General features: G+C 33.3%; 4 protein-coding genes across 8 annotated transcripts; 1 reads left to right on the top strand and 3 right to left on the bottom strand.

The window, feature by feature from the left end:
* Nucleotides 1–23,391: 23,391 nt before the first annotated feature.
* LOC145611694 (uncharacterized) lies at nucleotides 23,392–29,700 on the bottom strand. Of its 3 annotated transcripts, XM_081667043.1 has the most exons (10): nucleotides 29,568–29,700; nucleotides 29,356–29,461; nucleotides 27,254–27,333; nucleotides 26,398–26,453; nucleotides 26,235–26,312; nucleotides 25,464–25,609; nucleotides 25,239–25,376; nucleotides 25,078–25,158; nucleotides 24,453–24,990; nucleotides 23,392–23,659 (listed from the first exon to the last, which is right to left on the bottom strand). In XM_081667043.1, the coding sequence occupies exons 7-9, from the start codon at nucleotides 25,338–25,340 to the stop codon at nucleotides 24,862–24,864; spliced, it is 312 nt and encodes a 103-aa protein (XP_081523169.1). In that variant the 5' UTR covers nucleotides 25,341–25,376; nucleotides 25,464–25,609; nucleotides 26,235–26,312; nucleotides 26,398–26,453; nucleotides 27,254–27,333; nucleotides 29,356–29,461; nucleotides 29,568–29,700; the 3' UTR covers nucleotides 23,392–23,659; nucleotides 24,453–24,861. The 3 variants fall into 3 exon arrangements, with proteins under 3 accessions (XP_081523169.1, XP_081523167.1, XP_081523168.1); XM_081667041.1 differs by having other exon boundaries at nucleotides 26,398–27,333; XM_081667042.1 differs by having other exon boundaries at nucleotides 25,464–25,603; nucleotides 26,398–27,333.
* A 1,303-nt stretch (nucleotides 29,701–31,003) lies between these two features.
* On the top strand, nucleotides 31,004–36,781 carry LOC145612184 (mitochondrial ATP-independent inner membrane protease subunit 1b-like). 2 transcript variants are annotated; one of them, XM_081667561.1, is made up of 5 exons: nucleotides 31,004–31,205; nucleotides 31,306–31,533; nucleotides 32,726–32,836; nucleotides 35,579–35,635; nucleotides 36,057–36,781. In XM_081667561.1, exons 1-4 carry the CDS (start codon nucleotides 31,080–31,082, stop codon nucleotides 35,609–35,611), a joined length of 498 nt encoding a protein of 165 aa, XP_081523687.1. In that variant the 5' UTR covers nucleotides 31,004–31,079; the 3' UTR covers nucleotides 35,612–35,635; nucleotides 36,057–36,781. The 2 variants fall into 2 exon arrangements, with proteins under 2 accessions (XP_081523687.1, XP_081523688.1); XM_081667562.1 differs by having other exon boundaries at nucleotides 31,081–31,205; nucleotides 31,346–31,533.
* Nucleotides 36,782–39,366: 2,585 nt separating this feature from the next.
* On the bottom strand, nucleotides 39,367–56,979 carry LOC145611455 (tobamovirus multiplication protein 1-like). 2 transcript variants are annotated; one of them, XR_014106382.1, is made up of 13 exons: nucleotides 56,543–56,979; nucleotides 53,643–53,693; nucleotides 52,630–52,663; nucleotides 51,282–51,368; nucleotides 51,130–51,181; nucleotides 50,772–50,946; nucleotides 50,526–50,621; nucleotides 47,132–47,192; nucleotides 42,023–42,087; nucleotides 41,404–41,478; nucleotides 41,175–41,250; nucleotides 39,984–40,163; nucleotides 39,367–39,829 (listed from the first exon to the last, which is right to left on the bottom strand). XR_014106382.1 is itself a non-coding variant. In XM_081666785.1 (13 exons), exons 1-13 carry the CDS (start codon nucleotides 56,645–56,647, stop codon nucleotides 39,806–39,808), a joined length of 1,068 nt encoding a protein of 355 aa, XP_081522911.1. In that variant the 5' UTR covers nucleotides 56,648–56,978; the 3' UTR covers nucleotides 39,367–39,805. The 2 variants fall into 2 exon arrangements, 1 of the variants encoding a protein (XP_081522911.1); XM_081666785.1 differs by having other exon boundaries at nucleotides 39,984–40,150; nucleotides 56,543–56,978.
* A 12,344-nt stretch (nucleotides 56,980–69,323) lies between these two features.
* LOC145610736 (agamous-like MADS-box protein AGL29) lies at nucleotides 69,324–69,854 on the bottom strand. The gene has a single exon (XM_081666037.1). The coding sequence runs from the start codon at nucleotides 69,852–69,854 to the stop codon at nucleotides 69,324–69,326; it is 531 nt and encodes a 176-aa protein (XP_081522163.1).
* Nucleotides 69,855–72,089: the final 2,235 nt, after the last annotated feature.

Below are 72,089 nucleotides of genomic sequence, written 5' to 3'. Positions count from 1 at the left end.
AAGAAGTTTAAGAAAAAAAAAGTGAAAAAAAAAAGAAAGTGAACTTCTAGGAAAAAAAAATGAAAAAAAGAGCAAAAAGAAAAAAAGTGTTTAATGTTCAAATGTTCTAAGTGAAGGTTGATCAAAAGAAAAAAAAAAGAAAAAAATTGAGTTTCATTGTAAATATTTGAGTTTGAGTTAGTTTATTCACTCTAGTTTATATTATCATATTTTTATGAGTGAATTTTGTAAGTATTGGGATTGATTTTTATGATTGGAGTATTATTTGGTGGATTTGTGTTGGAGTTAGTTTTGTTGGAGATGATTATGATCATTGTATTTGGTCATGGGTTTATTAGGATGTGGCTCCCTTTTAGCAAGGCTTTTCTCTCACATATTCCCAAATTTGTCCTACCCTTTCACCCTAGCCTTACATTACAAGCTTTAAAAGACCTTTTGACCTTGTGCATAGAGTTGTGTAAATGTGAAAGTGTTGTTTATCAATGCAAGTTATGACTTGACATATTCCGAGTCGACTATTAGGTCGAGTGTATGTCTTTTTAAACACACAAGTGTTGTGAGTTTGGGAGGGCATTGTTCACATTAAAGGGGTTGGGATGGAGAGCGATCGAGTACATCTTTTACTCGCCACATAAATGAGAGTTGAGTGTGTGAGCACTAGTCTTGAATTCTATATGCTCTTGTGGTTTGCTCTACTTGACAATTGTTGGGGAGGAAGGGTGATTAGATGGATAGGATTGGTTGATTTTGAAGCATGTTCACTTGATCTGCCTTGAATCGTTTGGGCTTGATTTTTATATTGGGGTGAGGCATGTTTTATTGTTCATTGAGGAGCTCTTTGCTTAGGGACAAGCAAAGGTTTGTCTTGGGGGAGTTTGATGTGTTCATTTTATATATATATTTATCCCCGTCCCTTGGTCGTAATTAGTAGTGTTTTTGGCTCCTACGAGCCACTTTTATTACTAATTTGTGTTTTCCAGTGCTTTGGTAGTTTTGCTTAAGTTTTGTAGGAATTTGCGTACTTGGAGCATTTTCCCGGGTTTTTCGAGGAGCATCTACAAGTATTGGAAGACCGCGACCACGTTCGATAGCCCAAGACCGATCGGAGGTACCGATCAGTGATTAAGGGCTCGAGTATGAAGATCCAAGGAGGAAACTCGGATTGGTCCGAGGATAAGAGGCCCAATCGAGGTTCGTTTGGTGGCCCAAGCAGATGTGCCCGGACCAGGAGCTCTGCCCGAAGGCGCGCCCGGCCGGGCGGGGCGAAACAAGAGACGCACCCGGAGACGCGCCCGGACGGGCGCGAGAAGCTATCAGAGTGAAGAAAAGGCGGGCCCGGTCGGGCAGCCCCTTGCCCGACCGGGCGCGTGTGGCTTTTAGGGAGTTTTAGTTCCGATTAATCTGTTTTAGCGAATAATTCTTGCTTAGTATTAAGGTAATTTTATTAGGCAAGATTAGACATCTTCTTCATTATTCTCTTATTCTAGTTTTTATTCTCCTTCTCTCAACTTAGACTTTCTCTCTCTAGATTTTTATTCTCTCTTGTTCCTCAACTCTATTGTAATTCCGCCGTCTTGGTACGATTTCTCTCTTAATTAATCTCAGTATTTTATTCATTCTATTTCTTCATGTCTTGTTTAATTATTATGTTTTGCTTAGTTTTAATTATGTCTGAGTAGTTTTCCTTCTAGGGTTTATGGGGATCTAATAAATAATATGAAGGGGTAATTTTATGATGGTTGATTATTAATGCTTAATTGATTTCCTATTGATTGTTTAAATGCTATGCAATTAGATTTGGCCAGGTTTAATTGTATGAGTTTAGCAATATTGATTCGAGATTCGAGAGATGAGAATTGATGTTTAGCCTTAGTTTCAATAGGCAGATTAATTTATAAATGGTTAGGTCGAGATTCGAGAGATGAGATTTAATACCGGTAAATTAATTCTGTGATTGTAATACGTAGCGAAAGCCCTTTATGATTTGATTAATTAATGCATTGATGATTGATTATTGTGTTTTACCCTGGAATATTGTTTATTAGTGAACCTATGCCCTAGGATTTATTATTATTGATTTCTTCCTTAATTATTCTCTTTACTCATAATCTTCGTAGTATAGTTTATAATCACAACAAATATTGGTTACTCTAATAATTTAGACTATATTAATTAATTAGGAGTAGAAAGACTTGTTTCCCTGTGGATTCGACCCTACTTCCCTATCTGCATAAGCTAGTGGACTTAGGTAATTATTTTTGATTAGGTGATACGACTTTAGCCTGTCAAAAGGTTATAGGCAAATTCACGGCGTTGATTATGATGAAACCTTTTCTCCTGCTGCAATGCTTAAGTCTGTTTGAATTCTTCTAGCGGTTGCTGCATATTACAATTATGAAATATGGCAGATGGACGTCAAAACTGCCTTCCTCAATGGAATTTTGGAAGAAACTGTGTACATGACACAGCCTGAAGGTTTTATCAACCAGAACAATCCTAAGAAGGTATGCAAGCTTAAGAAGTCCATTTATGGATTAAAGCAAGCAAGCATAAGTCGGAATCTGCGATTTGATGAAGCCATAAGTAAGTTTGGTTTTATCAAGAATCCAGATGAGTCTTATGTTTACAAGAAGGTCAGTGGGAGTGACATCGCCTTCCTAGTCTTATATGTCGATGACATTTTGCTCATTGGAAATAGCATTCCGTTGTTAGAGTCTGTAAAGACTTGGCTCGGGAAATGTTTTTAAATGAAAGACTTGGGAGAGGATCAGTACATACTAGGCATCAAGATCTATAGGGATAGGTCAAAGAGGATGATAGGAATGAGTCAAAGTACTTACGTCGATAAGGTACTAGCTCGATTCCAATGGAAGAAGCTAAGAGAGGGCACCTACCCATGTCACATGGCATAACCTTAAGCAAGAAGCAGTGTCCAAAGACACCTAATGAGCGAAAAAGGATGAGTCGTATTCCATATGCTTCGCTTATTGGATCTATCATGTATGCATGATATGTACTAGGCCGGATGTATCGTATGCCTTGAGTGCTACGAGCCGATACCAATCAAACCCAAGAGACGCCCATTGGACTGCGGCTAAGAATATTCTAAAGTACTTGAAAAGGAACAAGGATAAATTCCTGGTCTATGGTGGTAAAGATGAATTTATTGGTTGTTGAGGGATATACCGACGCAAGCTTCCAGACAGACAGAGACGACTCCAAGTCACAATCCGGATACATATTCTGTCTCAATGGAGGAGCGTTTAGTTGGAAGAGTGCAAAGCAAAGCACAACCGCTGATTCTACAACTGAAGCCGAGTACTTGTCAGCATCTGAGGCAGCCAAGGAGGCAGTTTGGATTCGCAAGTTCGTTGAGGAACTTGGTGTTGTACCCTCAATCAAGGGTCCAATAGACCTTTATTGTGACAACAATGGAGCTATTGCTCAGGCTAGAGAACCACGAGAACATCAGAAGGTCAAACATGTCCAAAGGCGATTTCACATGATTCGAGAATGGAAGACAGAGGGTGAAATCAGAATTTGCAAAGTGGGAACGGATGATAATGTAGCCGATCCACTTACTAAACCTTTGTCTCAAGTGAAGCACAACAAACACATTGAGGCAATGGGAATCAAGCATGTCGCGAACTGGCTTTGATTTCCATATTATAGTGTTTTAATTAAATTTTGGACAATGTTAATGAAAAGCACTATGATGAACCATTCAGTTTTTTGAGTAATTAAAATTTTCATGCAATTTAAATCACTCCGTCTCTATTTAGTTGTGGTTTAGAATTAAATAATGAGTCCATTCGATTTTAATAAATATTCAAAATAGGGTATCAAGTTAATGGCTTGGATAAAGAAACACCTATTAAGTGAACATTGAATATTTTAACTGAAAATTATCCCTAATCAAGGTCATTTATTTGTGGACGATTAATGACCATTAGATCGATATTAGTGTGTAGTATGATTTATAGCACCGTTTCTTGTGCTATGAGGATATAAATCATTTGCACAGGTATTGGTTTAGAACCATACTGGATCGACCTATGAGAATACTTTAAGAGATTTAAAAATCGTCATAAGTATTTTTCTCATTATTACTATCGGAACTCTTTTCCTTGACCATGAGTAGTGGGAGGTCTCTTGTTTGAGTACTAGTCCGCTTTGGTATTCGTCAAACTGTAGGGTTTTATAGGTACTACGCAGCGGAAATAACATGAATCATATTCATACAGTACCTAATCCAAGGATCTAATGCATAACACATAAAGCACAAATAATTGTACCTTTGAAGCGTGATTCCACGTGCGATCGAGCAAGAACAAAAGGGAGATAAAGAACCCCAAGCGTGATTCCTCTACTTGGTCCACGGGCACAAGTTAAACCTCCACTAATGCTAGTTAGTCGTGATTGAACGCTTCAATCAACCTTCAACGGAGAAGAGAGACACGAGCTAACCACAAACCACCACGACGAACACCACGAGCCACCATGAGGGGCGCCGCACGTACGGACGTGAAGGGGAGAGAAGAGGGCCGTGAGTCAAGAGAGTGTTTAGGGTTTTGGGATTGGTTGCCTTGATGTCAAAATTCACAGTGTGTGAATTATGACTTCTTCTGCAAACCCTAGGCATGGATCTTATTTATAGATCTCATCTCTAAATAAGAGCCCATGTCAAAAGTCCAAAACCCTTATCCTAAACACACTACTCTAGCCCAACACTCTACATGGTATGTCATAATCTCATGAGGCCCATTAATGGGCCTCTTACTTGTTTAACCCAATACCCTTGTTGTGTGACCTCATAGGATCCATTCAAAGGGCTTTGGACCATTTGACTAGCCCAAAGATCATCTCTCATAGTCTAGCAATAGAGGATGACGCCCTAATAGAATGAACTTATTATCTCCATAATAGTGATCCTTGATATGTCTAGTAATTGCACTTATCGAAGACATAACTCCTTCAATCTCCCACTTGTCTGAGACAAGTGCGCAATATTCAAATTCCTTAAGTCAATGTGTGTCGATTTGATAATATAATTGCATCTTATGTCGTGATCATATTAATCTACAAATCTTTTCTTGAAATCTGAGTTAGAATTACAAAACAAATGGTTACAATGTAATCCATTTGAGCACGACCATGCATTTTCTGAATTCTCCCTCTTCAAGGGGCCAAGACACATTCCTAATTAAATAGGTAGACTCTATCCAATCTTGTGGCAACCAAAGCTCCCACTCAACTCGTGAAGTAACCGGGAAAAATCCTTTATAATCTCTAGTTACGGTAAGACGTTTGAATGTACCACAGTCAAATCAATCATTGAATGGAATCAGTGTTCCACTCATGTCAAAGGAATCCACTAATATATCCGGAAGCTCTATACTTGAACTTCAAAGTAGGTCTATAGTTCGATCATGAATCATTCATGCATATCCATGTGATTGACCGAGCATCACTACGCTCCTATAGCCCATGAAACTGCGCTATCCAATCAATCTTAACATGCTAGTCCATTAAATGAAATCATTTATGTCCAGTTTAATGATTCCGAACTAGGAACTTAAATAATATATGAATTTAGTTCACCTGTGGGGTTTCATTCAAAAGGTCATTAACCTAGTGAGCCCATCAATTCATAATTATTTTGGACATTTTATTTAATCTTGAAACCACGATTAAATAAGATTGAAACTTTGTTTTAATTGATAAACATAATTCTGCAAGCTAATGTATTTACTTTTGTAATATGCTTTCTCAAAACATACACAACTAAAATTACATAACTTGCTTCAATCCAAAAAACCTTAATATGACTCTCATACCTTTGTCATGGAAGGGGTTCAGTAAGTAGAGTTCATGAGACATTCTCATAGACACGAACTTTGCAATTTCTAAATCTTATAATCATTTTCATCTCCATACACTAAGAATTTTCCTTCGCCCTTTCGCAAGGAATGAACTTAGGAATTTCTAATTTGTATTCCAACGTTACATTGGATTTCGATTGAAATCTATCATCACTTGTTCTTTAAAACACGCAAATCAAATAGACGAGTATAGTCCATGGCATGTGCATAATGCATCCTTTGCGAATTGCATAAGGATCATCACTCAAAGTCTTAATTTCATCAATAATCCTTTCTCAAGGTATTGAATCATTAAGCAACGTGCCATGTCACATGGGATTGAAACTCTTTTCAATATAATGTTGAACCTTATAAGAATCTTATCAATATAAGCTTCTTAACCAAAACTCAAACATCCTTCGAGACCTATCTATATAGATCTTGAATCCCAAATGTACTCATTTTCTTCTCCAAGGTTTTCATACAAAATGCATTAACCATTACTTGACTATTCAAGCAACAAATAATCGCTCTTTGTACTAGACCAAGAAGACTTCATAGCTCCCACTAAACATCTTGTACACACAAGACCTTTTCTTCATTTTACAAGAACATCAAACGATTTGATTAACTCGCAAAATTAAGAACATTAACTCCCTGATGCTAACTACAATCCATTATGGATCTTCTATGCATCCCTAGGATTATTGGATCTCCAAACTTTTGATTGTATCATATACAAATCTTATTTCATGAACAATTTCAAGAAAGCGTTTTGAAATCCATCTACCAAATCTCATGAGGTAGAAATCACTAAAGTATCTTTAATAGATATTTGCAACATGACTAATGTAAAGGTTTCATCGTAATCATAGTCATACTATGAATTAATTGAATCCTTTAACAAGTCTTTGCTTTAGTTAGAAAACATTTTTCTTTCTTGTCTGTTTTGCTTATATTGGGTTTCACCCAATTTAGGCAAATTACTCAATTGTCATACACTTGCTTACAGACTTAGGATCTATTTCAGATTTCCTGGTTTTAAACCACTTGGAGTCATAACTTGTCAAATCATCTTTATTACTTGCATAATCATAATGTTCCAAAATAAATATTTTAGAACTCTTAGTCAATATGAAATCATATTTCTTTGGCTAAGTTTTACGTATGCTAGTCATCATTGTGGGTTTTTATGCAACAATTGAAACTCATACAACAACTTTGTTTAGTTTTCAATGAGAAACGACAATTGAGGATGTGCACTTGGAATGTACTATCTTCGACACATGGTTATTAATCCCATTACATTTAATGAGACCATGCGTTGTCATTTGTAACATGAGGTGAATCATGCTCATATTGTTGCTTTTATTCGATAACTTCTCAAATTTCTTCGAGATTTTCGAAATCACTTTTCTTGAACTCTTTCAAGGCTCTCGAACTTTTCGAGATTCTTATACTCCCACTTGCCTTTTGAGGAGGCATATTTAGCATAGGGTGAACCAACCATGGTTTTGAACCATGTTTGTTTGTTGCTTTTCTCGAACTCTTTTGAGATTTACACTACTCCCACTTGACCTTTTGGAACAATTTCCATAAGGGCACCTACTTGAGCAACAAACATTTTGTGCTAAGTATGGTTGTGTAGTAGTACCCCGTGCTCTATATAGGAATAGAACGTGCACTAAACGTTTTAATACAACTTTTATTCCTTATTTTGTAGAAAGACTTTATAAGAACTTTTCTCATCCATATCACATATGAAGTCCTTGCTACATTTGATTTGACATATGTAGTTTGTTTAGTTTTGTAGCTTTTCTTAAAAGTATATCCCTTGAACAATGGTTGGAAGATAGGTAATTTACATCCATTATCAAATTATATCTCATATAGATTGATAGCTTCCTCCATAAACACTTCACAAGGTTTGCTTTTGGAGTTTGTTGTAAAACGTTTTCACAACTCTTGGATGTTTATCAAGGTCTTGGCTTAAATTCTCATTATTACGATCATATCGCAATACTTTGAATGTGTTGCCAAGTACATGTCTCGACTTAAATTTTCACAATTACAATCATATTGTAGTGTAATCATTATCTTGTCATGTTGATACTGAACTTCATACTGAACATTTTGAACTTTTCAAAATTTTCACTTCCATGCTTCAACTAAGCATAAATAGTGATCGTATCACAAATGAAGTTTCATTGTCTGTCTCTAGCCTTTGAACCTTTGGTTTTCTTACATCGATATGTATTCGACCTTGAGTTCGCATCATCATTTCTCTAAATGTTGACTTAGTCAAAATTTCAAATTAGAATGATAATTACATATATCAATGGATTCATAATCCAATGATATTGAAAGTCCATCCCTTTGGATCTTCCGCATGCAATTTTCATTTTCATTTGAATTAATTGACATATTAGAGACAATTTATATATATAGAAATTGTTTAATTATTTCTATCATATAGAATTTTAAACTTATTTAGCAATTCAAAACACATTATGACTCAAAGAAGCATAGAATAACATTTATTCCACATTTTGAATCTTCGATGTTTAGTCATTACTAACATTGAATGGTGTTTTGATAATGGCAAGAATGAATAACATTTAATTCTAACCAATACTCAGGTAAGGTGAAATATGAGTTCTACTTGTAAAGTTGCAACTTTTGCTTTCAGACTTGTAGATTCTTCTTGTGAAGTAGCAACATTTGCTTCTAAACTTGTAGATTTATTTCTCCTTTAGCCATAACTTCTTCCTTTAGTTCAATCACATTGTGCAATGAGTGAACTAAACAAGACATCATATGTCCAAGAAGTAGCAATATGCTAAATCAATTTCTATAATATACTTCTTAAATTGGAACATTTCCATTCTTTTACCTTCCAACTATATGAGGTAGTTTCTAATCAATTGGAATTGGTCCATTTAATGTGAAACATTTGTTGTTCATAACAACTTTTAGCATGTAAGTAGTTCTAGGTTTGAGAAGTAGCAATTTGTTTGCAATTCTTGGCCTATAACTTCTTAATGCAATCCTCATATATTCCTAAACCTTTCCCTTTGAGCCACTTAGAACATTTCTCATAGGTTCAAAATGATACCTTGCTCAACTACTTTAAGCATTTTTCATGATTTTGCTAAGTCTATTCTACATTATTTATATTTGAGTTTAATCAAGTATTAAACTCTATATAAAGTAGATGAAGAATACTGTTATTTGATCAACTTTTGATCATAGAGATTTCCAATCACTTTCTTATATTCAATCATATTGAAGATAATAGATTTTATTGGACTTGTACACTTGTCTTTTGGAGGGTTTGTACCTCTCATCTCATTATATCCCTTGAAATACTTTTCAAAATGAAGATGTGCTGGCATTTTACTCAAACATTTTGAATAAAACCAACCTTAGACATGTAACATGGATTTCTAAAACTTGCCTTTTAGAACAATCTTAGCAAAATTAGAATATAGGTTTATGGATTATCTTTTAAACTTTTTGAGAACGTTTCTCAACTTTATTTTTAATCGAGGAGATTATATATAAAAATAAAATTAGAACGATATGTTACTTACAAGTAAACGCAAAATTCAATTATGTTTATTAAAATTTAAAGTACCATAAGCGAATTAAATTGGTAACTTTAAAACACTCTATTCAATTTAAGTGATCCCAACTTGAATTAAGTGATTCCAAGATCCTTTATTTGTGCAATAATTAACCAGAGTGAGGCTCTGCAATCAACCATTACATTTTCAAGGTGAGTAAACTCTTTACTGATTACAACTCTTGTAATTCTTGGTTGAATAATTAACCATCGCATGTTTAATTATTACTCTTAGCTTCAAGGTTCTAAACGGTTTAGGTAACCTTGTTGAATATAACCAATTAAAAGTGTAGATATGCGGTCCTACCCCCACTTCCCCAAGATATATTATGATGCTCTGCTGAGGGCTGACCCATCACAAACGATCAAGGTTTTCGTCGGGTTTTTAATTGGAAAAGCTCATCAATATTACTGGGATCTAGATTTATTATGTTGTGATTAAATAGTGAACTCTAGCGCATCATCACAAAACATCAATAAAATCTAACATGCATAAAATACTGAATGCATAAATAAGACATAGCATGGCCCCTAATCCTAAGAAAACTAATAAAGTAAATGCTCCCACTTGAATCATCATGGATCGCATTCACCTTGCTCCTTTGGGCCTTCACTTCATGGGCTTCTTGGATTAACTGCAACCTGTAATTCTACTCTATTCTATCTACTACTTAAATAAAATAAAATAAAATTACAAAATACTTTATCGGTACGTAGACCGTACTAAGATTACAGAAATACATCACGATGCGCAGATCGTATTTAGCAATCTACTGGGCCATACTAGTCATTATATAGCAATAAACAACATCATATATTATAAAATTGCCACATAATAAATCACTCATCATGCTTTCCTAAACTATAACATCGAATGATCATAATTAAGGAAACATGGCATCTAAATATCTCATATTTTAATTAAAGCAATTAGATAATATCATATATTATTCATGATCATCAATAAAATATCATATATTCTAAATTAGTCATGAGATAGAATTAAATCTTATTTTAATCTTAAAAGATAAATCATATTTATCCTCAAAGATTATCCTAACAAAGTTAGGAAATTCTATCCTAATTACTAGCCAATCACAATATTTTAAATCAATTATATCCAAAAATAATTATGGGATAATCACATTATTTAAATCAATTATTATCCTTTTGGAATATGCTCAGAATATCTTAAAAAATCTTATCCAAAATTAACCACTTTAATTTAGGATAATTACCAATTTAACAACTTAAATATGGATAATATCAAATATAACAACTTTTGAATATTTGATTTTATCCTTAAATAAAAGATTATATTTTCAAAATATTTTAACTTATCCAAAATGAAACTGATTTTATCCCAAAATAATTTGTAATTATCTTAAAATAATTTTTCAAAACACATTTTTTTTTTTTTTGAAAATATGCACCAGCCACCGTGGTGTGGCCAGCCGAAGCCGGCCACGGTGGCCGTACACCGTGAGGTGTACGCTGCACTGCAGCGGTGCACAGCAGCAGCAGCAGTGCCACGCAACCCTTGCACGGTGCTACTGTTGCGGCTTTTGCTGACCCGACCTGCTGCCCACCCCACCCCTCCCTCCGGACCACCTGCAGCGGCAGCCGCCGTGGCTGCGCCACCCAGCCACGGTTGCCGCTGCTAAAATTCCTTTTTTTTTTTTTGTGTATCAATTTTAATTAACAACTTTTGCTAAATAAAATTCATGTGGTCCATGATAAATTAAAACATAAATTTTATGCTAATTTATCCAATTAAAATTAAATTCACAATCTAATTTTAAAAACTAGGGTTCTTCATGAAAATAATCCCCAATTTAATTTAACTTTTAAATCAAATCATTGATCAATGAAAATTCATAATTTATCATGAAATCAAATAGATTAAAATCATTAATTACATAGTAAATGAATTAAATCAAAACCAAAACACAAAATTCATAATTTAGGGTTAGGGTTTCGAAATTTTCGAAAAATTAGGGTTAGGGTTCGAAAAAATTCGAATAAACTAGGGCAAAATTCGGATCTCTTCATGGCTATTTTGAGCATTATTAAATCACATTTAATCAATTCCAAGAGTTAAATCACATTTAATATAATAATTGACCCATAATTAAATTATTCTCCCTCCTAATTGAATTAAAATTGTGGATTATCAAAGAATTATTAGCAATATGCGTAAATGCAATAGGCTAACTGATACCACTGTAGGGTTTTATAGGTACTACGCAGCAGAAATAACATGAATCATATTCATACAGTACCTAATCCAAGGATCTAATGCATAACACATAAAGCACAAATAATTGTACCTTTGAAGCGTGATTCCACGTGCGATCGAGCAAGAACAAAAGGGAGATAAAGAACCCCAAGCGTGATTCCTCTACTTGGTCCACGGGCACAAGTTAAACCTCCACTAATGCTAGTTAGTCGTGATTGAACGCTTCAATCAACCTTCAACGGAGAAGAGAGACACGAGCTAACCACAAACCACCACGACGAACACCACGAGCCACCATGAGGGGCACCGCACGTACGGACGTGAAGGGGAGAGAAGAGGGTCGTGAGTCAAGAGAGTGTTTAGGGTTTTGGGATTGGTTGCCTTGATGTCAAAATTCACAGTGTGTGAATTATGACTTCTTCTGCAAACCCTAGGCATGGATCTTATTTATAGATCTCATCTCTAAATAAGAGCCCATGTCAAAAGTCCAAAACCCTTATCCTAAACACACTACTCTAGCCCAACACTCTACATGGTATGTCATAATCTCATGAGGCCCATTAATGGGCCTCTTACTTGTTTAACCCAATACCCTTGTTGTGTGACCTCATAGGATCCATTCAAAGGGCTTTGGACCATTTGACTAGCCCAAAGATCATCTCTCATAGTCTAGCAATAGAGGATGACGCCCCAATAGAATGAACTTATTATCTCCATAATAGTGATCCTTGATATATCTAGTAATTGCACTTATCGAAGACATAACTCCTTCACAAACGTCTGTCGTAACTGGAGATTATAACGACAGATATTGGGCGGTTAGGTCCTCTTAGTAAGAGAAGCTACATTACAAGACTGGAAATATCCCCCTACTAACAATAGGGAACATGTCTTGTTGTTTACAAGGCCTCTCGAAGAGCGAGACTGTGAAAATGCATGGCCGTGCTCAGATGGATTTTAGAAATCATCTGTTTATTAACAATCAAACTCGGATTTTGAGAAACACTTCTGGACGTAACAGAGATGACGAGTAATCTTACTCTGTAGTTCATGATCAAGAGACATAGGAAAGGGGCTATACATTGAATGCTCACTTGTCTAGAAGGACAAGTGGGAGATTGAAAGGAATGGTGTCCTTCGAACAAGTGTATTATTCTGATAGCGGGTTCATAATTATTAGAAAGCTAATATATTCAGTAAGGCCAAGTGATCGGAATGCCTGGGTGGAGGCCGCTTCCGATTAGCAATATTAATATAATTAATATTACAGATTAATCTTGACTAAACCCTTCGGGTCACACCCAAGCAAAATATACGAACCGACTCGACGAATTAATTCGGAACCATGTGCGAGGCGTGCTAGCACAGCACGGCCAGCAGCCAGCAAGCAGTGCGTGGCGTGCTGGCGTGCGCTGCTGCTATCAGCCCGCACATGTGCGTGGCTAGCTAGCAGCGTCCTCGGCATCAGCAGCCCGCACTGATGTGCGTAGGCGTGCTGGGCCGAGCTGGCAGCAGCTAGTTGCCCGCACGGTGCGGGGCTAGTTGGGCCGTAGGCCTAGGTCGAGTAGAAAGGGGAAGCTAGTAAGTATACTTGCTTTTGGGTGTGGACAAGTGTCACAAGGAGAGGAAGGAGTGGGGAGCAAGTATGGTCCCCTCCTTTCCAAGTGGTCCATACTCCTCTTTACATATGACTAGGACACTTGTTGATTTATTACTTGCTTATATATTTAATTTAATTTAGCTTTAAATTAATTTGTGGAATTTCATGAATCCCATATTGATGGGATAGAAATTCCCACTCATACTTTTCTCTATAAATACCAACCTTGGGATTTAGAGTAAAGGGCTTGAGTGGGAGTTAGAAAGAGCATTCCATATTTTGGGAAAAACTCTTAAACTCCATTAACACTTGGGTTTTGGTCGGACCTTGTTAACTCCAAGGTAACGGACCTTAAAAGTCGTGTTCGTCCTTTGTGGGTGGATACCGTTGGAGGCACGGCATTTGCGGTGCTCAAGGCTTTCAAGTAAGAGCCCGTTTGTGAGGGCGAAACTCGCTTCAAGGGTATGATTCGTTCTTCCTTTTCTCGTGTTTATTTATGCTTTATGGTTTTATTAATTACGAGTGGTTCCTTGGGTCGGGGTCGTTTCCGCGGTGAGTCGGACTCACCAAACCCCAACAGATGATGCTAGAGAGGTTCATGGGGTACGTATTGGGATTCAAGCACAATATGATAAGTTAACCAAATTCGTTGGTTTACACACTTTGAATATGTATTCTATTTAATTTATTTTTTACCAATTTTTTTAATTTTTTTAATGTATTAATTCGAACATTTCCACCAACATTATTATTAGTCATTATATGTATACTAGGTAGCAAATCGTCACAAAAGCACATCAATTCACAAAAAAACTTTGTATCAATGATATAATTTTAAATTTTGATACATAGATTAAAATTTCATCTTAAAATTTACAATAAATAACCCGAACATCGCACGGGACATAAAATTAGTAATTATATGTATTAAATATTTACGTCCAATACAATACTTACGTACTTACAGGTAAATTTTAAAGTTATAACTATGTCACCTAATTTGTTAGTATATAAATAATATTTATATAATTTATTTTATTTAATTTATTTAATTTTTCATATATTATTAATCAATTTTATTTCATTTATAATATCGATGCATTACGCAAACTTAAATTAATTATATACATTATATAAAAAAAATTAGAATTATCGTATAAATCTGAGTTCGTAATAGGCTGAAATAATGTACAATCATAAGAAAATGTTTTAATTAAAAGATAAAAATGTAATTAATTTTATAATCAAATACATTTTTTTCTTATTAAATTAAGAAAATTTATTATGTATTTTTTTCATGTGTTTATATCAATAAATTTATTTTATTTACATAATATTTAATTTTTTAATATTTTTAACCACTTATAATTCATAATTTATATTAGATTCATATATAACGATTAGGGTCTCCTTTTCTCCATATCTCCAAAAGAATTCATTCAAACATCTCATCTTCCAAACACTTACTAAAACCCCTTGAATTGTTTCTCAATCTCATATGTCTCTAAATTTGAATGAATTGAACATTCATTAGGAGACAAAAAAATTGTGAAGATCCATCGTAGAGGTGCATATTTCATACAAGTATTTTTAAAAATATCTATACTTTGTTTGTTAACATATTAAACAATATGTTTTAGAATTAAACACATATATTTTTTTGTGAGTAAACTAAAAAGATTATCCAAATCATAGTCTAGAAAACTTGAATGACTCTTGGAATTTGGACAAACAATACGTAGGACCATTTTCATGCAATTATTATATGCCTACTAGGTAGCAAATCGTTACAAAAGTACATCAATTCATAACTAATTTTATATCAATGATTTATTTTAAAATTTGATATATAGATTAAAATTTCATTTTAAAATTTACAATAAATAACCCGGACATAGTACGGGGAATAAAACTAGTAATCATATGTGTTAAATATATACATACAATACAATACGTACATAGTTACAAGTAAATTTTAAGGTCATAATTATGTCACGTAATTTGTTAATATATAAATAATATTTATATTATTTATTTTTATTTAATTTTTCAAATCTATTTAACTAATTTTATTTCAATTATAATATCGATGCATTACGTAAACTTAAATTCATTATATACATTATACAAAACTATTAAAATTGACGTATCAATTATATGAAAATGATTTACAAGATAAAAATGTAATTAATTTTATAATAAAATACATTTTTCTTACTAAATTAAGAAAATTTATTTATATATTTTTTTCATGTTTTATATCCATTATTTTATTTTATTTACATAATAGTTAGTTTATAATAATTTTTAACCACTTATAATTCATAATATATGTTAGATTCGCGTCTAAAGATCACTAGATCAGGGTCCCCTTTCCTCCATATCTCTAAAAAAAATCACTCAAACATCTCATGTTCCAAACACTTACTAAAATCCACCGAATCATTTCTCAATCTCATATACCTCAAAATTTGAATGAATCGAACACTCATTAGGAGACAAAAAAATTGTGAAGATCCACCGTAGAGGTACATATTTCTTACAAGTAATTTAAAAATAACTATACTTTGTTTGTTACCATATTGAATAATAAGTTTTAGAATTAAACACATACATTTTTTTTGTGAGGAAACTAAAAAGATTATACAAATCATAGTCAAGAAAACTTGAATGATTCTTGGATTTTGGACAAACAATATATAGGATCATTTTTATGCAATTAACCAAGTCATTTATATCTTCACCTGATTTTAGTGTGTATTCTATAGTAAAAAAACTTGAGCGCCTTATTCAACAGTGACGTACACGGAAAAAGACAGATTTTCAATGCATCGAATCTAAATAAAATAAAGCATCCATTATCTCACTACAAAAAGAAAATTGAAAAATGTAATCAGTAAAAATTCTTATTAACCTACTTCAGGGGGCGTTTGGTTTGGGTTATTCATGAATGGGTTAGTGAATGAACTTATTCTCTTTACCTTATTTTTACCCAACTTTCCTTAACAATCATTTCCCAACTTGCTCCCCCTCAAAGTATTTCATCAAAGGGAATGACTTTTCTCCATATACCGACACCACTACCCCTAAACACCTGCACGACTACACCAAACTGCCACCCAGCCATCCTACCACCGACATGCTGCCTTACCCAACACTAGCCACTAGTGGCGGAGCCACTATAGGAACATGGGGGGACAGCTGTCCCCCCATTTTCAAAAAAAAAAAATAATAATAATAATAATAAAAAAATTTGGATTTTCATTATTATAAAAAGACACAGTAAATACGTTTATAAACATTACATAATCAAATGTATCACAAAGTGAAATGATGGTCTAGTGGTTGTTGGGCCTTAATTAAGGCTTTCTTTTTCTCCTACTGGTTCTGGGTTCGATTCTTTGCACTGTCATTTAACTTATTTTTTCTTGGTTTTGGATTTTTCCCCTTTTTTATATACTTGTTTTGGATTTCATTTTATAATGTATAATTTATCAATCTAAAGTATATTATACGATTTTAAACCTCTAACTATTCTCAGTTAACTATTTAATTAAGTACTGCCTTTTTTATATTGATTAATAATGTGCTATTCAACTATTTGTAATGAATACATATCTCCGTATTTTTAATCTCTTTATTATGTGTGCCTAAATTCAAATTTTTTACTTTATAGTGTTTGGAACTAAATTTCTAATTTTAATTTACACAACACTCTAATAATTTCATTAGTCAAATAAAGTCGTGTCTATTTTTTTTCGAATGTAACCCAAATCCCTTTATATCTATTTTTATATTGTTTAAACGCTTATTATTTGATAAATCGTATTTTTCGATTATCGGGATCACGTAACTTACAATTGGGGTTCACCAACAAATGTTTTTTTTTTTTTTTTTTTTTTTTTTTTGTTGATAACTAATAAAAACTCCTCTTTTTCCATATAAGAATATTGTCTTGTCCATAACAAAAATATAAGCAATTTATGTGATCATCTTTATTTCTTAAATTTTTTGTCGATTTTATTAAACATTTGAAATTTGTCCCCCCGGATTATAAATCTTGGCTCTGCCATTGCTAGCCACCCACCCAAACCACTGCACGCAGCCACCCAGCCATCCCACAACCGACATGTTGCCTTACCCAACAAGGCCAACACTAGCCACCCACCCAAATCATTGCACTAGAATTGTTCATGGGCGGGACAGCCCGCTAAGCCCACCCAACCCGGCCTGCAAAAAGGGGCGGTCTTAGACAACCTTGTTGAAAAAAAATTTGGATATTTGGGCGGGCTAGGTCTGGCCTGTTAATATAAATGGACGATATGGACAAGAAAATATGTATCGCGGGCTTGCCCGCCCGGCCCGTTTACAACAACAACAACAACAAATATATTAATAATAATAATAATTATTATTATTATAATAATAATACTAATAATATTAATAATAATAATAATAATAATAATAATAATAATAATAAGAAGAAGAAGAAGAAGAAGAAGAAGAATAATAAGAATAATAATAAAAATAATACTAAAATAACAATAATAATAATAATACTAAAATAATAACAATAATAATAATAATAATAATAATAATAATAATAATAATAATAATAATAATTTTATTTAGTTAGTTAACTATTACATACTTTGTGTATTTTAGAAAATAAATATAAAGAGACTATATTGAACTAAAAGATTTTATTAGATACAATTATTTATTTTAATTTTATATTTTACCATTAACACTTATTAAATAATTTTTTCTTTCATATATCTATAACATACGTCATAATTTCAACCTTTTTTTTATTTTTATCATCATTTGCGAACAAAAAGTTTTAACACAACTCTACCAAAATAATTTTAGCACAAGTAAATAATAAAAGGATTAATTAGTGTTATAAAATAAAAACAAAAAAAAGCCTGTTAGCCCGCGCGAAAGCCCGGCCTGTTTAATAAGCGGGCATGGACAAAGTATCAAGCCTGCATAAAAGGGTTCGGGTTTGCTATATAAAGCCCATTGGACAAAAAAAAATAAGCATAAGCCCGACCTGCCACCCGCCCAAGCCTGTAAATGATCACCTCTACACTGCACCCATCCATAAACCAGCCAGGAAACAACCTTAAAAAAACCCAAAAATCACAAAAACTTACCCATAAACCCATCCACCGACCTCTAAAACCACAAAATCTACCCCATTCACCACTCAACCACCACAAATTTTAACCTACCCTCCTCTAAAAACATGAATTTCACCCCACCCACCACGAATTTAACCCCATATCACAAAAGAAAAAGAGAGTGAGAGATTGAGTGGGAGAAGCAATAGCATTGCACGACAAAAAAATGGGGGGGGGGGGGGTTAGCAACTTCGGTGAAGGGAAGAGGTGGTGGTTTAGAGGGAAGGAATGATGTTGTAAGTTAGGGTTTCTATTTGTTATCTTTAAAACAAATAAGCTTGCAAATCGAAGGGTTTATCTTTCCATTCTCCTTTCTCTTTCTTAAACTCTGTCTCATTCCCCTTCTCAAACTAAACACCCCCTTATAGTATTTCAATAGATAAATATGAAAGATGCATGTATTTAAATATGTCACGTTCTAAACATACTTTCTTTAATTTGTCTTTGATAAATTGCCACCAATCATGTGAAACAGAATTAGCATTTCGCAAGCTAAGGGATCGTATTTGATCTTAACTCTAACTTATCGAGTGAATAAGTAAGCAACTTTACTTATTTTGTGGAAAGCATAATTTTGACTTCTAGTACATATATGTTATCATAATCAATTTTTGAAGACAAAAGCTAACAAATGCCCCGGGGGCATTGGTTAAGATAACCAAAAGTAGAAACATTGACTTGTAATAAACATTAATTACACCAATCGCCGCGTGACTCTAGCATGCATTCCTAAATTTATACCATTTTTAGGAATTATTTTAAAAAATTATCTAACGCCTTAATGAGGACGTTCGTTAGCAAGATCTATTTATAATGTTCTACACTTCTATTTATACATGAAGTTCCATTACTTGGATTTTTGTGTCAACAACTACAAATTAGGAATACTAAAAATATTGTTACAATTCTCGTTTATAGTCTTTAACACTATGTTTAATTGATGCAAATATATATATATATATATATATATATATATATATATATAGACTTGTGAGAAATCTTACTATGTAGCATCTAATGATTGAACTTGTTTTTGTCTAAATATGTAATGTTAAGAATTTTAGTTGTTGAACTGAAATTATTTTTTACTAAACAAAAATCATACATTGAATTAAAATTAGGATTTTTTGTAAAAAAAAAAACTACCTTTTATAATTCTTTTTTTGTGAAAAACTACCCTGATAACAAAATATTGTGATTGACTACCTCCCACCTGAAAGTCAAGCTTGACTTTATTTTCCCGGCATTGACCTGGTCATATAAGGGTCACTTGACCCTTAAATAACATAATTTTCCCCCCTTTTCCCCAAATTCTCCCTCCTGTTCACCAATTCACCCCATTTAATCCCCCAAATCCTTAATTTCAATCCGAATCTCCCTTGTTCTAACTAATTTCCTCTTCGTTGGGTAATCAAGCCAGAAGTCGTTCTAGTTTTGTGACTTTGATTGTTTTTGCTGGAATTCTCTTTCGAATTACTGATTTTTATCCTATAAATTTCGTGTTCTTTGTGTTAGAGTTTTCGGTTTACTAAAACGACTGTTGGTATTTGTGGAAGCAGGTACGAATGGCTTCACCATCCAACGGCAAGTGCAAGTGTGGAATACCCATTGCGAGGGTAACATCGTGGACGCATGATAATCCCGGAAGGAAGTTTGAAGCTTGTAAGGTTTATAATCCCGACACTAATCAAAGGGGTCTTTGGGTGGATGAATGAATAATTGATGCTAAGTTGAATTCGCCATTAATTTTGCTCAGAGCTTCTGCAATTTAGGTCTAATCAATGTAGATGGCCAAGTTGTAATGAGGAGAGAGATGAATTAATGAGGATAAGTAAGTTTTCGAAAGAGAGAGAGGAAGAATTGGGGGAAAAGGGGGGAAAATTATGTCATTAAAGGGTCATGTGACCAGGTCAACGCTAGGAAAATATAGTCAAACTTGACTTCATGGTAGGAGGTACTCAATTACAACATTTTGTGTTTTAAATAGTTAATTATAACATTTTGTTATCAGGGTAGTTTTTGGCAAAAAAATGGATTATAAAAGGTAGTTTTTTACAAAAAATCCTTAAAATTATTTTTCGCATACGGGTAATTTGGTAAAATCACTAATAGTGTTAGCGATTCTACCATGAATAGTGCAAATTTTTGGCTATACAAATTTGTCATTAATAAACATGCCATATCATGTTTATCAGAAGGATGGACTTGCCCCAAATTGACCTTTATGATCAACATATTTTGTCAATATAGTATTTAGTCATAACAACCAGCTCATACATGTGCTTCTTCAGCTGCTAATTGAATCACCAACAACCATAGCCAAGACTATAACTTCATTTGTTAACGCAAACAATGGTTTCCAATTTGTTTCCTCAATTGAAGCTAACACCGACATCACCATCTTAATCATGTCCAAGTTTTATCTATAAAATTGTCCAACGACACCACCATCCCTAGTGGTGAAATTAAACGAAAAAATTATGAATAAAAGGTAAACACTGACACCACCACCTTTATCATGTCCAAGCTTCATCTATAATATCGTCCAACAACACTACCATCCCTAGTGGCGATTTTAAACGAAAATTTATGAATAAAAAGTGAAATTAAGGGCTTGGTCAAACCAAAGGGTGGGTGGGAGTGACCATTTGATCTTGAAATTAATAACCCTGAAAAGCTTGCCATTCTTGAGAGAGAGAATGAGTGATTTGGGGCTGCCCAGTTGAGAGAGAGAAAGAGGAGTGATTTAAGGCTTGCTCCTAACCAAACAGACATTTGGGAGTAGAATAATCCCACCTTTTAATAATCTTCTCAAAATGGTCTCAACTTTCAATTAACTAGGAATAATCCAACCTTAAGGGTGGTCTTCTCACATTGGTCCTTAAACATGTAGACATGTAGTTGACTAGTTTACTAAGTTAACATGACACGTGGTAATCTCTTATTAATTGAATTTTGCATTTTCACTCCTCTTGTCCCCTCCTTTATTCATATAGTTCATCCTCTTCTTTCCCGTTAGCTTTTCTTCTTCCATTGAAATTTTCTTCCTCCGCATTGCAATATCTTCTTACAGCTCTCAATTCCCTCTTCAGATCATTTCACAACTCAGATGACTTCAACCCCCCAAAATAAACACATACCCAAAAAATTATCGACCGACCGATCGAAGTACAAAGTTTATTTGTCAGATTCTTGGATAAGGGTTTGATGCACCAAAATTAGCTCATAATGTCATTTATTCCCCAAAATTAATCTCTTAAAAAAGACTTTTTGACTTTTACCAATATAAAAAAATCAAAAAATCGCTTTTTTACCACAAAACTTCAAGCTAAAACTTTTATTTTAACACCAAATAAAAAAATTAAAAATTGTTTTTTACCACCTGTCGTTAAAAACCTAATGAAAATTTTTTAAATTCTTCAATTTGGCGTCAAACACGTGCTCTTTACGGGTTTGGGGGCATTTTGGTCCTAAGATCCTTGAGGTAATTAGAATTGACAACAAATGATCAGAAATGCTCATTTTGCATGTTTAAAAATATGTCGATTTGCATAAACACGCAAAACGAGGCAATTCTAATCATCTTTTGTCAATTATGACCTCAAAATTGGATCTATATGGCCAAAATGCCCTCTAAAACTATGAAAAACATGTTTCGCACACGAAATTCGAAGAATTTTTTTAAAACCATTAGACTTAACAGTTTTCTTGACGCTTAGTGGTAAAAAAACAATTTTAGAATTTTTTTTTTTGGTGGTAAAATAAAAGTTTTAGAAGTTTTGGCGGTAAAAATCAATTTTTTGATTTTTTTTTTTTTTTTTTTTTTTTTGAGAAAAGTCAAAATTTCTGAAAAAAATGAAATGTCAATTTAAAAAAAAAAAAGAAAAAAAAAGGGACATCATTTTGTTGTTGGGTTCAAATTTATCTTAAGAGTAGTAGCATCATACAATCCCATCATTCATGGTTAATTATTGTAACCTAGGTTAGAACCCGTGCGATGCACGATTTATATAAAACCTATTTTTAATTTGTACATTTTAAAAATAAATCGCATCATGAATATAAATAAGAATTATGTACATTTTGTAATATTAAAATTTTATTTTCATCAAAATTATGATATAGTATCTGTTTGACGTCGTCTAATCCATAGTTTAATGTCGGAGGTTATTTATCAGTGTGCTATTTAAAATTGTTTCAATTTCCGACGATAAATTGATAGGTTTTAGTTGTAATTAGAAGCTTCTAATGTTTAAATTTCAAAAAAGTTATATACAAAAGCTCTACAAAAAAAAAAAAAAAAAAACCATCATTGCATTTAGGCGGAAATTTTTTTATTAAGAGAACAATACGTGGGCAGTGGTGACATTAGCATCTTCTGTTTTAGTAATAGTTAATAGATGCCACATTATGAACAACACTAAAAAATCACCTAAAAATTGTTAGATTAGTTGTCTTTAGCAAATTTTCTCCTGTAAAAGCATATTTATCGTTTCTCTAAAAAAAATAATAAAATTAATATATATATATATATATATATATATATATATATATATATATATATATATATATATATACGTGAGTCGAGAAATTTACTGGACGCTAAAAAGCGTCGCAATTCTCGACGCTTTTTGTTGTCCAAATGTTTATACGAAGCGTCGAAACTTGTATCAGTTTGCACACTTTCTCAGGTTTGGCGACGGCTTTTCTTGTCTATAATCACAAAATTGCGACACTTTGTGTCCTTAGATTCATATATTAGTTGTCCTATATTTTTCGACGCTTTTTTCTGTCCATATTCAACCTTTTGCTGGACTAGCTATCTCAAACAGAAATACAGCTAAAATTATTGACAACAATGTACTTCTGCATGTAAGAGTACAGAAAAATTGTTAAATCAACATAAGGCAAATATCAAACTAACAGAAAATTACAGCAGATAATTACATCAAGTATAGATTGCCACTCTCTTTCTCATCATCGTACATAGGAAATGATGCAGGCATGCAGCCTTCCTAGAAATATTACTGCTTTTCTCGAATTCTTGTATTGCTATAACTTTAATTTGATTCATGCTAATGGAGTCATCAGACTTTCCTGATGCATTTCTGTCAGGAAAAGATGACAAACAATCTTCAGACCTTCAATCTGCAAGAGGGAGAAGACATTAAGATTGCATACGGTTGCTAAAAAAATTCGTAACATCATGCAAGATACAAATATACTGAAGACTCACAATTATAACAAGCAAACTTTTACTAAATACATATTTTGATCACAAGCCCTTCTGAAATCTTATTAAATATGAAAAGTCAGAAACAAGTCACAACTATATTATAAACATGCCTTTGCATCCAATTACTTCTTTAACGGACTCAAAATACTTTTCGAGCAATCCAAGTTCCTTCCTTGCTTACCGTTGACTGGTTTGATTTATTAAACTCAAGTCCTACAGTCCTATAGTAAGTTATTATAATTAGTACACAAATAGTGTTTCTTTTATTAATTCAAGTCAAAGTATATAACAAGATGGGACTAAAAAAAGTCCTATAGGCAAGTGAGGTTGGGCCATAGGTGAGCTTAGCTTTGTCGAAGTAGTATCCTAGAGCTTTATAGGTAACTTATAAATTCATAATAAAAGTAGGGTTCAAGTCTAGTAACACAAGATAGGACACAATTACAACCACGAACACACACAAGATAGGACACAAACACAACCATGAATATAGCCGGGACAGCAACACAGTTTACAAAGAAAGGCAGTAGCAAGTTTGCAACAAAACCTCAATGCATGAAGCAGCAACATAAAACAATAACAGCAGTAATATCAAACAAGAACAAAAACAGAACAACAATTAATAACAATAGGGGTTCTAGAACTTCCATTTCTTGTAAATACATAAAACTGACATGTATTCTGTAAAGTGGTAAAATAACTTACATGTATCCTGTAGCGTGGTACAACCAATCAATGACTACACCTTATGCTTCTTAAAGGTATTTCTTTCGACAATGAATGTTTGGCCACATATCCATGTCAAGAACATAGCTAATAGTGTGAGAGGCCACCGGAGCTAGAGATACAATTAACAAAAGAGAAAAAGATTTACAGTAATCCCTGTCAAAGTAAGGAGAAGTCTCGCACTTACTCAGTAATACTCAAATGTTATCGTATCCAAACAAGACATGATACATATAAGCAGCATATAGGCCCATAATTACAACCTACAGGGCTACAACTACAATGTTATTACAAGTATGAATTAAGCTGTAAATGTAACATAACAACAATGGTTCAGTATGTAAAAGAATAAACTGAAAGTCATCCTCTGACTTCAAGGCTCCAATACTTATCCATCAAAATCCACTTCTACACCCCCTGCACCCCGTCTTGTAAGAGAAGCCAAATTGCCCTTACGTCCACCGTTTGGAGCGCGCCTCCTCCTGTCTTTGAAGGTAACGACTGAGTTGGACAAATCCTGCAGAAATCAAATACCTAATGTTTCAAATGCAAACCTATTTTGACATAATTATCAACTACAATCACACTATAATTATGAACTCACAGGATACTGTGTTATTGTAGCAGGGCCTTCTGTGTCCCTAGCCTGTTTTGGGTGATGCTCTCCGTACGCAACATCCAGCAGCTAAAAAAACAATACTTCTCTTAGTTTTATGTGACTACTAAATGGACAAGTAAATGAAGCCACAGTTCCAGTTGACTAACCCCTATAACTCCGTAGTCTCCACATCTAAGCCTATCAACCCTGCCTGCCTTTCGAATATGCTGCATGTTCCAAACTTTAATACGGGGAAATACGCCCCACATGATCGGATCTCTATTCAACCTGTCCAGGTAATATATCTGGAAAAAAACACCAATTATTCTAAAACCAAATTGTAATACCCAGCAACAAACAAAGATAACTTGCAGTAAAGATTGACCACTTACCACTAAAAATATAGCACATCCCCCACAACCCCCAGCGAATCCATTGGCATAAAATCGATGAGAAAAGCTACAAACACTTTCTATTAACTTCGACAACACCAGGTCGCACCAGTCATAGTCACAGCAATCAGCTACACAACCTAGAGCTGGAAGCAAGTCAGATGCTAAACGTGGTGACTAGGTAGGACACAATACCATTTGTAGTGCAATTATTAGGAAGAGGGTTTTGAATTCTTCTTCATTTGCCTCGAAAGGAGCTTCTAGTATGTCCTTCATTTTCGAGGTCACGGGTATCCCTATAGATGTATACACCAGTGTCGTATCTCTACATGATTTTGTCTCCCATGATTTACCGAATTTCAGCAAAACATTTTGGACCTTTACACGAACATCATTTGTCATCATTTTCATACAAGGTACAGGCTTTGATCCGCTTGGGATACCTAAAATCCATCTAACTTGATTCTTTGACAATGGGAAATCCCGACCATCTGGAGCAATAAACACTTTATTCAAAGGATCTACTCTAGTCATTAGCCAATATGATAACTATCTAGGTAAATGCATATCACAAGCGAAGTGAAGAAGTCCACCAAACCCCATCTCATAAACCCATCTTTTCCTCGTTTCATCGAATTTTAGACAAATTCTGCCAAACGACTCTATACGGCAGTTTATATATATTTGGGGGCTGTAATCATAACATTAGAAAATATAAGCGTCAAATATGGAGGGACAAACAATAATGTAAGTAAGCCTCAACCAACTTACCCTACGGCTACAAACAGAATGTTCCTTTAAGAATTCACCTCTGGCTTTCACTAGTCCACCCTGTGTTATCAATGTATCCTACAATCCATCAACCACAAGTCATATCATTTCTATGATTGTGGTTTGAAACAAAACAAATACAAATCCTGTCCAACAGGTTTACCTTAAACAGGCTGAGATGTAATTGAATTATCTTCCGACCTAAACCTACTCCAAATCCTGGAAAACCAGAAAAGCATTACATAAGCAGTATAACCAATTCATTCAATACTACCTTCAAAAAGATACATCTATTGAGTCTCTTACCTCTGTTTTTTTCCCACATACTCCGTCTCTTGTCCAATATATCCAAACCATCATTCAGATCAATATTTGCTCACAAAATCAAACATTTCAAACTACTCTATTGAAAAAGGTATATTGTGAAACAGACCATCAATTGATATTACCTCATTTTGTTAAACACGATAAATTTCAATAACATACAAACACAGATATACAAACAAAAAGTAAATAGTTACTGGTTATGATGCATGCAATTACCAATTAAGGAATACAAGAACAATTCTACACAGAATACTGCTATTAAACCCTTCAATAAAAGGATCCCCAAAATCTTGTTACATAGAGCCAATTCCGCACATCCATATAACACAATCATTCTATTCCTTCTGCGTACGCTAAATAATCAAAATTGCACAGATGCATTGAATTGAAAAAATACGACGAATAATCATAATATCACGATTTCTTGACATTGAAAAATTAAAATTCCTAAAAGCAACAAAAATCAAAATTCTTATATTTATTTGTACGTGCTTCTCAGCTAATCATATTCTATTTCATCAAACGATCTCTTCTTTCGCTTCCCCGCAACAATTTGATTCAGTACTCCCCCCATCGTCGGTAGGTCGATTCCTTAAGGTTTTACTTCGACAAAAACAAAATAAAAGAACGGTATAGCAGTTTTGATTGGGTTTTACCGATTAACCCAATAGAAAAAAATAACAATTACGTACCAGGTTATCCTAACGGCAAAGTTAACTTTCCGTCACTTTTTGGGTAACGTCTGCCAATCCCAGTTTGTCCACTCACCACACTACAATCCACATCGGTTGATGATGTGTCAAAATGATCCCAGTCAATAAGTGCGAAAGGACACTAGTACCCCTTTGATATGCGTATCAAAGGAATCATTTTGATTAACTTGAATTTTCCGATATATATATATATACATATATATACATATATATGTATGTACATATATATGTATACATATATATATGTATATATATACATATATATGTATATATATATATATATATATACATATATATGTATATATATACATATATATATGTATATATATACATATATATGTACATACATATATATGTATATATATATATACATATATATGTATATATATACATATATATATATATGTACATATATATGTATAATACATATATATGTATATATATATATAGGAAGGCTCATGTAAGAACCCTCCTCTATATAAGAACCCAATCTTATATAAGAACCAATCTCAGCTCTTTATTAGTTTTGATCTAACCATCTAAAATGATCCTTTAGTAATGGCATTTCTGTAATTTTGAAGAATTTATATTTAGAACATATAAAAAAAATTTAGAAAATAGGAAAAATTTTAGAACATAAGCTAAAAAAGTTTAGAACATAAGTAGAAAAAATTTAGAACATAGAAAAAAGATTTAGGACATAAGCAAAAATTTAGAACATAAGCAAATAAAAATTTAAAACATAAGAAACATAATTTAGAACATAAGTTGAAAAAATAATTTGATTTATTTTCATGTTATACTATTTGTGGTTTACTTTAAAAGTTTTTTTTTAATTTATTTTTTGCTTATTTATTCATTTATTTTTATAGAGATAACCTATGTAGAAATCGAACCTACATCCTCTATGCATTTGCATAGTGCTCTACCAATTGAGCTAATAGGTTTTAGCATACCTTTTTTTTTCTTCATTTACCTACGCGTTTTAAATGTTCTAAATTATCTTCCTATCATCTAAACTTTTTCATCCAATACTTTAAATTTTTCCGTCTGTGCTCTGAATTTTTCGTATATTTCTGAAAATTTTCACCATATGTTCTAAATTTTCCATCTATAATCTTAAAATTTCTCACTTCTAAATTTTTTCACCCTATGTTCTAAACTTTTATCCTATGTTCTAAATTTTTTCATCCTATGTTCTAAACTTTTTTCCTATGTTCTAAACTTTTTTCACCCTATGTTCTAAACTTTTTGACTATGTTCTAAACCTTTTTTTTCATATTCGACATTTTTTTTTATCTATGTTTTAAATTTTTTCCTATGTTCTAAAATTTTCCATCTATGTTCTAAATTTTCTCTTTAAGCTCTAAATATATGTTTAAATTTTCATATGTTCTAAATTTATTCACTCTATGTTCTAAACTTATGTTCTAAATTTTCTTTTATGTTCTAAATTATGATTCCTATGTTCTACACCTTTTTTTAAGATCTGAATTTGTTTTCCCTATGTTCAAGATTTTTTTAATTTTTTTCTACTTATGTTCTAATCTTTTTTTCCCCTATGTTCTAAAATTTTATGCTTATGTTCTAAATTTTTTTTCTTATACTCTAATATATAATCTACTTTTTTTCAATTTATTTATATTAGCAAAAAATTGCATTTCAAGTAACATAATGAAAACCAAAAATAAGCCAAAAACAATGATAAGAAGCAACTATCGAAGTTCAAATTGAAAAAAAAAACAGTGTGTAATTTAGAAAATTCATGTGAATATGTCAATGATTAGACACCCAATATGACAAACACTCCCCCGATTTCTGACCAAGGCAAGAAAGGCATACTTCCCACAATGAGTAAAAACATGAAAGACACTTGAAACAACACTCTATGTTCTAGAAAGATTTGCAGTCTTCAGTTTTCATTACTAGCTGACACCCTCACATTTCCAATTTCCCACTATGCATGTACACATTCAAACAATAAGAATCATTCGTATAAATAATCATATCCAATTAACACAGTAACATCAAATCACCTAAAACCGCTGAAATTCGAACATTAAAATCTATGAAATTCGAACCTTAAATCCGCTGAAAATTCCAGCCCTAAAATCACCGAAGTTTGAACCTAAATCGCCGAAAATTATTGAAAATCAAATCAGAAACATCAAAATTCAACTTGAACTCCTGCGAAATTCAAGAAAATCAAATCAGAAAAATCGTAAAAATTGGAAAAAAAAACGCAAAAATCATGCGAAATTCATGAAATTAGAACAAAATAAAAAAAATGTACCTGATTTGGGTAATTTAGGCTGTTTTGGCGAAATTTCAACGAAAATACTTCAATTGACAGCAATTTGTGTTTGGTTTTGGGATTTGAAGAGAGAGAAAGCAAATAGGCTTGAAAGCCGAGGAGAGAGAAAATTTTGGCTGGTGCTTGGTGGATTAGGGGTTTGAGGGAGGGTTTTGTATATTAATCTTAACCGTTCAAATTAAATTAGTCCTACGGTTGAGATTGGTTCTTATATAACTAAGGTTCTTATATAAAGTGTGGTTCTTATACATATATAATGGTGGGCGGATTATTCGAGGTGAGGGGGCAAAGCGGTGGTATCAAGGAGATTGTCAGACATGGTTGAATGAGGATAGATGTTAAGCAAAGTGATACGAATAGTGGATCAATGGTATAAAATAGTAAAAGTAAGTTAAGCAACATTTACTGGTTTTCGCACCAAAAAAAAAAAAAAATTATCGATTTCTCAGGCTAATGGTTACCAGGGACCAGTTACCAGGGACCAGTATGGAAAGACAACCTATACATGTTAGATTATTCTCGGTTAATTGAAAATTGAGACTATTTTGAGAAGACGTGGGATTATTGGTACTCCCTCCGTTTTATAATGTTGGTCCCATATATTATTTTGGGTGTTTTAAAAAGATCTACCCATATTGCACATATTTCATTTATAACTTAATTTTTTTTGGAACTAATTGGTTATATATTGATGACATGACTCTAAGTAAGGAAAGTTTTACCTGAAATTATACAATTATAACTTGTGCTTTCCTAATAAAAAATGAGAAAAGTTAAATAAAGTAAACTAATTATGAATTATATTGTACTTTAATGTTAGATTCCAAATATATTTCTTCTCTTATTTTAAGTGATTGATTCTATATGAGACAAAAATTGTGAAACGGATAGAGTATCAATTTTTCCAAATACTAGGGATTCTTACGAGCGCGATGCACGCAGATGGCTAGCCTTTTAAGGAGAATTATGATTGGTACGGTGGTGTTTATGTCTTATTCATATTTGCATGGTATTTTATTATATCTATCTGCATATTAATTCTTAAGTACTTATTGATGAGACGAATTAAAGTTAAACAAGTCATCATATAATTATATATTTTTTAAATAATGGAGAGTCTATAAAATGCTTTAAATATTGAAATAAACACCAATAATTAATCAATTTTGGTGATTCAACAGACGTAAAGGCTTTTGAATTCAATGGGGGTAAATATGTAAAAGAACATTTTTAGGGATATAATTGTCCATGCACTATTCATAAGAGTATTCTCCCTCTGTAGGGAGGTAGGGAAATATTACCAAATCATTTGTTGCTTTTACCAAAATGTCCCTAAATGAATGCAAAACCAACATTGCAATATTACCTCTAAATTACGGTTTATCGTAAAGATGAACTTGTATTTAGCCCAAAAGGATCAACAAGGCAACCCTCCTAAGGTCACCGAAAAAACTGTACTAGATGTCAAATTGAAGAAGGTGAAAACAGAAAATGGTGTTCAGAAATTCCGAGTTATGGCGATTCTTAATCAAAGAAGCTTCCAATTCATCAATGGCGTTACTCAAGTTCTTCTGCATCTTACATGTCACTCGTACCTACGTTCTCGATGTTGCCAGGGTACTCTCTCTTTCTTTCTTTGTTTCTCAAATTACCATTTCAATCAAAACTCCTAATTAATCAACCCCAGTAATTCTATTATCAATATTACTTTTTCCAGATTCCTGGTGCAAGTATGCTTCCAACCTTTAATTTTACAGGGAATAATTTAGCTCTAATCGATCGAATTTCGCCTCGATTTAGCAATGTTGCTGTTGGAGATGTTGTCGTTGTTTGTTCGCCTGAAAACCCTAGAAAAATCATCACTAAACGATTGCTCGGAGTTGAAAATGATAGTGTTACGTATCTTGTTGATCCTAAGCGCAGTGACGAATCTAACACCGTTGTGGTATGCTTACTTAATTCATTAATGGATAGTTAGTTTTTGGTGTTTTACTTTCTGGCATTTTGTTTAGTTTTTCTTTGGAGTATACATGTGCGGTGAGTTTTATTACTTTACTCAAATCAATTGTTAAATTAACCCGTTTTGCGTAGCAATTAAGACCCGTAGTTTTCATACATTGTGAAGCTGTCACTGGATATATGTGATGATGTATCTCAGATATTACCAAAGAAGTATGTGGATTGAAGGCATATATACGACAATGTTGGTTTGGAGTAATTGTATTACAAAGCTAAAATTTACAAGAGAAATGTTGTTGTTAGGGGGCACTTTAATTATCAAAATACCGCTGAAGAGAGAATGACACCTTAAGAGGGTGTAAAATCTTAAAAATGCATCATAAAATGTACATCTTGTTGATGATTTGGTAGCTTAAAGTGATCAGGTGGGATTATGAAAATGTGTGGTGGTGTTTGAGCTCTTTTACCCATCTTACATGTATAGATTTTTTATGATACTTCCCATCAGATTCTGAGAATGTATCAAAAACTAATGTGGTACTGTGTTAATAATTCATTGAATTGTGTTTTGCCTAGAATTCTATGCCGATAAAATGCTATAGTGAATTTGTTGTCCCTTAGTGAAGCCCATAAATAATATGTTCATATTGTTTGCTATGAGTTTTGGGGCTTAGAATGTATCATATGGATGTCTAGATTGACAGCTTGACAATGGGATATTTTCTAACCATGATAATTTACTTAATTGGGATATTCGTCAAGCTTGATTGATGAAGGTTTGTATTTTAGATATATGTCAATGTCATATTGCACTATTGCAGACTCCCCTAGGTGGTTATCTGCCAAAAGAAATGTGTGTATTCTCTGAACATAGTTAGACATCTTCAGAGTCTACAAGCTTCTAGAAGTTTGTGATCAGTTAACTCAATGATTAACATGGGAGAACCAAGGGAGTTTGTTACCCTTTATATCAAGAGAGTCCAATTCTGACCTACATATTGTGACTTCTTGTGCTATAAGCCTATAAGTAATGACGGTAATTACTGATCAATGTCCTATTATTAACTCCTAATATATTTATTTATTTATTTCCCCCTGTTTTACATTTTTGCGTATTAGCTGTGGTATCTGTCAAAATTTCCCACCTTGTAAAATTATGATTTTCCCATATTATGTAGGTGCCAAAGGGGCATCTATGGGTGCAAGGAGATAACATATACGATTCAAGAGATTCAAGACACTTTGGCCCCGTTCCTTATGGTCTTCTATATGGAAAAGTATTTTGGAAAGTAAGTCATCAGATTAATATTTTCTTACTCTTCTTTCAAGATAAAACTTGCTTTATTAGTTTCTAATAGAAAATCCTTGCTTTCACTGTTAGATAGCTCTTTTCTTGTTTACATATCAGAACTTTATGCTAGCAAATTATATTTTCTTATTTCTGATTAGTGTTAAGTGGAAGGGCTGAGGCAGTGGCGGAGCCAGGATTTACAACCCAGGGGGACGGAGTACAAATTAAATATCTCATAATTTGACAAAATATATACGGAATATGTATATACTCCGTATATGTATAAAATATTTACTGTGTATTACTTTAAATTTAACATCTCAAAGATCCAAAATGCTTAGACATACGATCCAAGAAAGATGAAAAATATTTGCATAAACTTTGGGGTTTCATTCTTTTAAACATAAATTGTCAGAGATTGAGTTATTTTCCAATTACTTAGACTTATTTAAATTAGGTGAATTATCGCATTTCATAATTAAATTCATAAATTAAAAAATAAAAATCAATTACGACCAAATTGTATGTTTAAAATTACGGAGTTTCAAATAATGTGTGAATATGAAAATTAAACATTACGAAAAAAAAATTACCAACCCTAAAAAAATAACAACCTTTAATTAAATATTTCAACAAAATAAAAACTTAATAAATCATGTAGTGAAAAACTTGTTATTGATGAGTTATAAAATTGATTATTATTTAATACTCGTATTATACTCTCATTTAGTTATTAAACAAATAAATTAAAGGTAAATTACCATGGGCATCATCAAATTGAGAATTATTAGTCTATGCATGATACATGATCATATGTAGATCCAAACACATACAGAGTATACATTAGACATTAGGCAGTAGTCAGTTAGTCACTTGTTTGTACATAATCACATAAAATACCAAGTAATATATATGATATTTTAACCCAATAAAAATAATGTAAATAAAAATCTAAAAGATCCAAATATTAGGCAAAATAAATAGTGTACAACATTTCTATTTTTTCTATCTCATCTTTGGTTTCCATTTCACGGTAGGCGTCATATTTCCTCTTCTCCTTCCAAAGGATTCCATGTTCTTTCATTAATTTCACCTCCATGTCTCCTCTTTCTCCTTATATGAGTTTCTCTTTAATTTTAATCAATTAATAAAAAAAAAATTGATTTTTTTTATGAAGTGGGGGGACAGCTGTACCCCTCTCCCTCCGCCACTGGGCTGAGGGATCTTCATATTTGTGGTACATGGATAGCCTGATCATCTATGTTACATAAAAACAACCAGTAAGTTATCTGGACTTGACATAAATTGTAGTGACTAGTGATGCGGGTTGAATTTGAGCTTATAGGATGACAAATTGCTACATACCCTCTAAAATGGTTCTTGACCATTAGATAGGAGGCTATATTCTTTTAACTGTTAATTTTAAACACGGTTATATCAACAATTACTCCCAAAATAATGAGCATAAACATCGACTATAACTATGAGCTATTTTACTTTTCATTAATCTCTGAAGTCAATTAATTGTGAATCTTTTAACTAAATATAGACTTAGTTAAAGTCCGTTCTTTACTGACTTGGTGACTGGGGCTTAATTAATTCATTATGTGGTTTCGAACATGGATAATTGTAGGTATTTTTCACTATTTGCAGCTTGTTTTTAAATTTATTTCTCTATTTTTTTGTTTATTTATATGTTGACTTGGTTAGCAATTCTTTGTCTTGTTTGTGTTTATCTGATGTGTCTTAGATAATGCTTCTCACACAGCTTTATCATCTGTGTTTAAAACATGAATAATAATGCTTGAAACTGTTCTCTTTAGCTTATTATTTATCTAGGATGTAGTCATATAAATGAAATTTTGGTTACATGTAAGAACTCCAACATCACAGAACATAAGCTAGTGGTTAGTGTCTGCAGGTGCTGCAGCAGCTTGGCTATAAGTCACATAGCATAAGTAGACATGGTATTTTGATCAAACATAGGTTTTGAAGAAAATCAGAAGCCAACTTTTTTCTATCAGTTGTGAGAGTAAACCATATTCTTTAAATTTGTCAATTGTCATGCCATGTAATTGGAGTAATGATTTTAGTTCTCATCTGATTATTGATATAACCTGAGATTTTGACATTGAATGCCACTCTCTTTACTCAATGATCAGTATTTGGAAATACTTCTGTTGCTGGATCTTTTTATCTTTTATTTAGTACAATCATTTCTCTGTTTCAAGTAAGAATATCTTTCTACTAGCCACATTGCATCTCCAATTAGATAGATTTTCATGTATTCAGTTCCCATGTAGCAACTTGCAAAATCTGATAATGTCGTATTCATGCTAGCTTAAAGCTACTTTGTGGTCGGATTGATGTTATTGAATCTAGGTCTAAAGTAGCTGAATGCTTCCCAAGTCTTCAGGGCAAAAGTTTGGGAGTCAAGTTTGAGCTGTTAGTGAGACTTAAGTCTGAGTTCTTAGTCAGAAATTTTAATCAAGCATGTAAGTTTGGGAGTCAGGTTTGAGCTGTTAGTGAGACTTAAGTCTGAGCTGTTAGTCAGGAATTTCAATCAAGAGCTGTTAGTCAGGAATTCAAATCAAGAGCTGTTAGTCAGGAATTTCAATCAAACATGCAAATTTGAGTGAATGGCTTGTGTGTGTGTTAAGTTGTAGTTATATGTCACTATATTGAGTTCTTTTGTTGGAAAAGCTTTCTTGTCTAAATTTGTTATCTGGACATTTTGTAGATTTGGCCGATGAAAGATTTTGGACCATTGTGATTGGTTCCTACAACCCAGAGAAAGGTATGCATAAGCATAATGCATTTAATATTCAATCCAACAATAGAAATTGTTCAGCCAAGTTTTTTTTAGTTGTTATTTTCCATTTCAATTTCCACTGTTAGATATGACAAACAGACTGTTTACTTTAAAGATGGCAATGAGTAAGGGATGTTATCATATCTTAATCTGATTAAAAAGACCTTCAAATGACTGGAGTGATTCTTGTAAAGTAATTCTTGACTGGGTATGTTCGGGTACATGTTGAAGGGAGCTCAAATGAGCTTAGGCTGCCCTCTACAGCCCTACAATCCATTCCATTACATTCTCACATTGAAATATGCTTATTTCAAATGGAATAATTTGTATTTAAACTAAATATACTTAAAAAACATTGGGCTTCTGACTTCTGTGTTTCTAAAATGCTCCTCTTTTTCTGTTCCAGTTTCTTCAGAAGAAAATTGTCAACTTTATGTTTACTGGATCTAACTCATGAGCTCTTTGACAAAACACAAGTATGCCTCATGGTCTGGCGGGGAAACTTGGCTGACAGTGATTGGCAATATGCACAGAATTTAGGACGGGATGTAAATGCACAAGTTGTTGCATTATTTTTTAAACTGAAATATTTCGCTAATAATACTTTAGTTGTAGTTGGTACAGTAGCAGGGCACAATTTTGAGATGCAGATATTTGTAAATGCCTTATCTGGTTGGTATTACTCTGTTCCCAGTGGTAGTCATTGCATAGGGAAGTTCTTTGTAGCACTAGTGCAATTAGTCATTTTGGTGAATGTGACCAACTTATGGTAGATTACACCTGTTGGCCAGCTCCCTCCCTTATCCTTTGGTTTGACGATCTTCTGGTAGAGGACAGGGTGCATCACTGAGGCTTACATCGTTGCTCATTGATCACATAAATTTCCGGTTGAGCAGTCTTCTACATAGAATGGCTCCTAAAAGTTATTGTAAACAGCGGATGTCATTGTGAGAATTTTACACATTTTGACGCTTGATCATATTTTTGTGGTAAATTCACATTGATTTAGGCATATAAAACACAGTTTCAATACCAAGTTATGTTGTGAATTTGCACTTTTATAAATACATTAATGATAATAGTAGGAAAACCATTACTTTTATTCCTTCATCTTCTAAACTAATCAATACAGTTGGCACTTTAATAAATACAAGCTTTCCTCTATTCACTTTTTGTTGCAGTGATTTTTTTTTTTTTTTATATAATAATTGATGCTCATGAGCTAAAAGTGGACTCATCAGTGTGTGACTTGTTATACTGGGGTAACTCACCTGAAGATAAGTTCACAATTAAGTTGGCTTTAGCAATCATAAGGCAAGAGAATAGTGATCAGGAGGATGGCAGTTGGGGCTTGGTTTGGAAAGTGACGGTGCAGCAGCGGGTTCGTGTTTCTCTCTGGTTGACCATGCAAGACAGAGTTATGTGCACTGTTAAAAGATACAACATAACTCTGGTTGATGACCTAAGTGTACATTCATGGGGAGGAAACCACACTACATGTCCTAAGGGACTGTAGGGCCGCGAGAGAAGTGTGGAAGAATGAGGGAGGACCAGCAAACGCAAGCAGTTTCAGAAGTGGAAATCTACAACAATGGATTGTGCGCAACATAAAGGTACAACAACACAACTCTTAACCTCCAGAAATTTGGCCAACATATTTCACAACTGTTATTTGGTGGATTTGGAAGGGGAGAAATTGTGTTGTGTTTAAAAAAACACATAAGACCGCATTTGATATTAATCGATTGTTACTTGATCAATGAAGAAGTTTGGCATGTGCTTGGGGATGATATGGTGGAAGATGGTACTATTGTTAGAGCACGTAAGGAGATTATCTCCTTCCCTTGGTTGGCTGACTTTGAATTCGAATGGAGCAACAAAGGGGGCGCCTGGACCTGCCGGTGGAGGTAGTTTGAATCAGAGATAGTAGGGGAAAGAGGTTGTATGCTCATTCTTTGAATCTGGGGATATGTACTTCGTTCAAGACAAAGTTAGCTAAAAGGATGGGGATAACAAAGCTCTGGGTGCAATTAGACAGTCATGCAGTAGTACTTGCGCTAAGAGGAGAGGAAGCTCACTGAGGGATTGTGTTTAATACCAACTTTGCTATCTAATAATGTTGTTTATTTATTGTTCTTAAATATAGTTTATGTAGAGTGTTGTTCTTAAATATAGTTTATGTAGAGTGTAGACCATGAGAGTGTTTTTACTTGTAATTTTACAGTTGCTATTTATAAAGTGGTACGGAGTATTCCTAACTATATATAAATTGAACAAAATGTTTTCTTAGATTAAATCTTATCTAAACAAAAAAAGATATACTTAAGGTTATTATGTACAAAAGAATAAAGGAAAAATTAGAAATAATAATCCCAACTTTCATCAATTTTGCTACAATAATCCCAACTTTGGATTATTCTGGAATAATCCAAACTTTGGGGGGTATTTTTTTTCTTCAATCCCAAACCGGTCAACAAAAGTCAATGACCTATTATATCAGGTCACTTGACACGTGTCAAACCCTGATTGGTCCAAAAAATAAAAAAAAACAAAAAAACAAAAAAAAATTTAAAAAAAACGTAAAACCCAAAAACCCACCACCAGCCACCCTAACCACCACCTGACGGCCAACCTGCCGCCCTTTTGTCGCCGCTCAGCCGCGTGAACAACCTCCACCGCGTCGCCGTCTTCCTCCTTCCCCAAAACAACCCCATTCCCCACGAAACCACCTCCCTTAAACCGAAACCACCTCACCGAAACCCCAAATCCACCAACGAAACCCTAAATCCACCAAGGAAACCTCTCCCCACCGCCAAAAACCCCCAATCGTTCCTCCCACCACCCCGAAACCCTAAGCGGCTAGGGTTTTCGACGATGGGGAGGAGTTTTTGGGGGTTTTCGAGAGTGGGAGACTAGATTTAAGCCGCGATTTCGAGTGGAGGAGATTGGGGGAAAAGGAGAAACGGCGAGGGGGAAGGGGGAAACCGGCGCAAGGGTAGGGGAATGAGGAAACCGGCGCAGGGGGAGGGAATTAGCGCCGGCGTTTAGGGTTAGACTGGTGGTTTTGGGGGTTGGCAGGTGGTTTTTGAGGGTGGCTGATATTTTGGGGGTGGTTTTGGGGGTTAGGCTGGTGGTTTTGGGGTTGGTTAGTTTTTTTTTTTTTTTTTTTTTAGAAATTGTTTTAGCCAATTCAGTTGTGACACGTGTCACTTTAAAAAGTAAAAAAAAAAAAATTAACCCATTCAACCGGTTCGGTTTTTGGGATTGAAGAAAAAGAGGAACCCCTAAAGTTCGGATTATTCCAGAATAATCCAAAGTTGGGATTATTGTAGCAAAATTGATGAAAGTTGGGATTATTATTTCTAATTTTTCCAAGAATAAAATTAAAAGCCAAATTCATCTATATAAAATATAACACATGAAAACTATAATATTTAAAGTATCGATCGGGGGCATCGCTCAGGCTAAACACTAGTTAATACAGTGAAAAGTATGGTTGTAGTCACGAATTATTTATTTATTTTCAATTTCTAGGAGTTCAATTTCCAACTACCACCAATCTACCACATGCATTCTTATGCTACAGTGAAATTTGCTGGGCAAAGAAAATAACGAAATCCTCTAGCGTTTTCATTTTGAACTCTCAAGCATTTTTAGAATCTTGCATTAACTAACAATTCAAATTGCATATCATAACAAACCTTCACTTAAGGAAATGAGAAAAATTGGGAAAGTGAACTGTTACAAAGTTTATCTTACAAAAATTATAATAATCTTTAATTTAAGGGGTTAGGACAATGTGACAATTCTTTATAGATGAATGTAAACTATGATTATACTCGCCATAGTGACAGGTTTCACCAAGCTGAGCTACAAAATTTCACAATTTTCTATGTCAGGAAAGAGGTTGGCTACCTTCCAGCGTCCTCCAACCATCCCTTTGAGGATCGGAAGAGGGGTGGATCTACTATGTACAGATAATTCAAAGAAAACAATTGAATTACAGGGGTATGACTCTGGTTGTTGAGTAAGCACCACACGATACGATAAACCAGTTTCTTGCAAAACTCAGGATGTCAAATTGCCCAACCTTATGCAAGTGAGGTGCAAAATTTTTCCAAGAAATTTCATCCAGATATGTTTCAGACCACTACATTAGATGGGACTCGCTTTTGAGCCCTGTGACAGTAGGAAGTGTGAGTTATTTTGGATTATTGAGCATATTACTACAAAAGTAGACGTTTTTGCCAGATGAAGAAACGATAACTTTAATTTAAGGTGACAGCATAACCATCAAGGAAGGATACAAGCAACTGAATGTCCGAAAGCAAACCTGATTTTGCAAGCTTGTTACAGCAGTCCAGCGTTGAGGATTATCTACTCCTGTTGATCCATCACTAATGAAGGTTACAATTGTTGATTCATCGGCTCTATCGGCCACCCTAGAAGGTGGTAGCTCTCTCATGACCCACAATACAAAGGCTGCAGGTGTTGATGAACCTGCATGGAAGAGCTAACTGAAAATCATAATCTTCATTAAAATTTCTTATATGTCAATACTGGGAAGGACTATAAAAGCATCTATCAGCAAGTAAACAAGAGAACCAAGGGATATGGAAACAGCCAAACCAAATTATAATCCACCCATTTCCTACTGAAGTCATATAGAAAATGATCTACTATATTAAGATAAACTAACACAGAATGCAACCAGTTAGTTTGAGATGGAGGAAATATATTATTAGAGGATAAATATTATATTAAATGCGCTTTCCATAAGAGAGCTAGAAGTTTGGCATTCCTCTACATTCCTAAGAACCCCAAAACATGCTATGCGAAAAGATCCTAAGAAGAAATTGAGGTATGAGCTCTTGGCAATCTTTGTATCATCCCATTACAAAGTTATGTTATTTTATCAAAATACTTGAACTCCATAAAATTATATATCAAGAACCTTCTTTCTACTTCATCATTTCGTTTTTCTTTTAATTTCATATTTTACAGATGCTATGCACAGACTACTCAATTATCACTTGCCTGCAGGAGATGCACATTCTGTAAAGGCTGAATAGAGATAACAAATATAATGAAACAGAAAAGAAAGATGTAACAATGAGAATATTATATGTCAACAAAGAAAGAAGGCATTCCACTAGATTGGACTTGCTTTTCACTTTCTGATGACAGTAGAACTTCGCCTAAAGATTTGCGTACCCATAGATCACATGATAAAAAAACAATAATCAGTCCTTAGGTCTAGAGTATAATTCTGTACTTTGAACCAGGTGATAAAGAAACCAGTCCAGGGAATCTCAATTTAAGTCAGGTAACATAATAGTGGTGCTCACAGCTCAACATTGTTACAAGTTTCCTTTAGATTTCTAAGCCCATTACAGAATAGCTATGATGAATGTTAACCATGATTGCCACTTCTATGTGTGTAACTGTGAGCTAAAAATTATGCAGAGACAAAGTAATGATTCAATGTTGAAAACAATGAAGTGATGAGAAAAACTTCAAGTACCTATAAAATAGTACAACATCAATAAGATACCAGTACAATACACACTAATGTGCTCTTGGCGCCAACGATAAAGAACCTGTTGCAATAGCATTGTGGAACTTTTAGAGGTTAATATGCCACAAAAAATACAAGGAATGGGCAATCCATATCCAAGTAGGATAGCTTATCTGAATGAAAGTAAATCTGGAATCCAAGATAAATCATTTAACAAAAAAAATTCAAAACATACCGGAACATCAGTAAGAAGAGCTACAAGAGCACTTGTTGTGAAACACACAAGAGAAACAACGGCAAGACCGGTGACCTGCACATCAGAAAGTGTAATCAAATGATGATAAAGATGTGCACATCTATGATGCCCTTCCAGCAATGCATCTCTGGTGCATACACCTATATATCTAGATGCTAGTGTAACATGCCATTAATCACCATTGCTGATTTAAATATCAACATATGCACAAAATCAATAAATCAATAACATGAAAATGTCGAAATGAAAATGTGTACCACAGTATATGTACTCCCATAGCAACTTTGAAGCTAATGGGTACTTCCCTAAAGGCCTAAAGGTTAAAATTATTCTCTTATATCTCCCTTAGCCTCAAGGCCTCTTACCCAAGCAAAAACTATGATAAACCGTATATCTTTAACAGAACCAGCATTATTTAAACCTCATATTCTAATTCTTACATCAGAAAAAACTTAGTAGGTTTCTTGTGCTGTTTGATAGATTCAACAAGTCAGTATTTTAAAACAGCAAAGAAAATTATACCCTAAACTTTCTATTCCCACTTGATGTTCCTTTATTCCCATAGAAAAGAAATTAAAACAGCACAAGGAAGACATACCTTCCACATCTCAGATGAAGCGCCTTCAGATCTTACTTTGCTCATTTTCAAATATATTAGGAGTCCTGAGCATGAAATTAAGATACTGAGTACAATATATGAATAGAGACAACATACAACGAGAATATATAAGAAAGAGAACATAGAGAAATAGTTCACAGAAATTGAAACATTCAGCAAATGAGTTATGAGTATCTTGAGGACAGCTTTGTCTCATTATAATTACATGGCAAGAGCTATGCCATGATCACTAAGTCAGTATTTTAACTAGCTAATAACACTACAGATATGTATTAAATACCATTTAAAAACATCCATTTCAAATAAAAACTATACTGTGGTCAAATAAGCAAAAAATTGTTCTGACACACACCAGACTTTTGCTCAGTCTACAAACTAGAGTGTCTAGTAGCTATTAGGTGTCTTTAAGCTGTATGATACCTTACAGCCTTTGCTTTAGGGGTTATTTGGTATGAATATTGAAAATAAAGTGGGAAGGAAACAAATAAGGAGGAAAGAAATCAAATAACTCTTACCTTTTCATTTGTTTGGTTTAACCATGGAAATGTATCACTTAAACCTAACTCTCTTTATTTTTGTTTGAGGAAAGGCCGAAAGGGTTTTGTTACCTTAGGTTTTAAAGAGGTAACAAATGGGTGAAGACCAATACCCTTATGTAATGGTAGAAGTTAACCAAGCCATCTAACCAAACACTTGGTAACAGTAATGATATAATTGAATTTGATTTCAACTCAAAAAATACTCATACCAAACATGCTCTTAGAGTCACAGATTTGACACCAGAAACAATACAAGGTTTCCTGCCTAATACCTTTACAATGTTTCTTCATAGTCCATATAGCAGATTACAATATATTCCATCTACAACTAATATGAAGTATAAAATTTCAACCAACAATCCCTTTATATAAATTAATTAAAAAATAAACAAATAAAAACAAAACAAGTATCAAATACACAAATCAGAAAGTTTCATTTTTGTACTTAGAGCTAGGTATTGAGATTAACAATTTTTGCTGTCCAAAACAACCAACCAAAGCAGTCATGGCTAAGAGACAAAATAGATCATGATAGAGTTACTCCATCAATTAATTAATGAAATATATGTTGGTTTGTGGTCAATTTAATTACTGGCCTATGTGTCATCTAAAAAATTGATCACATTTATTTCAAATTGTTTCTTAACGAATACATGAGAACATTATTTGAATAATTCTATGCCAATTCAACAATACCAATTCAATGAAAACACATGGCAACTGCCAACTATTGAGATGCAAGATGCGGCCTCAAGGAGAGTGATTCATAACACACCTCAAAGCCACAAAGGCAGTTCCAATGACTTCTTGGTCATATTTCTTCATAAGCTTAACTTTCTGAATGAATGCACAAATATGATGACAAAAAGTCCTCCAAAAGGCCTATGTGAGGGAAAGAGGATACACAGCATATTCCCAGCTTCCTTGTCTTTCATTTTCTAATTTCCAAGATATCCATTGCACTTCTATTTCGGATTCAAACAAATTTTACATAAAGATATTTTACTCTTCTTTCTCCGGCAAGACAACCCTTTTCTCTCTCCATCACATGAATGCACATCAATTTTTTTATTAGAGCTTTTCTTTTTCAAGGCTTTCAACTAAACCCGTGTGTGAAAGAATTTATGAGACAAAGGGAGTAACAACATATAGTTACTAGAAGAAAGTAAAGAGGGCAAGTTGTCTTCATTCTTCAAACAACAAACAAAGACAACAAACAAAGAAAGACTTCTCTCTATGAATATTGTTGATCTACTTAAAATTTTTTCATCTAACAAACAGCTCTATGTAAATGATGTGCTGGCCGAAAATAATATTGTATTGTGCATGGAGTTGTTTATCTTGGAATGTGTCTGGCCAATAGGAAGGAAAGACTCAACAAATTAATCTAGGGACATTTTGTCTTCTGATTATTATCAAAACTACTAGCACTCTTATACTGCTTCCATTTCTAAGATTTCTTAAAAATTTCTGTTTTTGTCCCTTCTTAAAATCTCACTTTATTCCATATTTCCATTATTGGCAAACCTCTTTTACAACGGTATTCTTCTTACCCTACAATATTTACACCTTCCCACCCCTCTTTAATCTACATTCTTACCTTCTTACACTTTATTCCTTAATTATCCGCGTATTTCTTACATCCACTTTTACTTTTGCACACAAATTAATGTAATTGGAGATAGTGTAGATCCAGTAAGTGGTGTAAGAAACAGGTGAATAAGGTAAGAAAGAAGGTAGGTGAAGTAAGAATGAGTTGAAAGGAGTAAACATTGTGGGGTAAGAGGGATAGTATAGTAAAAGGAATATGTCAAAAAATAAAATAAAATTAAAAAGTTAGAAAACTTTTTAAAACGGACGAAAATAAAAAAAATGTAATGAACTCTCAATACAAAGGAGGTGCAATTGAAAAAAGATAAACTCTAGTTGTTCTCTCTCTCTCTCTCTCTCACTCTCTCTCTCTCCCTCCCCCCCCCCCCCCCCTTCCCCTCTTCTTCTCTTCTAGGGTTAATTATTTTTTGGCTGTTAGGCCGTTTACTATTCTAATTTCGTCATAAATTAGACTATTTTTGACCCAATCTCCTTGTCTTTCTTCAAAATTTCATTATCGATTCCAATAAATCTACACGAATAGTGTAGATGTACCGGTCTCAAAATGGTGGAGTTGTTGGTCGCTGTAGTTATTCGTTCCTATTAGGGAACTATTGTGGCCGAGGGTGCATCAAATAAACCTATATTTTTCACCTTATTATTGATTTGTTGGTAAAGAATCATGCGGAATTACAAAAGTTGTAAGTTTTCAAATGCGTTCAAATGAATCATATGAAATTCATCCTCTTGGCTACAAAGAATCATTAGACCGGCTCCTGAAAAGGCTGAATATTCCAGCTATGTGTATGAGGGATGTACCACAGTGCAAGATCTATTCGATCATGGCTTGAATGATGAGAACTTTTGTTTGATTTTTTAGTGTCCTTCCTAAGCATGAAATTACTTCAAGGTTGTAGAAGAACATTAAAGGCACAAAGTCACAAACAACACTCAATACCTCTCCTTGATGTGTGTTTTAAGCTTTAGCATCTTAAAGGAGCCTTTAAAATGCAATTACACTAATTTTACCCAAGCACTACACAAAAAAAATTAAAAGCATTAGAGAGAACAACTTGTCAATTGAGGAGTTTATCCTAGTAGCATCTCTCTTTGAATTTATAGAATGCCCAGTCAATTGAGAAGAAGAGGAAGTCACTTCTGGAAGATAATTAAAGAGAAATTTTGACAACAAAAATCTAGTCTTTTTGGGTTCACTTGAGTGATAGCATTATGTGATTTGTATTATTTTGCTAAAGACATACAGAGGGAGGAGAAATTAGGGTTCAGTTCAAGGATGGTGGAGCCAGAGCTCATTCTCATTAGGTGATTTAAGGAAATAGTGATACAAGTTTATAGGCAACTCATGGGGTCAGCAGCTGCTTCAATTCTTCTGGTCGACGGATGAGTTATTGACAGGGGCCTTACTAATTTAAGTCAGCATCAGGTTAACCTTTGCAGTAAATGTCCAGGAGATCAAGGAAGCCTTGTTCAATATGAACTCTCTAAAGGCACTTGGGTTAGAAGGGCTAAATGATCATTTATTCAAAAGCATCTGTACTATTGTAGGTAGATAAGCCCTAATATTGTCTCTGCAATTCAAGACTTTTTTGTTCATGGTTAGCTTATGACTCAGATTGATTGCCCATACATTAGCTTGATTGTAAAGATGCCAAATGCTTGTCATCTCAAGGACTGGCGTTCAATTGCTAGTATATGATCAGTAAAAAAAACAACTCCAAAGTTCTCACAAATAAAATGCTGAGGGTATTGACTTCAGTAAAAATGGAGTAATTATTGACAATATTTTACTCAGTCATGAGATGTGTGCATAAAACTGACTTGCAGAAAGATTTTGATTCAATAGAATGACCATTCGTCAAGTATTTGAACTTTGTAGACACACTTTGATTTTCTGATCATGGCTTGCTTGTTGAGTCGCTTACACATTCAACGTCTATGGGAATCTCACTGACCTCTTTATAGAAAAGAAGACTTGAGGCAAGAGGACCCCATATCCCATTGTTATCACCATGGAGTATTTGACTATACTCCCTCCATAATTAATTAATTGCTCTACTTCTCTGGACACGAAGTTTTAGGAGGAGGAATAGTAAACAAGCATTAATTTAAGATTGAAGTGAGGTAGGTTGAAAAAAAAAAAAATAAAAAAAAAAAAATGAAAATGCAAAGGTGGGTATAAGTGGGAAGGAAGGTTATTCATTTCATCATTTACTCTACCGTATGAGTACCGTTGCAATTTACTCCCTCTGTTTTTAATTACTTGCTCCACATTTCTTTTCCGGCCGTTTTTAAATAATTGTTTAATTTTCTTTTTTAGAAAGCTTTTACAATATTTAATTCATTTCTCACACTTGGTGGACCCAACATCTCTTTCTCCTATTCTTCCACTACTTTTGCTTTTTACAATTTTTAATTTTCTCACCAACCCCACTATCTCCATATTTTATTACTTTATCTAATTTCTCCTAAAACTCCGCGCATAGAGAAATGGAGCAAGTATTTAAAAACGGAGGGAGTATCATACATGGAGGGAAAGAAACCAAAGATTAAATATATGTACTCATTCATTATGAACTCAATTCACAATGTTAAATTTTGTGAAACTATCATCATTTACTCACAACAGCATTGTTCACTTTGCAAATCATTGGTACTTTCTATACATCTCTAGGCAATACTCCAAACTAGCACCATAAAGCTCATCGATCGACATCATCATAATATGACATTAGAGAATCAAGAAAGGGTAACAAAGTCTCGAGCATGAATTTTCTATCATAATTTCTTGTAAGTCCAGCTTATCATCCTACCTTTACACTCCTTTATATGTTTTTTATTTCCTTTTATAATCATATCTCAAATATGAAAGTGAGAGCAATAGCAGAAGTACATAACCTATGCATAAGGTATTCTGAGCAAGCAATCAGAGAGCACTTACCATAACATGCCAATGCCCCTCCCAACAAAAATATGCAGACTGCAAAAATATCCACATAGACCTGCACAGTGTTTCTGAAGTCATTCTCTACCACAGCCTCATCAACAATGTTGCATTTACACAAACAAGAGATTATTGCAAAGATGGAGAACACCAGCCAAAAAAGACTTCCTTTTCACTCATTACATTTTAAAAAAAAAAAAAAAAAAAAAAAAAAAAAAATTCCATCAAAATCTTTTTACTAATTTCTGACTTGCTGTAATTAGTAGAAATTTCTCAATATCTTTGTTCCTACATAGAATTTTCTGTAATTGCTCATTCTTCAAATCAGCAACTTGGAAAAAGAACTGAACAAGTTAAAATCAATTCAGACCAAAAATTTGATAGGAAGGAATCTAAAACCAAATTAGACATCAACAATATCTGTCATTCAATCATATTTAAATTGTCTCGATTACCCAACAGAATTTTACACATCCCAGTATCCCACCAAGGATCCCTACCAAAATCATATAATGCGGAGAAGAGCCATAACTGAAGGCAACCTGAAATAGGTTATGAAAAATGAAATTTGAAATGAAAGTTTTGTAACTGGCACAGAAGAAAGAATATAATCTAGAACAGAGGGAGAAGCTAAGCCTAAGAAAAGGCAAATTGCTGGGAATTAAACGGCATATCCGTATGTCTGAGTTTGGTATACAATCAACCTGAAAAGATACTTACTCAACTCCACGTGGACCTAACCCACACCTAAAACCAACTTCATTACTCCCTCCATATTTTTGAAAATGTTAGACTTTGACCGGCACATAGTTTTAAGGAATTTAATTTTTATAAGTAAAATAAGAGGTAAGTGGGGATATTTGGAGTATTTAAAATTCGTAAAAGAAAGATAGTGTGATTAATAATTTATTGAAAAGTAATGAATGTGTGAGGAAATAAATAATAATTAAAAAAAAAGTAGTGGTGAATTTGGGTGGGAACCATGAGAGAAGAGAAATATAATATTAAAATGTATCTTTTGCCAAAAAAGGAAGTGTAACACTTAAAAAAACACGACCGCATTTGGTTAGTGTAACACTTAAAAAAAATTACGGAGGAAGTACACGATTACTATCTGAAAGCAATATGAACCTATTCAAATTTCTCATGGCCCAATATAGAGTATTCACGCCTTGAATACCGACGCTCGGCTAAGTTTTGTCAAATCAGGAAACCGATCAAATTAGATCATGCACATAGTCATAGTAGGTAAAGTTTTTATTTAGGTGTTTGAGAAAAAATAGGTGTGATAGGCGATAGAGAGTATGGAATAATCTTTTTAATAATGTTGTCTTACTCCTAGATACATGTAAAGTAACAAAGTGTGTAAAGAGTCTAAAGACTGTAAACTAATTGGGACAATCCAAAATAAAAAGTGTGTTAATCTTTGTCGAACATAATAAGTAGTCCATGTAGAATTTAGTAGATAGTGAATACAGTTAGCAGGTTAATCCAGATATGCTAATTATTGAAGTGCCCATCAATTTTATATTCTTTTTTATAAGTATGTTGGCAATTCCAGAATAAAGTAAAAGAATTACATTTCCAGGTTATTCATTACTTCAAAGATTAAAGACAGCAAGCAAGTTCAATTGTTGCAATTTTCATACCAAATTCCAATCATTTAGCGAAAAATAAAACTGAATGAAGGAGGTCAATTACTAAAAAGAAATACACAAATGGCCCTATATGTCATTTTACCAAATTCAAAAGCTAGTCACTACTGATGAGGCCTAAGTAAACTCTTATTTGCTTCTTACATCAAGATTTTAAATGAACAAGGAAAATGATGCAATATCTTAAATATTTTTATGCACAATTTTTTTAAAACACCCAGTTTACAACATTTTAGGGAATGGCGGCACAATTCTGGAAAGTTAGGTCTGCTGCTATTATTCACACGTGCCAATTCCTTTGTGTGTTTACTTTCAAAAACCGAAACCTTTTTTCTAGATTTTTTTTTTCTTTTTTTTTTTTGGTATCTTTCGGTTTATCTCTCTAATTTCCTTTTTCCTCTATCTATTACCAATTTATCATCTTCTTTCTCTTTCATCACACTTCCTTGTGTTATTCACACAATTTTTAAATGTTTTTGGGTTGAAATTTATTAATATTGATCTTTTAAATCATAGATTATGCTCAAGTTTGTTTAATTTCAATAATTATTGTCATAACTATCTAAGATGGTAGCAACAAAAGATTCGAAGAAGAAGATATCTACATTGGTTCATGTCGTTCATCATCCAGTTGAAGATCTTACTGAAGCTAATTTTGGCATTTGATCCACTCAATTTTGTAAACAACTGCTTCTCTTCCTAGATTTTTTTTTTTTTCTTCATGTGGATTCTTTTAGTCTCTCTCCTCTCAGGGTAACTTTTGTATATTTAAGGATAACTTTAATGTGTTTAAGTGTAACATTTTGGAATCTAGGGTAACTTTTGTATATTTGAGGGTAACTTTTGTTTAAGGGGTAACTTTTTGGAATCTAAAGGTAACTTTTGTATATTTAAGGGTAGCTTTTGTGTGTTTGAGGGTAACTTAATGGAATATTTAAGGGTAGCTTTTGTGTGTTTGAGGGTAACTTAATGGAATCTAAGAGTAACTTTTTGTGTATATTAAGGTTAACTTTCTTTGTGTTTTCGTTCCATTTTTTGTAATACAATAAACAAAAATTAATTTAAGAAATTTAAATTGTTTTTTATTGATTTCAACTTTGAAGTCCATTTTGAATTTTTTTTTTCTCTTTTAAAATTTGGAGCTCGAATTTGTCATTGCTACTATAGAATACCTTGTATCAAATTCTTACTATTCTAATTCGAAAAATTGAATACATGCATTGGTATTTGAGGAATTATGCTTTTTTTCTGCCAGTGTGAAAAGGACCGATTTACATTAGCAGTAATGTGCACCGGGTGCTTGTAAAAGGGATTGATTTTGATGTTAATGTGACAGATACAGATGAAAAAAAGGAGAGAAAAAATCGTTATAATATGGTCAGATGACTGGATTATTTGTACAACAACACAGCCTTAATCCCAAAATGATTTGGGGTCGGCTAACATGAATCGTCTTAATGAATCGTACAATATAAAGAAAAGGACATAACAAAATAATCGTTTGGACCACATTATTTGTAAAGCAACATAACATAGTTTAAATCTTTCAAATAAAGCTCAACTTCACACCGGAAAGACTGTCAAAATACCCATTACATTTTCTACAAGCTGCACAGACATGGGTTTCACCCAAATTTCCTCTAACTAGGCTACTCAACCTCCACATACACAATTACAAGAGCATAATTGCACACACAAAACACCAATCTAAAAAAAAGGTACTCAAAAACTCATACCCGAGCAACAGTTGATGAATCAATCGGATTCCTTCCCATCCCAATCCAAATTAGCACAGCAAAGGCAGTCATTAGAACAAGAACTACGACCATAATCTGGAATAGAAATAAAAATAGTAAAAGAAAGCTCAATAAACAAATGGCTTGTAAGCTTGCTTAAATTAGGACTCATAATATGCTTTAGGTTAACGCAATGTAAAATATATAAAATAAAACAACCTTTATGTAATATTATCAATGACGTACCAAAATAACAAATCTTTGGCGGCTTCCAACATGAAGTGATGGAACAGGTAGACAATTTTTGTTACCATCAATGTTTGATAAAGGTGGCTTACAGGTGGTCTTATCTAACAAAGCTTCACAAGAACTACTATCTCCCTCATCCTCTTCATCATCAGCCTGGTGGCAAAGATCCACCCTAAAATAAAGCCAGCACGAGAGCACATAATAATTTATTAACAGCACATTGGTTTAGAACTTGACAAACAAAAGAAGGCAACAATCATGTCAACCTTGTTGATAAATGAAATGAGAAAATTTTTTACATGACAAAGTAAAGTAATGCCAGTATTAGCATTAACAAAAGCAATAATTTACATACCAGTATGACAGAAGCAGAAGAAATGCTGCAAATAAAAGGATCTTAGGGAAGGCTGCATAAAAAATAAAAATAAAAAAAAACCAAAAAAAGTTAGCAAATAAATAAAGTAATATGCTATAGCAGAGTCAATTCATAACAAGCTTGAAATTTACCCATGAACACAAAGCCGCAGGAGCTTGACCAGCATGACCATCCTTTGCAAGTAGCGATGAGAGTTAATACAAAGAAAACAACATACCCTGCAACAAAAGATAGATCTTTTTTTTTTTGTAATTTTGGTTCTCATAAAAGACAGTCAACCAAAATTGAAAAGGTACCACTTACCAACAGTTTGCACAAATCGAAAACAAAGCGGATTTTATTTATTAAATACATACAAAACCTTACATATAAGCACTAACTAGATGACAAAATTCAACTCAATAGTCAATACTCTTAGTTGACATTTCATGAAACAGAAACAGAACTGTTGAGAGTCTTATATTGATATGAAAATCTTTCTTAGTCTAAATTCATACCAGTAATTAAAAAATGGAATTTAAAAGAAGATATGAAACAAGGATCCTTAACACCAGGACATATAGTTAATTAGGGGTTCTAGGCTTCTAGGTTAACAAATGTTATGGATCTTCATAACCTACTGGTTTTCAGATTGACTGGTCGTACAGCTTTAAGTTGAGCAAACCTCACGAATTATTTTAAGATACAAACTAAACAAGTCACACCATCCCATTGATCAAACACAATATGGAAATCAGGGAAACTATCTATGAATATTTAAGAACCAATCTACTGAAGATCAAGCTATATATATTCTTTTTTCCTTTTTTTTTTTTTATTATATATGTAGTATCAATGTTCCTTCCCAAAATATGAAGTGGGCAAGAGAGGGAAAGCAAGTTGTGATCATAACCATCTTACAAGTAAATAGCCACCCTACAAGGCCAAGATTTTTGACACCTTTCCAAGTCTCATTGCACACTTCCCACTATACTAAGCTATAGGCTTATAAGACTTTAGCAAATCCACTTTAATAATTTAGTTGGTGTGCAGGGTAGGAACCTACTATACACATTGGCAACCTTAAAAATGTTACAATCTTGGCTTAAGAAAGAGTTAACATCATACGATTTAATAGATATTGAACTATGTCATATACAAGATTTGACACTAACACGAGGCCTTGGCTAAGAAAAGGTTATTTACACAGTGCCTGTAAAGTTTAGAAGAAACTTGGACGTGGTGATTGGGAACTTCATATGAGACAGCACCACCAGAATAATCATGAATCACAATTACGGAAAAATAGACCAAAGACAACAGAAAGAACAGAAGATGACAAAAGGCATAGTCCCTGATATATAGCACCATGAAGTCGGACTATTTTTTCAAGCATCAGCAAGGATTAAAAAAGATACTCATCACAACATAACAATCTTTCTCATATATCATTAAAAGTAGCAAATAAGCAAGTTCCATACAGCACATCAACTATCTTACCCAAATTGCAAAGACCAATCATGAGATGAAAGACCTGCAATACAAACAAACTTGATTCAGTTTAAGTCAGCCTGAAGAGCAAGCAAAAAGAAAAAATACATTACTATGGATTTTTGGTCCGCGCTCATTTTTTGTAATCAGAACTAATAAAACAATATCTAGGTCTCCTTAAATGAATTCAAGTTACAACAATCTTGGAGAACAGACAAAATAAGGCGATAAGTCAACACAACTGATATCGAACACATAATTGTGTTCATTGATCACTTAAATGAAACCATAATTTAAAATTTGTGCACCAAACACCTTACCCCCCTCTCCCAACCAAAAATATTATTTACTAGAAGTGAAAAATTGGTTCTGCGAAACTCATTAAATTTCTCATACACTGTTCAATAAGTCATCCTTGTTGTCAAGTACAAGAAAGCTAGCATCCATACGAACTTTAAATATAAAAGATAGATGAGAGATTAATCATAGGATAAACTCAACAATCTATACAACATGTGTCCTAAGCTAAAATTTAACTACCATAGATTACAGTTATATAAGAGTCTCTAAAGCCAGGTAGTCATTTGAAGTAATCCTAGTACTAGTAATTTCATGGACTACGCCACTATGGGCGTATTACCCTAGCTTTGTATGTAGTTGTTAGTGTTTTGACTTGGTCAAAAAGTTATAAGTGTTTGGCAAGGTTAAGATCATTGGTTAGCGGTACAAGTAGTGTTTCACTAGCATTTGTCAAACATTAAGATTAATTAAAGTCTTATTTGTCAAACATTAGCTATGGGATAGGACAAAAGCCTTTGGCATCATAAAGTTTTCAATATCAGTGACTAGCATAATTTATTACCCCAACACTAGTAGCATAACCATCACAAATTCACAATAGTAAGGCCAAAGAACTAGAACTCTAGAAGAATAGAAGATACACAAACGAAAGATATAAATAAGCCAAGTTCAAAGCAACATTAAGAATGTGAAAGACAATCTAATATGATTGCAAGACTTACCTTTTGCCGGGTCCAACCAAGTTGCGCACTTCTAGAGTGGATTCTCACCAACTAAAGAGCATAAAAGCAAAGAACATATATGTTAAATAGCTAGGTTGACATCATACAAAGAAAAATAGCTAGATATTGATTAATGATACTAGTCGAAGCAAAGCCCAAATTATGACAAGGACAAAAGTAATTCAACATGATATTTCTCAATCAACAAGGTCCGCTATGCTTTCTTGACAACATTGATCAACATGGTGTACAATTGAATCACATGGATGGCGAAATTACACTCATTGACACAAAAGAATTAAAACAACAACTTGGTCACTAAAGACAACCAAATGATATTCCAGGTACTAAAGTGGGTCCAATATGCCAGAATTCATAGAAATATTCATATATAAAAAATAAAGAATAAAAAATAAAAAATAAAAAAAAATTACATGTTACATTTCAATTTTTAAGTCCCTTTCAAAGATGTAAAAGTTGAAAACACCAATAAAGAGAATATTGTTCTTATACATCAGATTGAGATTACTCAACAAACACCTTTACAGCGAGAAATGGAAGTGGCTTAGTGTAGGAGTTGGTGAAAGATGCACATCAAGGGTTGGCTTTTTTTTTTATTTTTTACAGAATTCTATTTACATTGCACAAGAACCAACAGGGCCGTCTCATACAATTTGGGGCCGGCCAAATAATTTTAAAATAAAGACCTAATAAATAATTTGCAATTTTGATTATAAAAATTTCCTCTAATATATTATTCCTTTTGTATGAGTTTTTCATATTCAAAAGTGCTTTTCTAATTCTAAGAGGCATAGTACCAAAAAAAAAAAAAAAAAAAAAAAAAAAAAGAGAGATGGATAAAGGATCAAAACAATCTACATAAGTAAACATGAGATTTTACTTTTATTAAATGACATTTTGTTACTGTATTAAAATGAAAACTTACTTACACTATTACTCAAATAAGCATACCTCATTCCTAATCTTTCAAGAAATTATTGTATTTTAATTATTTCTTCTTGAGATTTTCCTTAAAAAAGTAAAAAATTATTTCCTCTTGCGATCAAATTTGCATACTACTCTGTATTATTTGAGATTTAGTGGATTATATTGGGTGTTAATAATTCAACCATTTAAAGTGATTTAATTAAGAAGACAAATAAATTAAACTTTTTCATTGGAAATTTGTTTTCCACAAAATTGTCTAATTGACTAATTAAGAGGGAGGCAAGGTGCGTATGAAAACAGCGGGTAAAATAAGAAAATAAATGAGAAAACTACATATACATGGAATATGGAAGATTTAACAATTTTGGAAATTGCAATATAAAAGGCATTGATTGGTTAATCAAAGATTTGGAAATCACGAGCATATTAAATCATGTTGTTTTATTTTGGGTTGATGTGTGACTGTGTGACAGCATGCAGCGAGAGAAAGTCAGTGAGATATTGGATTTTTTGTTTTGGGCTTCATGAAAATTGGCCCCTCAAATTTATGGGGCCATGTGCTTAGGGTTTGTTTGCACGGAACCAAGGTTTGATATATGTAGGTGAGCATATAGTAGCTGATAGAGGGGAGGGGGGAGTTCCACCGGGGTCTTTTAGAGACTTTTGTTTAGGAGGTTGCATGCATGGTGGTTGATTGAGTACTATATGCTACTTTCCAGAATATAACAATTGTAAATGGGTTGATGTAAACAGGAATTTGGATTCCTTAGTTCATGCTCATTGATGTGAGAATTAAGTAGTTAATGAAGATTTGTATTAACTAATACACGTGCTTCAAAAATAATTTAATTAAATTAAATTAATTTAATGTTTTTTAATGAATTCTAGCGTGTGGGATCCATTCTGGTCACCGGTTAGTGGTTATCTATAATGACAAAGATGGTGTTTTTATAATTATAAAGACGATGTTGTGTGTTTGTGTCAATTGTTGTAGTTGGCCCTAAGTTTGTATCATTGAGTGTAACTTTGCCAACATGGAACTAAATAAGAAGCCTTAAATAGGAAGAAAAGATCCTTAAGGGTTATACTAACTCCATATACTATTTCCACACGCAAACAACTTTTCCCCTCGTCCATGTAAACTTATGAAAAATAAGAGGTATGACTACAATGGGAGCAAGAGCTTATTATCCAAAACAAACGCCCCCCTTCCCCTACCTTTCAAATATGTTATGAAGTTCATAGAATCGCCAATTAGCCAAGAACTTTCCTATATATCAGCATATCAGCTAAAGTGCCCGGTGTTACTCCAACATAGTTATGCACACTTCTACTTATCAATATGAAGTACTCCATAGTATAGATATTCCTTTAGAAAACTGAAAGCAATTACTCTACACTCTCTAATCTCTATCAGCCTATCTATTCTAGCCAAATTTAATTGATAAATCTTATAGTTTACTTTACATTTCTCAAACCAATCACATTGGCTTCAATCCCAAAGGAAGATAAGGATCAATCTGATATTACAATCTTTAAAGAAAGAACAAATCTCTACATGTTTCCTCAAAACACAAAAGGCATCATTCACCAAACGATTACTATTTCTTCTACTCCCCTAAACTCACTCTTATAATGATGCACTCGAAATCTCGAATTTGTCGATCAAATTCAAACACCATTCATCACGAATTTTCATTTATGAACAACACAAGGTGCAGTATGTATGATTGCAAATAAAAGCTCAAACACCCAAAAGCACTACCGCCTAAACCAACCCACATTCAAAAAAATACATCAAATCACCCAACTAAAACAATAAACAACCACATTTGACAAAAACAACAAACACCCAAAAACAAAAATCACAAAAAATAACGAATTAATACATAACAATTAATTAATACAAAGTACTTTTTTATATTTTAATAAAAATTAAGACCAAGAATTACCTGAAAAAATGCAATCACAGCAATAGCCGCATCAACACAAGCAAGGGTAGCATAAACAACAACAATTATAGGTGGGAAGCAAGTGTAATCTCTCAATTCCAACATTCTTGCTCCCCCTTTTTCTTCCACAATATAAATTCGAACCAAAATCACTCAATTTTAAAAATAAAAAATACCCAAAATACAAGATTAAAAAAAATACCCTTTTAACGACCCTTAATTCCTCTACTTTTTCTGGGAATTTGAGACGAAAAAAGAGTGAAATTGAATAGTTTTTTGGGACCAAGGGATATACGGTAAGAAGGATTGAAAAAGATATCTTTTGACAGTATCTTTCATGACAGATCCGCAACCCGATTAACTCCACTACAAACAACAAAAATTACAAAAATGAAAAACAGTAAATAAAAAAATTGAGTTGGGTTTTATTTAAGAGCGTAGATTTGTAAAGTTGTTTGGATTATAATTTATGATAATGGTAAGAAATTAATTTATTTTATTTTTTTCAAATTTAGAGTTTCTAGATACTACATTGATGATGAAGATTCCTTAGTTGATTCCATGTGGTATTTATTTATCTTTTGAATTTTGGATTCTACAAAAAGCCTAAAATGAAGTTTACTTTTTAATTTATGATGATGATGTGGGATTTTGATTTAAATTTTCTACCACTAACTAGTTCCTCGTTTTTATTTAGTTGACGCGTTTGATTTAGGCACACATATTAAGGAGAAAAGAGAGAGTGAGAGAGAATGAAAAGGCAAGTAGGGTAGCTTGTAAATGTAAGGTAAAAAAATTACCCCAAAAGGAAACGTGTCAACTAAAAAAAAAACTTCCTAAAAAGGAATACGTGTCAACTAAAAAGAAATAGAGGTAGTATTTGGTAACTCTACGGTCTCTACCCCAAATTGATTAAGACAAAACTAATCACCTTATATAGTTAATAGCCCTCATCCCCCCCCCCCCAAAAAAAATAAATAAAATAAATAAATAAATAAAAATTAGTAGCCCCGGTCATAGGCATGTTGTTGGAGTTTTGTAATACAAATGGTGCTTAGGGCATCCACAATAGAACAAACCTTTATGTTTGAGCCAAAGACGAAGCCAAGCCCTCGTCGCTGCATCTAAGCCCGAGATCGAAGTTTGCTGCGGGCGCGGGGTTCAGCCGCGGGTTTCTCTGCGGGCTGGCATGTAATCCTTGTAATTTTGTGAAATTTAAAATTATATTTTAACATATTTATGTGAATATTTAATTATGATTTATAATTTACATAATTTATTTTACTATGATTTAAGAAAATAAATTTGATGTTTATAAAATTAATAAAATTATTTCATTAATTTATTTCACCACCCATATTTTAATCATGAATTATTATGCAAGTCCAACCCACTAATTACTAAGCCTATTCTTTTTTCTAAAACTCACTCACTCACTTTAAGCTCAAGTAACAATCCTAGTTTTAAACTAGGAGGCTCTTTAGTGATAAAGGGTTTGGATGCTTTCATGGATTGGCGGCTTGAAAATGGGGTGATCGAAGTTCCTTTTTCGGGGCCTCGGTTTACATGGACTAACAAACGTTTGGAAAATGGTCTCATTTTGGAACGGTTATATAAAGCTTTTTGCACGGATCAATGGTTTGAGGAATTTCCGGAAGGAAGAATTATTCATGAGCCAATTGTTGTTTCGGATCATGCAGCTATCACTTATGATTCGAACCCTTCTATGCTCCGCTCCAACCGTCCTTATCAAATCGAAAGGTGGTGTCTCCGTTATAATGCTATTAAAGGAATGGCTAATGATATTTGGGATATCTCCATGAATGGGTCTAGCATGTTCGTTCTGGCTAAGCACCTTAATTTATTCAGAACCCGTGCTTAGAAGTGGTGCTTGGATAACCATACTTTTTGGGGTATTAATTGGCGCTCTATCACAAATAATTTAAGCAATCAAAGTACTGCAATCTTGACAATTGAAGAAGGTGAAGAGTTCGTAAAAGGGGTGAATGAAATTATCCCTAAGTGCAGTTTGGACTTCCATTATTGGCAACAACGGCTGAAAGATAAATGGGTGAGAGAGGGTGATATGTCTTCTACAACCTTGTTTAATAGGGTTAAGCAAAGACAAAAACGAAAGGAAATTATAACTTTGAAAAATGATGAAGATGAATGGGTGAGTGGCCATGATGAGATTGCCACTTTGATCCAAGGTTCTTTGAAAAAAGTCTTCATTCCGAGCTGTCCGACTAGTACTCAGGTGGGGGATGATATTGATCTTTTATTCCGCGAAATGGTTTTTCCACAATTGGAAGATTCGGAGGCTCTGGCGTTGGTTAGGCCTTTTAGTGGCCAAGAGATCCGGAAGGCGATGTTCTCTATTCATCATCTCAAATCTCCAGGCCCGGATGGTATCATTGCTGAATTTTTTCATGTCCACTGGGACTTAGTTGGGAATTCGGTTATAACAGCTGTTCAACATTTCTTTGACACTGGTTTTCTGCTAAAAGAGCTTAATGCTTCTCTCCTTGTTATGCTCCCTAAAGTTGAGAATCCTGAGGTTGCAGCTCATTTTCGCCCTATTAGTCTTTGCAACACCATCTATAAATGCATTACAAAATGCATGGTGAATAGGATGAAAGGTACTCTCCCGGCCTCGATTACAGAATTCCAGCATGCTTTTGTTCCGGGGCGATATATGGAGGACAACATTCTTCTAAGTCATGAGTTGACTTATGTTATTTCTTGCACGAGGATTAAGGCTCCTATGGTCGCTTTGAAGATTGATATGTCTAAAGCTTATGACCGAGTTAACTGGGTTTTTATTCTCAAAATTCTCAAGGCATATGGGTTCCCTAACAAGTGGGTTCGATGGGTTGAACAATGCATTACTACTGTTTCTTACAAATCTCTGGTGAACGGAAGGGTCACGGAATCTTTTAAGCCCGAGTGTAGTCTTCGACAGGGGGATCCTCTTTCCCCGTATCTTTTCCTTTTCTGCATGGATATTTTGTCTAGAATGTTACTTCTAGCAGAAGATATTGACTTGATTAAGGGGATCAAAGTCACAAGGCGTTCTCCTTCCATTTCCCATTTGTTTTTTTGCAGATGATGCGATGATTTTCTTCAAAGCTACTTCCTCCTCGTGTGGGCATTTAGCTGATCTTTTAAGGAGATTTGAGAAGGTTTCAGGTCAACAACTTAATCTTCAGAAATCTTTCATTCGCTTCAGTCCCTCGACATCATCTCAGGACAGGCAATGTTTCAAAGATATTCTGAAAATGGACCAGAAAGATAACTTAGGTACTCATTTGGGATCCCCTATTGATTTCACTAATAGAAGGGCGGATAACTTCCGGTTTTTGGTTGATAAGGTGGCAAATAGAATACTACAGTGGAGTTCTCTTAGGCTTTCACAGTCTGCCAAGTTAGTCTTGATCAACTCTGTCCTCATAAGTATTTCTTCCCATGTAATGAAATGTTTCGAGCTACCGGCCTCCACGACAAATGCGATTGATTCCATTATCGCTAGATTTTTCTGGGCCTCTAACAAGGAGAAAGGGATGCATTGGGTAAAGAAGGATATTCTGCATCTTCCAAAGGGGATGGGGGGCTTGGGGATTAGAGCTGTGGGTACGCTAAATGAGGCAATTTTATTCAGACAGGTTCATAGAATGCATTGCAACCCCCAACTTTTGCCTTCTAGGGTTTTATACCGAAGGGAGGAGAGCCCGCTCACTACGGGGTGTAAAGGCTCAAAGTTAGGTCTCTCCCCTTCATGGGGAAGGAGGGGTATTTTCTCTGTTACCAACACACTTATTGGTGGCTTTGCGTGGAAAGTAGGGTCGGGAGAAAGGATCAAGTCTGCTAATATGAAATGGGTAAATGGTAAGGTGCCCATCATGTCTTCCAGTCAACCTTTGAGAGGGGTGGGAGCAGGAGTTGTTAGTGAGCTTTTGCTCAATGATCCAAGGAGATGGAATTTCTCCTTGGTAAGGAAAAGGTTTGAATGGGAAAGTGCGAAGGAAATCTTGAGCATGGAACTATCTAATAGTCAGGATGAAGATCTTCTTTACTGGCCACACCATAAATCGGGGAGATACACGACGAAGACAGGTTACGCTTTCCTACAAGGTTTAAAAGATGTGGACTCTTATCATAGCAGGTATAAGGAGGTGTGGAAGATTCTTTGGCGGTTTAATATTCCACCCAAATGGGGCCTGTTTCTTTGGAAGTTATTTCTAAATGGTCTGGAAGTCAAAGCAAATCTCCATCACAGGGGCATTCCAGTGCAGTTAGAATGCGACTTGTGCGGAGAATTGGAAGAGGACTTTCAACACCTTTTCAGAGATTGTGTAGTAGCGCGGTATGCGTGGGATAATTGTTCCGTTAATTTCAACTTGAATCTTGCTGAATCTACTCCTGTGCGACACTGGATTCAGACATATATCCTGCTTTTCTATAGCGAGGATGGCATCCATAGTGATAGGATCATTAAAGTAATAATGACCCTATGGTGTTTATGGGTAACTAGAAATGGTCGTGTCTTTAGAGGGGAAGATGGTGACGAGGAAACATGGCGTCAACATATGGACAGAGCAGGTCAGGAACTGGAGACTTTCAGGGAGAAAAAGGGTAGAGTCCCTCAAAGGACAGATGATGAGAGGGTGACTACAGACACTATACCTCCAGGGTTTCTTTACTCGTCTATGGGAATAGAGGACTACACTTTACGCCAATTGCCAATTACAACGCAGGGGGTGATAGTTCTTGTAGATGGCTCATGGGAGAAGAACAGTGAAAATGCTGGTTTAGGGTGGGCTTTTTCTTCAGACAGTAATATCTACCAGGATGGTGGGGGGCACTTTTGCAAGGCAGTTTCAGCTTTACATGCGGAGGCTCTTGCCTGTCTAATGGCCTTACGGTGGGTTGTGATGAAAGGGTTCTTCAGGGCTTTCATATATTCGGATTCTTCTACTCTGGTTAAAATTCTAGGCAATCAGCAAACAGCTGATATTAGTATTTTGTGGACTATTCGAGACATCCAGATGATTGCAGCGAATTTTAGGACTTGTGTTATATAGAAGGTTGGCAGGGACCAAGTGGCTCGGGCACACGATATAGCTAATATTTGTAGAATTAATCTTTCCTCTTTTGTTTCTTAACCTTTTTGTGGTTTGCTGTTGTCAAAAAAAAAAAAAAAAAAATCCTAGTTTTATTTTAGAACTAGGAAATCCAAGACCCTTATTTCCCCTCTAATCTCACGTAAACCCTCAAGCTTTCCCCCTCTTCAAGATTCATTTTACTCTACTGTTTTCCCCTTCCCCTGCTTTAGGATTTCACACTAAAAAAAAAAAAACAAAAACAAAAACAAAAACAAAAACAAAACAAGATAAATTTCTGGCGACAAGGTCGGTTTGTTAGCGACAAAGTGGAGTTTTATTCCTTTTCAAATTCTGATTATTTTCTATCAAATTCTATGATTTTCCGGACTGTTTCCTTATAAATAGGGTCCTCGACCTCAGTTTTTTTTCATCAACTCTCATCAAGAATTACTTAATTCTTTTTCCCTCTTGTTTTCTAAACTAGCCTTTTTTAAACACAATTCCGCATACACAAGATTTAGAATCATCTAGCCAAGTTCGAAGTTGCCTTCGTCCTAGACGTGCAAGGTTTAATATTTTCTGAGGGTTTGGTCCAAATCTAGTTTAAACTTTATTTAATTCTAATTTAATTTAATTCTAGTTTAATTCTTTAATTCTTTATTATTTTCATTGAAGTTTACTAACTTGTGTATTTTGTTATTAGAAAGAGGTACGAGGCTTCAAAGTAAGTAGATTAGCTTACTCCCTATTTCTTTCACAATGTAGAAAGCATGTTTATTATTGTTTTAATTCCTAGTATCATGTTAGGATGTTATTTAATGCTTTCTAAAATCATGTTTAGGGTGCCTTTTATCGTTTCAAATAGCATTTTAGTACCATGTTGGGTTTAAAGCTTTGATCTTTAATGCTTAGTGACATGCTAGGATTTGTTATTAATCTTGTTAGTATCATGCCTAGGATCTTGCTATTATTAAGCTTTATTATTAACATGATTTTGATTATTATTATGTTGTTTGATGTTTTATTATTATTATTATTGCTTGATCACACCTTCTATGCTTATTTAAAGGGAATTTGTACTTGTAATCACGCTTAATAAGATAATTAATAATTTGGTTTAGGCTAATATGATTTTAATTCAAGTGATCACCAATAATAGTATTATTTGTGCATTAATAATATTCAACCAACATAGATAAACAGGTTTAGAATCAATATAATGTTTGCATATTAATCAGAAAGCGCACATGAATATGAGTAGAACAAAGTAGAGGCCTATTTTATAGGGCAGGTCCTTTCTTTTGTAGATTAGATTCGTACCCTCATCCCCGAACCCTATTTGGTTCCTGACCTTATGGAGTTGACGATCTCCTGGATCGTTTTGGGTTTACAAGTTCCTAAAACTTGTTGGCGACTCTTTTGCTCTAGCTTTCTTCCCTTTGGAACGCCACCATACTTAAGTGTATGATCACAGTGGGGTTCAAGCTTGGGGTTATGATGCTTGAAATATTCCCTACACATAGCAATGTCACAGCAAAGCATCAACACAACAAGCATTTAAGTGAAGCATCAACAAACTAACTGAGGATCATTACAAGCAATGATTCTCGACAATGTTCCCTAGCTGCTGGAAGATTGTCACAACAACTAAGGATCATTAAAAGCAATTATCTTCGACAATGTTCCCTAACTTGTGGAGGATTATCACCAAGAACGAAAGATGGCTATTACAATCTAATTCATGATTAAAAATTTGTAATTCTAGATAAAAATACACAAATTCTTGAAAATAATAATCTATTACTGACATAATATGAATCTTGACTGAAATATTCTAATTCCTGATTCAAACATTCTTATTCCTAACAGAAGTAATCTAATTTCTAACTGAATTAATCTTAATCTTGACTGATATAATTTATTTCCTGAAAAATAATTTAATTCTTGACCAAAATAATCTAATTCCTGATAAAAGTAATCTAATTTTTGATTGAAATAGTCTTATTTCTAACTCATATAATTTAACTCCTGACAAAAATAACTGAATTTCTAACAAAACTAATCTAATTCCTGACAAAGAAAATATGACAAATATGACAAGGATAAAAACATATTTTATTGTCAAGACAAAGAGAATCTAATTTGTAAGTATGATTTATATATTTTAATTTGTTACAGATTAGTACAAATATGACAAGGATAAAAATTTAATTATATATGTAGCTGATCATACAGTTCAGACTACAATGGTGGACTTTTTTTTTTTTTTTTTAATAAAAAGCTTATTCAAGATCTGATGGATGTAATTTAATTCCTGACAAAAATAACTTAATGTCTGACTAAAATTATATAATTCCTAACTAACCTAATATATTTCCTGACTAAATAAAACTATTATCAAACAAAAATTTAAAAGCTGAATAGTAAACGAACTTAAATTAATCAAAAGATGAGATTTTAAACTTACATCAATACCCATCTCGTCAATTTCATGATTAGTTGGAAAATCTTGACGAATCTTGTACATTACATATCTAGCTTTCTCATCTTCAACTTTGAAATTAAAGCTAGCAGGTTGTACACCAGGACCTTCCTTCTTTAGATCCACATCTTCTTCATCAATATATTCAAGCTTAAACTCAATGCTCTCAGGATGAAAAGTTTTTAAAACAGCCTCATCACTTTTCCCAGCATACTGTTTTGGAACGGTATAAGGATATAACTTCAAAGTACCATAGTCCATATTTTTTGCAACAGCCTTAATCCTCTTATTCAGACTTTCACAAGTCCAATTCATTATAAATGGCTTCCTATCTAAGGTGGTCCCAAACTCAAAATTTTGCAAAAAGGCAATAACAAACGCAATAAGACAACCATTTATATGTTTTGATTTAGTTTTCCCTCCCCCTTCTGCCTACCTCTTCAAAACAAAAGCCTGAAATTCTACTATTGAATAACATTTACAATCCATCACATAACTAGCCCAATTGTAAGTCTTTATGAGACGAACATCTTCCAAAGACTTAATAATGTTAAAGTTTGGAGACTTATCACCCATTGGAGCCAAAAAATTGGGACTCAACAAAAAGAACTAAAGGTTTCTTGAATTCTTAACTCCCATCTCTAAATTTCTCAAACAACTCTTTATAAGTGTAAAAATTGACATGTCTTTTTCTCAGTATCTTCAGTTTTCCTTTTCTTACTTTCACCAGCATTTTCAGATTCAACAACATTATCTAAACCCAAAAAATTTCCTCCACTTTAACTTCAAAGCATCATCAAGATTAAATCCTTTCTTGATTTTAGATATTTCTTTCACAGGTTTATCAGTATAAGGAATACCCAACGCATCAGCAATATCATAACTATCTATATGAATGTCATGTTCCTTTTCACAAACAATCAGATTTCTAACCTTAGGATTATAATGAGTGACTACATAGTTGTATAACTGATGGCTGATGTTATCCTTCAAACTAAGATGTAGCAAACCACCAAAACCAATCTCTATAACATCCTTCTTTTGCTGCTCACTAAGATCTTCTAGAATTAGACAAAGTTAATTAGTAGTGGATTCAGTACCAACTTGTAGGTCTGAAATATCATCTTCAGTAATAGAACTGAAAAATTGAAAAGTAAAAAATCACATTAAAATTGTAAACAAACTAAAACATTCTTATCCTTGACAATAATTATCTTATCCCTGACAATAATATAATCTAATTCAAGACAAGAAAAATCAAATTTCTGATAGAAATAATATAATAGCTGACAAAATTAAGGTAAACCATGACAAATATAATCTATTATCAAATAAAAATAATGTAATATCACTCGATAATAAGCTAATTCCTGAAAAAAATATTGTATTGTCAAACAAAAACTATCTTATTCCTGATAAAAGAAATATAATTCCTGACTAATGAAATTACACATATATCTTATTCCTGATAAAAGTAATTTTCGTCTGAAACAATCTTATTCTTGGCAAATATATTTTAACTCTTGACAAAAATAACTTAATTTTTGACCAAAATAATCTAATGACAAGCACATTCTATTATCAAACAAAAACAATCTAATATCACACATTAATAAGCTAATACCTGACAAAAATATTGTTTTGTCAAACAAAAACTACCTTATTCCTGTTAAAAGTAATCTAATTTCTGTCTAATGAAATAACACATATATGTTATTCCTTATAAAAGTAATCTAATTTCTGACTGAAACAATCTTATTCATGGCTGATATAGTTTAACTCCTGACAAAAATAATGTAATTTCTAACCAAAATAATCTATTTCCTGACAAACATATTCTATTATCAAAATAATATAATCTGACTCAAGACAAAATATCTAATTTGCAAGTATGATTTATCACTGAATAATAAGCTAATTTCTATACAAAGAATCTAATTCCTGACCAAGTAATTGTAAATCCTAACAAAATAATCTATTATCAAATTACAACAACAATAAGCTAATTCGAGACAAGAATATTCTGCAATAAACCATAAATGCTTTGTTTCCTAACAAAAATATTCTATAATCAAACAACAAATACTCTCTGCAAACAAGACTTTTTGTGAAATAAATAGAATAGAAATTCACACCTACTAGCTCGACTTTGTTTAGAACCAGGCTTAGGACCATAATTCTTCAATGCAGCTTCAAAATGATCCCTACAAATCAAAATATAAGTTATGAAAAAGGATTTCAAAAAAATTAAATATATAACCTAAAAATAATTGAAATATAATAAACCTTTCAGCCATTGGAACTGTCTTCATTCTCCTGTTTCGTGGTTGTTCACTGTGTTTATGATAAACTTTTAGAGGCGAAAAATATTTAATCGACGAAAATTCAGACATTAATGTACTCAAGAATGACGAAAGTTAAGGTTTATATATAAGTACAAACGAACTGAAAATTAATTAGATGCAAATAAATTTAAAGTTGAAAAATAAAGAAGTGATGCGAATTATTCGGAAAATGAGTTAATTCGATAGTAATGGAGTGTAACTGATGAAATGGAGAAAACGCGGGTAAGAAGAAGGAGGAAGACGAATGTTGGTTTTGGTTTTGTTTTGTTTTTTTTTTTTTAATTTCATGGATATATAAATGACAGGCTGCGCGCGGGCCGAATAATGGAACGTACTCACGTGAGTTCGTTCTACACAACATTTTTCGTTATTTATTTCATGCTAGTGTAGTTTATTTCTAAGGTTTGGGAATCCATGTTTATATTATTAATCTTGATAGATGTTTTTGATATATTAATTATTGATTTTTCTAATTGATAGTGTTTAATTTATAATCTTGTAACCTGATCAATTGTTTGATTAATTATTGTTAATAAGAGTTTGAATCGAAAGATCTTAGTTTTAGAGGCTTACCTACAATTAGCAATATTGATTATGTTAGATACCAAACTACATATGTTAAATTGAGAGCGTTAAGACCCGACCGTAGGCTTAGCAATTGCTCTAGATAATTGATTGATTGAATTGTCATTGATAATTGATATATTTAGAACTATAAACATGGTGAACCAAAACACTAGGTCTTAAAACTAGTTGAGTCAATTTAGTAAAAATTGTTAAATTAAAAAAATGAGTTCAGTTTACTTAAAACAAGTTTAAATTAGTAAAAACAAATATAGTTGCAAATTAATAAAATTAAGTTTTAATTAGTAAAAGGAAAAATTGCCCAAAATAATCCCACTTTTGGGTGTTCGCTAAATATAATCCTACCTTTGGGTTATTTTTAAATAATCCGACCTTTATACCCAATCTGCTCAAAATGGTCTTAAGTGACCTGTAATCGGTTGAAAAGGTAATTTTTTTTTATTAAGTTTAAATTATTACACGTGTCACAACTTGATTTGTCCATAATTTTAAAAAATTAACAAAAAAAAGTAAAATCAAATAAAAATAAACCACCATTACTTCAGCCACCACCCACGCCCAGCCACAATTCCCTTTTCCCTGGTGCGGGCCTCGCCCAGACCCACCGGCACAGGCGCCACATGAATCACTAGTCCCCATTGAAATCTCAACTCCAATGCCGACAAATCCCCCACAACCTCGTCGATATTTACATAGGATTCGTGAAACCGCGGCAAAACCTCCGATGAACATCTAGAAACAAGTCCCATCAGCACCGACAAAAATCGACCCGATTCGTTGAAGCAGACGAGTTGGGGACAGCGGAGGTTGACGTGGCCCAAAAAGGGAAAGCGGACGGAGAGAGGGCTGGGGTCATGACAAAAAATGGGTTTTCGAGGGTAGGGGTAAGCCTGGTTTTTTTTTTTTTTGGGTGGGTGGGTGGGGGGGTGGGGGGAAGGGTTGGTGGTTCAAGGGACGGGGATCGGTCGCGCACTGGAGCCAGCGGTGGGATTGGGGGCTGGCTGACTGGAGCCGCGTGGTAGGGACTCAGGTGGAGGGGCAACGGTGGCTTGGGCAGTGGGTGGTTTTTTTAATATTAATTTTTTATTTATATTTTTTCTTTAAACAAAAAAATTTTACCTTTTTTTAAATTTATTAATTTTATTTTTATTTGCCTTGGCTAATCACATGCTGCCACGTATCTGGTAACTTATTATAACAAGTTACATGACCGATTGGGACTATTTTGAGCATATTGGGATTAAAGGTCGGTTTATTTAAAAATAACCCAAAGGTGGGATTATCTGGGTTAACTATTCCTCAATAAAAACATTTAAATATAGTAAAGTAATTTGAGTTCAACAAAAATAATTTAATTTTTATACAAATAATTTTAATTTAGTCAAAATAATTCCAGCTCAGCAAACATAAGGTTAAAAGAGTGGGCCTGAAACTTTGGGATATGGAAATTAAAATTGCAGCACACTAAGTTATAAATCAAGATTTTATGGAAACTGAAATACCCTACCTAATTGAAAAGGTTATGAAATATCTTTAAAACTGGCAATAAATCAAACTAAAAAGGAAACATATCATCTATAATAATTATTGAAATTTTTTATTGAAAACTTTTACTCAGCAATTATTGACTTAAGCTGTGCAATTAAAATGATACACCTAACACTTAGGTGTAATTTTAATATGAATGCCATTACACATTATAACTTTACAAAATTATGTAAAAATCATGTAAAAATCATGTAAATGAATGATGTAGTATGTCATTTTTTCTAAGCATTGTGGAAAATATGTTATATAAAATAAATTTTAAAATATGTATATATATGTTATTAACATTGTGAATGGCATGAACAATAGCTAATAATTTAATGTTTCATGTATCATTTTTCTATCAAATCAATGTTATGTTAATTTTATTACCAAAGCTTAGTATGTAACATATCAATTATAATTTCAAAAGTTAGGAATTAATTAAAAAAGCTGTATTTATGTGTAGTTTTAATAGTTATAGTCATGTAATTTGAAAAGTATACTTTTGCTGGAAGTAAAAACATAAAATCAATAATAAAACTAATGATTAGGCTTAAAATTCAACACCCAAATATATTATGATTTTATTAAAATTAAGATTACAATATTACTATTCAAAGGAAAAATAACAAACATTTAAATAACTTTATTGACCATGGTCTTCATGGCTTCTATTGAACTAAGATAGTAATTTATTTAGAAACCAAGTTTTTTTTTGCTAATCATCAAGAATTGAATTACTCCATATTTGCCAAAAGCAATAAGGATTGCGATGCTTCAAATTCCATCACCTGGGTTTCTGAATTGGTACAAAAATCATTTAGTTGCCTCTGAAATATTTTCAAGTGATTTACGTCAAGTTGTTCAATTGGTTGTTTTCCCTCAAACAAACAATTGTTTACCCATTGGTTAAATTTCTCATTTTTTTGAGTTTCGGACTCAACTTGAGCATCCAGATTGATGAGTTCATTGTTGAGTTTTTGAACTCGCTTTTGAGTCTTCTTGTTCGATGCACGAGATCCATTTTCATGGCTTCCACCTCGTTTCCGATTTCTGTTTTGAAATCGATTGACCACAGTTTCAATGTTTGGTTTCCCAAATGAAAAGGGTTTTCCTCCGGGAGAAAAGACAATAATTGCAATCTCTGCTCCACACAAGGTAGAAAGCTCATTAGCTTTCTTAAAAACTCCTGATCGACGCTTTGAAAAAGTGACCAACCTTGATGAGCTTTTCTCTATTTTCTTCATTTCAAGCTTTCGACGACCCATTTTCCCCTCTTATTTTTTTGTTAATGTGTATGTTATAATTTAATTGTGAAGTCACAAAGCTAGATCTAAAACGCTTTTTAAAGGTGAGCAACGAGTGATCTGACCGTTGATTTTTGTAAAAAAAAGATGGTGATCTAACCGCTGATAATTCTTTATTAAAATGGGAAGAAAAATTCAAATATGGGAAGAAATCTCAATAGATCTAATTAGCAGATTTTATAGGTACCAAAAATAAAATATTTTCCACATATAATCCACTTTATCTTATTCCATAGTTATTATTGGTCTAATAATGATATATTTCCCACCTAATAAGCCCAAGGTGTTTTATAATTTTGAACAGTCAAATATTTTCAACTATTTTACATTAGCCTCATTAAACCATTTGTTTCATAATGGTAGAGTAAAGATGTCCCCTTTTTTGTATCATAGTTAACAAACAAAGTAATACACGAAAAATTTATGAAATTTATTTGAAATTCAACTTCTTATATATGAGGAAAACAAAGCATTTAAATAAAAAAATTGACTATGTTTACGTGTTTTAGATACTGGTGTTAGTTTATAAGATTATTATGAGATTAAAAATACCAAAAGATAAAATAAAATAGAGTAAGAACACCATTTGATTATTAATTGCATAACATTTTGCATTCACCAAGTTAGAGCTGACAAAAATAATAGAGTTCGTTAGAGATGTTAGTATTATTTATATGAGTTAACTTTAATAAGGTTTTCCAATTTTAAGAAAGTTTACAAAATCAAAGGTAGTGAGTGGCCGTTATATTTGAAATTGTCTTGTATTACATGTTGTTAATGAATTTTTTTTCAGTTTAAGAGTGATAATATATGCATTTTAATTGGATTATATGTTTTAATTGATAAAGATGAACAATTCGATTAATTTGTATTTTTAAAGGAAGAAATTCAAACAGTTAGTAAAGTATAATTATTACACTTCCTACTTTTCAAAAATATTGAACCACAGGAGATTTTTATGGTTCCCAATGTGCAGTGTAACTTTAACCTTTGATATGTTTAATTCTCATTACGTAAAAAATAATAAAATTTGATATTAAGAAAGTATAAATCGGGATAAGTCCAGCAAGATTTCACAAGATTATAATTTCATTTAAAATAAGTTAGAATAGATTTTCGAATAGTGTAATAATCAACATGGTGCAATATATGTGGAGTAAAGGAAAACTTATTCATCATTTACCCCCGAGTTTTCAATTTATTCGCTATATCCTTGCACTTTTTTGAATTCACCATATACCCTCGACTTTAGGGGTTTGCATAATTCGGATTAAAACCAAAATCCAATCCAATCCAAACCAAATTATCAATTCAGATCGGATTGACATTTTACGAAAATTCGGATTTTTGGATTGGATCAAATTGACCCTAATTGGATCCTAACTAAAATGAAAACCGAATCGTGTAATTTAACATGTATTAATATGGACTGTTGTAGTTATTGCTCAAAGTTTCAGTTAAAAGTTGTTGTTGCCTGCTCCCCTAACCTCCTACCTTGTAGTTGAACTTGTGCATGGTGTTAAATTGTTAACTGTTATTGTAATGGACTAATGGTGCTGCCTTTGTAGTTGTACTAGTTATTTTGAATAATTTATTTTGACTTGGTGTTAAACAATCTATGTTAATCATGACTATTTTCAAGATTTGTATTAATATATTAAGGATTGGACAAAATATTATTTTTATAATTGTTTGTTTTTTTAATTTTTTTTATATCATTGTATTAGTCTATTAGATGCCAAAAATTTACGTATTTTAATTCGGTTTTTAGGATCAAATCCAAATTATTGAATTTCAATTCGGATTGGATTTGGAGAGTAGTTCGGATCGCATCGGATTGAAAAATTAAAAACCGATTTATATTTCGGATTGGATTGGATTTGGCTTTAATCGATACCAAAAACTGAACGGACACCCCTACTCGGGTTTTCATAAAAATGCACTTGATATCCTTCATGACTATTGGTCGTTATATCCATTAGTTAGTAAAGTAAATTATGCCATGAAACCTCCTCATATCTCTTCCTCTACCCTTTGAAATCAACCCATTATCACATCCCCCAAAACCAAATATATTATTAAGGGTGGGTGAGCAAAGAAGATCTAGGGTGATTTTAGGGTAGGGGGAAAGGAAAGGTTTTTTTAGGGATGGAGAAAGGGATCTAGGGTGGTTTAAAAGTATAATTAATCAACTTT

Source organism: Chenopodium album, chromosome 24 (assembly GCF_948465745.1).
Source record: "Chenopodium album chromosome 24, dcCheAlbu1.1, whole genome shotgun sequence".
NCBI lineage: Eukaryota > Viridiplantae > Streptophyta > Magnoliopsida > Caryophyllales > Amaranthaceae > Chenopodium > Chenopodium album.
This window is presented reverse-complemented; position numbering and strand designations above follow the sequence as displayed.

Excerpts from the sequence above, each read along its gene's own strand:
- LOC145610736 (XM_081666037.1), bottom strand. The coding sequence starts at position 69,854 with ATGGGTCGTCGAAAGCTTGAAATGAAGAAAATAGAGAAAAGCTCATCA.
- LOC145612184 (XM_081667561.1), top strand. The coding sequence starts at position 31,080 with ATGGTGTTCAGAAATTCCGAGTTATGGCGATTCTTAATCAAAGAAGCT. Across the intron at positions 31,534-32,725 it reads ACGAATCTAACACCGTTGTG|GTGCCAAAGGGGCATCTATG; the intron begins GTATGCTTACTT and ends CATATTATGTAG. Across the intron at positions 32,837-35,578 it reads ATGGAAAAGTATTTTGGAAA|ATTTGGCCGATGAAAGATTT; the intron begins GTAAGTCATCAG and ends GACATTTTGTAG.
- LOC145611694 (XM_081667041.1), bottom strand. The coding sequence starts at position 25,340 with ATGTGGGGCGTATTTCCCCGTATTAAAGTTTGGAACATGCAGCATATT. Across the intron at positions 25,159-25,238 it reads GAGACTACGGAGTTATAGGG|CTGCTGGATGTTGCGTACGG; the intron begins GTTAGTCAACTG and ends TTGTTTTTTTAG. Across the intron at positions 24,991-25,077 it reads CTACAATAACACAGTATCCT|GATTTGTCCAACTCAGTCGT; the intron begins GTGAGTTCATAA and ends TGATTTCTGCAG.
- LOC145611455 (XM_081666785.1), bottom strand. The coding sequence starts at position 56,647 with ATGTTGGAATTGAGAGATTACACTTGCTTCCCACCTATAATTGTTGTT. Across the intron at positions 42,088-47,131 it reads AGGGGCATTGGCATGTTATG|GACTCCTAATATATTTGAAA; the intron begins GTAAGTGCTCTC and ends TTTCATGCTCAG. Across the intron at positions 41,479-42,022 it reads CTTCATCTGAGATGTGGAAG|GTCACCGGTCTTGCCGTTGT; the intron begins GTATGTCTTCCT and ends TCTGATGTGCAG.